We start from the raw sequence: 72,089 nt of genomic DNA, 5'->3' as shown, positions 1-72,089 counted from the left end.
AGGAGAAGGCCACGCTTTCAGACACAACAACCCAGGCCTTGCATGAGGACAAGAAGCGTGCGGATAGCATGCTTTTTGCCGCCATGCAGTCATAAATGTAATAAAGATAAGAGGTTCCATAAACAGGGACCGGCAACGCTAACCCAGCAGCAGCACACGTGATGGAACAGGAGGAGGCGCAGGAGGAGAAGGCCACGCTTTCAGACACAACAACCCAGGCCTTGCATGAGGACAAGAAGAAGCGTGCGGAAAGCATGCTTTTTGCCGCCATGCAGTCATAAATGTAATAAAGATAAGAGGTTCAATAAACAGGGACCGGCAACGCTAACCCAGCAGCAGCACACGTGATGGAACAGGAGGAGGCGCAGGAGGAGAAGGCCACGCTTTCAGACACAACAACCCAGGCCTTGCATGAGGACAAGAAGCATGCGGATAGCATGCTTTTTGCCGCCATGCAGTCATAAATGTAATAAAGATAAGAGGTTCCTTAAACAGGGACCGGCAACGCTAACCCAGCAGCAGCACACGTGATGGAACAGGAGGAGGCGCAGGAGGAGAAGGCCACGCTTTCAGACACAACAACCCAGGCCTTGCATGAGGACAAGAAGCGTGCGGATAGCATGCTTTTTGCCGCCATGCAGTCATAAATGTAATAAAGATAAGAGGTTCCTTAAACAGGGACCGGCAACGCTAACCCAGCAGCAGCACACGTGATGGAACAGGAGGAGGCGCAGGAGGAGAAGGCCACGCTTTCAGACACAACAACCCAGGCCTTGCATGAGGACAAGAAGCGTGCGGATAGCATGCTTTTTGCCGCCATGCAGTCATAAATGTAATAAAGATAAGAGGTTCCTTAAACAGGGACCGGCAACGCTAACCCAGCAGCAGCACACGTGATGGAACAGGAGGAGGCGCAGGAGGAGAAGGCCACGCTTTCAGACACAACAACCCAGGCCTTGCATGAGGACAAGAAGAAGCGTGCGGATAGCATGCTTTTTGCCGCCATGCAGTCATAAATGTAATAAAGATGAGAGGTTCAATAAACAGGGACCGGAAACGCTAAACCATCCCAGATGTTCATTGTTCATGTTACTTGGTTGGGGTCCAGGAGTGTTGCATAGTCGTTTCCAATCAAGGATTGATTCATTTTAATTTGAGTCAGACAGTCTGCATTTTCTGTGGAGAGGCGGATACGCCGATCTGTGACGATGCCTCCGGCAGCAAAGAAACAGCGTTCCGACATAACGCTGGCTGCCGGGCAAGCCAGCACCTCTATTGCGTACATTGCCAGTTCGTGCCAGGTGTCTAGCTTTGATACCCAATAGTTGAAGGGTGCAGATGGATTGTTCAACACAGCTACGCCATCTGACATGTAGTCCTTGACCATCTTCTCCAGGCGATCGGTGTTGGAGGTGGATCTGCACGCTTGCTGTTCTGTGGGCTGCTGCATGGGTGTCAGAAAATTTTCCCACTCCAAGCACACTGCCGATACCATTCCCTTTTGGGCACTAGCTGCGGCTTGTGTTGTTTGCTGCCCTCCTGGTCGTCCTGTGTTTGCGGAAGTCAGTCTGTCGGCGTACAACTGGCTAGAGGAGGGGGAAGATGTCAATCTCCTCTCTAAAGTCTCCACAAGGGCCTGCTGGTATTCTTCCATTTTGACCTGTCTGACTCTTTCTTCAAGCAGTTTTGGAACATTGTGTTTGTACCGTGGATCCAGAAGGGTATAAACCCAGTAATTGGTGTAGTCCAGAATGCGCACAATGCGTGGGTCGCGTTCAATGCAGTCTAGCATGAATTGAGCCATGTGTGCCAGAGTCCTGCCAGAATCCTCATCATCCTCTTGTGAGCGTTGTGATAGTTGTTGTGATGCATCATAGTCGTCACCTTCTTCCTGGTCTGCTTCTGCTGACCATTCGCGCTGAATTGTGGAAGTCCAACGTGCACCGCTCTGGCCCTCGTCAGTGGTGGCATGAAATTCCTGCTCCAATTTCAGCTGTTCCTCCTCCTCTTCTTCGTCATAGCTGCTGGGGCCAGCGTTTCCTGAGGCGGATGGCCTGATGTTGGTACCATCACGCTGATCGTTTTCTCCTTCAGATTCCCCCAGTTGCATCATGACAGCTGTTTCCTTGATTTTCAACATTGACTTCTTCAGTAAACACACCAGTGGTATGGTAATGCTGACTGAAGAGTTGTCACTGCTCACAAGCAACGTGGATTGCTCAAAATTTTGGAGGACTTGGCAGAGGTCCAACATGTTGGCCCAATCGGATCCACAGAAGCTTGGCAGCTGTCCGGATGCGCCTCGGTACTGCGCCGTCATGTACTGGACCACTGCACTCTTCTGCTCGCAAAAGCGGGCTAGCATGTGCAGCGTATAATTCCAGCGCGTAGGGACATCACACAGCAAGCGATGGTGGGGGAGATTGAAGCGCTCCTGCATCTTGGCGAGTGCCCCCGAAGCAGTACTGGAATTTCTGCAATGTTTGGCCACTCGTCGCACCTTCAACAGAAGATCGGCCACGCCTGGGTATGTCCCCCTGAACTACTAGGTTCATCACGTGCGCCAGGCAAGGGATGTGTGTCAGCTTAGCCAACCTTAAAGCGCGAATGAGATTACTTTCATTATCACACACAACCATGCCTGGTTTCACGTCCAGCGGTGCCAGCCACAAATCCGTCTGTTCCTTTATTCCCCTCCAAATTTCCTCCCCTGTGTGCTGCTTATCCCCAAGGCAGATCAGCTTCAGCAACGCTTGCTGACGCATGCCAACAGCTGTGCTGCACTGCTTCCACGATCCTACTGCTGCTGGGTTAGCGTTTCCGGATGAGGTACAGCTTTGAGATGCGTTGGAGGAGAAGGAGTCAGAGAGGTAGGTGCTGCTGTTGTTATCCAGTGGGAGGGACGGCGGTGCAGCTGTTTGCGGCGTGGGCAACACCCGCGCCGTAGCAGGTGAGGAATCGCTGCCAGGCTCCACAAGGTTCACCCAGTGCGCGGTAAGGGAGATGTATCGACCCTGGCCGAATGCACTCGTCCAGGTGTCAGTGGTGAGGTGAACCTTGCAGACAACGGCATTCTTCAAGCTTCGGGTTATTTTGCTGACCACGTGCTCATGCAACTCAGGCACTGCAGAGCGCGCAAAGTGGTAGCGGCTGGGAACCACGTAACGTGGGATGGCCACTGACATCATGCCCTTGAAGCTGCTTGTCTCCACCACTCCATATGGCAGCATTTCGCAGGCCAGAAGCTTGGCTATGCTGGCTGTTAGTGCCACGGCCCGGGGGTCATTTGCTGGCAATTTCCTCTTGCGCTCAAGCATCTCCGAGACAGACAACTGAACCGTAGGGCTGCACACTGAACGGCTGTTGGTTGTTGTGTTTGATGACTGGGAGACCTCAAGAGCATTATTCCGGAAAGTGACAGTGTCAGCGTCGTCTGAAGTTTGTGAATGTTGTTGTGAACCACGCAATGGCTGGGCTACTGCTGCTGCTGAGGAGGGTCTGGTGGTGAGTCTGGTGACCCCAAGGGAGGCAGTGTTGCTGCTGGTACCCTGTCCTGGTGGCCACAGAGTGGGATGTTTGGATACCATGTGGCGGGTCATGCTGGTGGTGGAGAGGTTGTTAATATGTTTCCCCCTGCTCAGGCGGGTCTTGCACACCTTGCAAATCACCATGGTACCATCCTCACTGCAGTCTTCAAAGAAAGGCCAGACTTTGGAGCACCTGCCTTGCTGGCGATTTCTGTTTGCGCCTCTTTTGCGTCTCACTTGAACTTCCACGCTTGTGGTGCCTGAAATTTCGCGCCGCCTACCTTGTGGCACAAGTCGAACTCGTGCAGCAGTGGGTTCTTCAACAGACTCATCTGTGCTGCTGCTACGACGGTGATATTCTCCTTCACATACAAAATCTGGGTCTCTGTCAACATTGTCCATACCCTCCTCCTCCTCTTCCATCTCCTCAAACTCGTCATATGTGATTGTGGGCCGTCGCCGTGGAGTAGAGCTCCCCACAACAACCTCTGCGCAGAACACTCCAACGTCGTCTTCAAGATCTTCTCGGCCGACCTCCTGCAATTGAAACCCCTCTTGCCCAACTTGCTCTGGGATTTGGGTTTCCGAGTCCTCCTCGGACTCGCCTTGCATTTCAGTGCGCGGTGCATTTCCCACAGTCAATGGTTGTGAATCCGGGCACAAAATTTCTGGCAGTTCCATTGACCTTTGAAAGGTGGAAGTTTGTTGGGCTGGGAATAGCTCCTGCGAATACCCCATTGTGTCCTGAGGAAATTCTTCGGACTGGTTATTTGGCAGTTGTGTGCGTGGTGTCGCTGCCGGTTGTGTCTGCTTTGTGCCCACTGGCTCCTTGTAACTGGCTGAGGACTCTGACCTCGTGCGTGATGTGCTGGTGCTGCTTAACCCACTGCTGGACGCTTGAGAGGTCATCCAATTAATTATCTGGTCCTGTTCTTTTGGATTTGTGAGGGTTGATTTCCTGGACAACATGGGCGGTATTGAGTGAGTTTTCTTCAGTGCTCCACTGTGGCCTGTACGTGAACCGTCAGGGGGAACACCTCTTCCCTTGCCCCTCCCTCTTTCACAGGATTTCTTCTTCATTTAACTTATCCGTAAAAGTACACGCTGACTGGCAGCAGTACAGTGGCAGTACAGAAATGCTATACAGTGGCGGGTGAGCGGTGTACTACTATTCCCAGCAGCGACACAGAGCACAATGTTATACAGTGGTGGGTGAACGGTGTACTACTGTTCCCAGCAGAGACACAGAGTGGCAGTAAACACAATGCTATATAGTGTGGCTGAGCGGTGTACTACTGTTCCCAGCAGCGACACAGAGCACAATGCTATACAGTGGTGGGTGAGCGGTGTACTACTGTTCCCAGCAGAGACACAGAGTGGCAGTAAACACAATGCTATATAGTGTGGCTGAGCGGTGTACTACTGTTCCCAGCAGACACACAGAGTGGCAGTAAACACAATGCTATATAGTGTGGCTGAGCGGTGTACTACTATTCCCAGCAGCGACACAGAGCACAATGCTATACAGGGTGAGCGGTGTACTACTGTTCCCAGCAGACACACAGAGTGGCAGTAAACACAATGCTATATAGTGTGGCTGAGCGGTGTACTACTATTCCCAGCAGCGACACAGAGCACAATGCTATACAGGGTGAGCGGTGTACTACTGTTCCCAGCAGAGAGACACAGAGTGGCAGTAAACACAATGCTATATAGTGTGGGTGAGCGGTGTACTACTATTCCCAGCAGCGACACAATGACCAGGGGACCCTGGCTAGCCTGGCTGGAGAGAGAACTACCCTGCCTGCCTACCCAAACCTAAACCCACAGACAAATGGCGGAGAAATGACGTTGATCGGGTATTTATTTACCCGAACCACGTGACCCGTTCGGCCAATCAGAGCGCGTTCGGTTCCGAACCACGTGACACGTTCGGCCAATCACAGCGCTAGCCGAACGTTCGGGTAACGTTCGGCCATGCGCTCTTAGTTCGGCCATATGGCCGAACAGTTTGGCCGAACACCATCAGGTGTTCGGCCGAACCCGAACATCACCCGAACAGGGTGATGTTCTGCAGAACCCGAACAGTGGCGAACACTGTTCGCCCAACACTAATTCATACTACAGTACTTCACCCGCTGGGCAACAGTATTAACATCTATAAAACCAATCTACAAGCAAAGCAAATAAGTTGAAGCAGATGTTAGGATCTTTTCTACTGATACCTTCAAGGGTGCCCAACTGGCCTTTATAGATATATCCGGACTCAAACCACCAGAGCTGCAGCCACTTGGGTGCACTCAGAAGGCAGTAGCAGTGTTAGGGAGTCTTGCCAAATGTCTCCTTAGAGCTGAGATTTGAATCCAGGTCACCTGTGTCAGAGTCAGAGTCCTTAACCCAGCCACTGGTCGGGAAATCAGACGTTGTTACTGCCACACATCCAAATCAGCCCTTGCGACCAAGATTTTCCAGCATGCACAATCAATTATTTTGACCAGTTTTGTCTAGAAATCAATCCAAGACTAACCAGCAGCACTCATTTTACTCTGATTGGATAAAATTATTGGATCGGAAGGTCGATCTGCATGCAAAATCCTGAGGCGTAGCTATGGGGGGGGCAGACAGGGTGATGTTCTGCAGAACCCGAACAGTGGCGAACACTGTTCGCCCAACACTAGTCACAACACACAACAAACCGCTATTTGCGGTGCGTTACACAGTGAGTTTGGTGTGTCAGTGTGAAGCAGTACTCTAATTACACTCCCTGATTGATGTATACACATGCAAGATGTTTTAAAGCACGTTAGGCCTGCAATTTAGCATTCAATTCAATGTGACTTCTGCCCTTAAAACGCTGCTTTGCGTCACATCCAGATTTTTGGCATCTATCCCACTCCGCCATGCCCCCCTCCAGGTGTTAGACCCCTTGAAACATCTTTTCCATCACTTTTGTGGCTAGCATAATTTTTTCTATTTTTCAAAGTTCGCCTCCCCATTGAAGTCTATTGCGGTTCGCGAACTTTTCCGCGAACCGAACCTTCCGCGGAAGTTCGCGAACCCGGTTCGCGAACCTAAAATCAGAGGTTCGGCCCATCTCTATATAGCACTGACATCTTCTGCAGCACATTACAGAGTACATAGTCATGTCACTGACTGTCCTCAGAGGAGCTCACACTCTAATCCTACCATAGTCATAGTCTAATGTCCTACCATATTATTATTATGTATTTATATAGCACTGACATCTTCTGCAGCACTTTACAGAGTACATAGTCATGTCACTGACTGTCCTCAGAGGAGCTCACAATCTAATCCTACCATAGTCGTAGTCTAATATCCTACCATATTATTATGTATTTATATAGCACTGACATCTTCTGCAGCACATTACAGAGTACATAGTCATGTCACTGACTGTCCTCAGAGGAGCTCACAATCTAATCCTACCATAGTCGTAGTCTAATATCCTACCATATTATTATGTATTTATACAGCACTGACATCTTCTGCAGCACTTTACAGAGTACATAGTCATGTCACTGACTGTCCTCAGAGGAGCTCACACTCTAATCCTACCATAGTCATAGTCTAATGTCCTACCATATTATTATTATGTATTTATATAGCACTGACAGAATCAGAATCAGAATCAGAATCAATTTATTTTTCGCCAAGTAAGTTTGCACCTACAAGGAATTTGTCTTGGCAGTTGCTTAACAAACACAAACAAAAACAATATAAGGACAGACAGTGTGAATATTACAAGTTAAGGACATTATAAGTATAGTGGCAGTAAGCAATGTGAGAATTGTTCATGTTTAGTTCTGTGCTGATTACTTTCAGTCCTAGCAGCTCTAACGTGGTTCAGCATTAAGTATGGCTACCGCTTGAGGAAAAAACCTGTTCCTGTGTCTGGAGGTTTTGGTAGCGATTGACCGGAATCTTACTCCTGAAGGCATGCGCTGGAAGATGGAGTGAGCTGGGTGAGAGGGGTCAGAGGCAATTTTGGATGCTCTCTTTCTGCACCTGCTAGTGTAAAGATCCTGCAGGGAAGGTAAGCTACAGCCAATTATCCTTTCCGCTGATCGGATGATGCGCTGCAGCCTCCCCTTTTCTAATGCTGAGCAGGAGCCGAACCATACAGTCATGGATGATGTTATGGTGGATTCGATGATTGCAGTGTAGAACTGCACCATTAGATTTTGAGGTAGGCCAAACTTTTTCAGCTGCCGCAGATGGTACATTCTCTGTTGTGCTTTCTTGACAATAGTGGCAGTGTTGTTGTCCCATTTTAAGTCGTTTGAGATCGTGGACCCAAGAAACTTGAATGACTCTACTTGGGTTATTGTGGATCCATTTATGGTTAAGGGGAGGTGCTGGGGGGGAGATCTCCTAAAGTCTATTATCATCTCCATGGTTTTGAGAGCATTTGGTTCTAAGTTGTTGCTGCTGCACCAGGAGGAAAGCTGTCCCACCACATGCCTGTATGCAGACTTATCCCCGTTTTGAATGAGACCAACAACTGTTGTGTCGTCTGCAAACTTCAGAACCTTAACAGATGGATCTGTGGAGATGCAGTCATTGGTGTAAAGTGAGTACAGCAGTGGGGAAAGCACACAGCCCTGGGGTGCACCAGTACTGACTGTCAGAGAGCTTGATGTGAGTTTACCAAGTCTAACACGCTGTCTTCTGTCGGTTAAGAAGTCGGTTATCCATTTGCAGAGGGATTCAGGTATGTGTAGCTGGGAGAGCTTGCTGTGCAGCAGTGATGGAATTATGGTATTAAATGCAGAGCTGAAATCTATAAATAAAATCCTGGTGTAGGTTCCTGGGATATCTAAATGCTGTAGTACATAATGCATACACATGTTCACGGCATCGTCTGCGGATCTGTTAGGTCTGTAGGCAAATTGCAAAGAGTCCAGCAGGGGATCTGTGATGGATTTCAGATAAGTCATTATCAGTTTTTCAAATGCTTTCATGACCAGTGATGTCAGGGCAACAGGCCTGTAATCATTTAAACATGTAGGTTTTTTTTTTTTTTTTGAATTGGTACAATAGTTGCGCATTTAAAACAGGCAGGAACAATTGAAAGTTCTAGAGATGCTTTGAATATGTCTGTAAATACAGGCGCTAATTGGTCGGCACAGAGATTCAAGCATTTCGCAGACACAGCGTCTGGTCCCATTGCTTTCCTGGTGTTTTGTTTTTTAAAGAGTCTATTTACATCTGATTGGCATATTGTTAGAGCATGCACATCTGGGGACAGGTTAGCAGATTGTGTCTGGCCTCCTGTGTTGTGTAGTTGCTGAGGCACCGCAGGGGGTGGAGACATTGGCTGGCAGGAAGAGTGTTCAGTTTGCCTGTGGCAGAGATGCAAATTGACTTGTTGTGTTTGGCTTTTGTTAGTAGTGTCAAACCTGCAATAAAATGTATTCAGTTCATTTACAAGCTGCAGGTTATGTAGTGAGGGGGGAGGAGATTTCTTCCTGTAGCTGGTAATTTCATGTAGAGATTTCCATATTGTGGATGAGTCGGCGTTAGAAAAATTTTCCTCAAGTTTTTGAGAATAATCTTTTTTTGCGGCGGTAATGGCTCTCTGCAGTTTGTATTTCGCAGCTTTGTAGAGGACTTTATCGCCTGTACGATATGCCCTTTCTTTATCGAGGCGCAGCTTCCTAAGATGTGATGTGAACCAGGGTTTATCGTTATTGTACCTGGTGCACTTTTTTGTGGGGATGCAGGACTCTTCACAAAAGGTAATATATGATGTCACAGCGTCAGTGTATTCATTTAGGTCACTGGAGGATTCTTTAAATAAATTCCAGTCAGTTAAATCAAAGCAGCTCTGCAGTTTTTCTACAGCTTCACTAGTCCATTTCTTAACTGTGGTCACTACAGGTTTGGCAGTTTTTAGTCTTTGGATGTATGTTGGGATAAGCTGTATAACAGCATGATCAGAGTTCCCCAAAGCTGCCCTGCTGACAGAGTGATACAAGTCCTTAGTCGTAGTGTAACAGTGATCAAGTGTCTTACCTTCTCTAGTTGCGCTTGTGACATGTTGCCTGTATTTGGGGAGTTCTTTGGAAAGATTAGCACTGTTGAAATCCCCTAGTATGATAAAAAAAGAATCTGGGTACTCCCTTTCCACCTCAGTGATTTGATCTGCGAGATCTTGGAGCGCAGGCTGCATACATGTTTGTGGAGGGATGTACACAGCAGCCAAAATAAATGAAGAAAACTCACGGGGTGAATAGTAGGGTCTGCAGTTTATGAAGAGTGTTTCCAGCCCAGCCGAGCATGTCCTCTTAATAACTGTAACATCCGTGCACCATCTATCATCAAGGTATCTATCATGACATCTCCTGCAGCACTGTACAGAGTACATAGTCATGTCACTGACTGTCCTCAGAGGAGCTCACACTCTAATCCTACCATAGTCATAGTCTAATGTCCTACCATATTATTATTATTATGTATTTATATAGCACTGACATCTTCTGCAGCACTTTACAGAGTACATAGTCATGTCACTGACTGTCCTCAGAGGAGCTCACACTCTAATCCTACCATAGTCATAGTCTAATGTCCTACCATATTATTATTATGTATTTATATAGCACTGACATCTTCTGCAGCACTTTACAGAGTACATAGTCATGTCACTGACTGTCCTCAGAGGAGCTCACACTCTAATCCTACCATAGTCATAGTCTAATGTCCTACCATATTATTATTATTATGTATTTATATAGCACTGACAACTTCTGCAGCACATTACAGAGTACATAGTCATGTCACTGACTGTCCTCAGAGGAGCTCACACTCTAATCCTACCATAGTCATAGTCTAATGTCCTACCATATTATTATTATTATGTATTTATATAGCACTGACATCTTCTGCAGCACTTTACAGAGTACATAGTCATGTCACTGACTGTCCTCAGAGGAGCTCACACTCTAATCCTACCATAGTCATAGTCTAATGTCCTACCATATTATTATTATGTATTTATATAGCACTGACATCTTCTGCAGCACTTTACAGAGTACATAGTCATGTCACTGACTGTCCTCAGAGGAGCTCACACTCCAATCCTACCATAGCCATAGGCTAATGTCCTACCTTATTATTATTATGTATTTATATAGCACTGACATCTTCTGCAGCACATTACAGAGTACATAGTCATGTCACTGACTGTCCTCAGAGGAGCTCACAATCTAATCCTACCATAGTCATAGTGTAATGTCCTACCATATTATTATTATGTATTTATATAGCACTGACATCTCCTGCAGCACATTACAGAGTACATAGTCATGTCACTGACTGTCCTCAGAGGAGCTCACACTCTAATCCTACCATAGTCATAGTCTAATGTCCTACCATATTATTATTATGTATTTATATAGCACTGACATCTTCTGCAGCACATTACAGAGTACATAGTCATGTCACTGACTGTCCTCAGAGGAGCTCACAATCTAATCCTACCATAGTCATGCACTTGTGCACAGAAAATAAAGCCATATACGAGCGGCTCCGTGCACAGGTGCGGGATGTACTTTGTGCCTGCCAAGTACAGCTGCACTCATACACAGAGGGGAGCGCGGCCGTGAGCATTGTTCAGAGAGTCCCAGTGCAGGAGGGTCTCAGAGAGGCCAGAGGCTTCCCCTAAATGAGGTAAGTATCTAACTTTTTAGTTTTGTTTTCAAAACATTTTATTAGGCGGCAGTATGAAATACAACAATCGCCTCAATTCACAGAGCATTATCAAACGTTTATCAAACACTTTGTCAAACGTTTGATAATTTACCTCATGGGTAAAATCTCACTAAGGTGTTATATATTTGTTGAACGTTTTATCGGTAAAACATTCGATAAATATATAACACTTTAGTGAATTTAAAATGAGATTTTACCCATGAGGTAAATTATCAAACGTTTGATATAGTGTTTGATAAACGTTTGATAATGCTCCGTGAATTGAGGCCAGTGAATTCAAAATATCAAATAATAGTAATTTACCACCAGTTTTGAAGGATACATATGGAGAAACAAAAATCAGCTTAACCCTCCTGGCGGTTTGCTAAAAAATCGCCAGGGGGCAGCAAATCTTTATTTTTTTTTTTTTTCATGTAGCGAGACAAAGTCTCGCTACATGATAGCCGCTGCTCAGCGGCATCCCCCCAGCCCCTCCGATCGCCACAGGCGATCGGCGATCAGGAGATCCCGTTCAAAGAACGGGATCTCCTGGAGGGCTTCCCCCGTCGCCATGGCGACGGGGCGGGATGACGTCACCGACGTCAACGACGTCGTGACGTCATAGGGGATTCCGATCCACCCCATAGAGCTGCCTGGCACTGATTGGCCAGGCAGCGCACGGGGTCTGGGGGGGGGGGCGGCTGCGGCGCGACGGATAGCGGCGGATCGGCGGGTAGCGGCGGCGATCGGGCACTGCACACAGCTAGCAAAGTGCTAGCTGCGTGCAGCAAAAAAAAAATTATGCAAATCGGCCCAGCGGGGCCTGAGCGGTGCCTTCTGGCGGCATAGCCCGAGCTCAGCTCGGGCTTACCGCCAGGAAGGTTAAAGGAACCCTGCAAGGACTTAGGCTGGTTTCACAGTGGGACGTTACAGGCGCACGTTAGTGCAACCTGTAACGCACCCCACCACACAGCAATGAAAAATCAATGGGCCGTTCACAGTGCCCACGTTGCGTTACACAGTAACGCTGCGCCATTACACAACGTATTGCATGCAGTACTTTGTAAGCGGCAGAGCCACGTTAGACTGCTTGGACATGCGCAGTAATGTTGGGGAGGAGCGGAGAGCGGCCGGGCACATGGCTAATTAATATTCACTGCACTCAGTGACGTGCAGTGTTTACTTCCTGGTGTGGCCGCTCTGTGCGGCGATTGGCCAGGCGGGACCACGTGATGCCGCATGCGTCCAAGAGTGCGCATCATGGCATCACGGACGCCAGAGTGAGCTGCACAACGCGGCTCACTCTGACGTCCACCTTAGAGAGCACCAGGCGTTGCGTTAGGTGCACGTTATGCGACCATAACGTCCCCTAAAACGCAACGTCCTGGTGTGAAACTAGCCTTAAAGGACAACTGCAGCAAGAGTGATATGGAGGCTGCCATATTTATTTCCTTTTAAACAATACCGGTTGCCTGGCAGCCCTGCTGATCTATTTGGCTACAGTAGTGTCTGAATAACACCAGGAACAAGCATGCAGCCAATCTTGCCGGATCTGGCAATAATGTCAGAAACACCTGATCTGCTGCATGCTTGTTCAGGGGCTATGGCTAAAAGTATTAGAGGCAGAGGATCAGCAGGGCTGCCAGGCAACTGGTATTGCGTAACAGGAAATAAATATGGCAGCCTCCATATCCCTCTCACCTCAGTTGTCCTTTTAAAAAGTAAGTTTCACTTACCTGGGGCTTCTATCAGCCCCCTGCAGACATCCGGTGCCTGCTCCATCCTGGAACGATCATACATCAGGCAACTTGATGGACGATCGACCATCTGATTCGATTATTATAATCAAATGAAAATCGGTGCTGCCAAGTGCATGCCTGACCGACAATGCGACCAATTTTGGGCTGGAATTGGTCGCATTAGTCGATTGCACATGTTGCAAGATGTAGGGCCAACTTGATTGATCGAGTGCGCGGCAGTAACAGCGTGCGATTTCGGGATGATCGCCAAAAGCAACAAAACCCCCAGTGCTGTCCCCCTGGTGTTAAATGTTCCCCCTGGGGCCCGTTGCAAGTGATACATTACCTGTACCATTCCTGGGAATCGGTCTGCAGTGTATGGGCAGCTGACAGATCTCTCTCTGATCACATTTGATTAGTGAGAGATTTGTCTCTTGGTCGAATCTGCCCATCATCGCTAGATGTATGGCTGCCTTAAGTTTCATTATCGCCAACTTGCAAGTCAACGGCCACTGCAACTGCGTGGGCCTGGCCGCACACGTCCTCGTTCGTGCTCCTGTCGCTGAGAGCGTCCTACGTAGGCGCAGTACAAGGAAACCTCGTATTGCACCTACGCAGTCCCTGGGAGCGCGAACGAGGATGCTCAGGGCCACGCAGGTGCAGTGGTTAGCAACAGGCTTAGTTAGTGAAAAGGTAACTGAGCTGCGGCAGGGGGACCAGAGGATCGGTTTGCACTAGGCGCAGGCACAGGATGTCCGCAGTAGAGACCCAAGGTAAGTGAAACTCTTTTCTTAAAGGGGTTATGTGGGGGGGGGGGGGGGTGTTTGAAAATAAAACTGGACACTTACCTGGGGCTTCTACCGCCTCCCTGCAGCTGTCATGTCCCGCGCCGTCCTCCTCCAATCCTAGGTTCCCCGCCGCCGGTCCCTGTCTGATAATTGTCGACAAATAGTGCTCGCTCCTGCACACATCATCAGACACTTACTGTGCAGGTGCAGTACGAAGTTCTATTGTACTGCGCCTGCGCAGTAAGCTCCCGCTGAGGCACGTGGGAGCGAGCATGCGCATGCCCACGGCCGCGCTGCCGGTTCAGATGCCGGATTAGAACCCATTTAATGTCCTTACAGGTTTCCTTTAGCTTTTTTTCACCTCAGCCTTGCTTGTAAACACAAGTGAGCAGAGGATCATGTTTCAGATAGGCAGCTAGGCGGGGAAATAAAGGGAAGAGGAGGAATATATTATAGATAAAAAGAACCCCCCAGCATGCAAATGAATGGCAATGGCCAGTGCTCCTTATGTATGTGATAATTTCAAACCATACCAGCAGAAAAAGTTTTGAAAGTTTTGAGTGCAGGATTAGCATCTTTATCACTTAATACACTCAGAGCAGTTGAAATTTGATTTTATTGTTACACTCCCGCTGTAAAGGTTTATGTATCCCGTCTACACAGCCAGTGTTGTACAGAGCCTGCAACTAACACACTGGCCGGCAGGTGTCGCTGGGATGCAGTCTTCCCTCCGGCCGCCAGGTGTCGCTGTGGCGCTGTCGGGCTGCTCCTCTCTGTGGTGCAAGGCGCGCGGTGTTTGGTGACGGGGAACATGGCGGTGTCGGGAGCTCTGAGGGCAGAACTGGCTCAGGCGGTGGCGGGCAGCCGGGTGCTGGTGGTCGGGGCCGGAGGAATCGGCTGTGAGCTGCTGAAGAACCTCGTGCTGACCGGATTCACCCAACTGGATGTGGTGAGAGGGGGAGACGGGGCAGCCCATCATTGTTACCTCACTGCCTGCAGGGGGCTGGAGCAAACCAAACACGTGTGTAGGGGGGGGGGGGCAGCCCATCATTGTTACCTGCAGGGGGGCTGGAGCAAACCAAACACGTGTGTAGGGGGGACAGCCCATCATTGTTACCTCACTGCCTGCAGGGGGCTGGAGCAAACCAAACACGTGTGTAGGGGGGGCAGCCCATCATTGTTACCTCACTGCCTGCAGGGGGGGCTGGAGCAAACCAAACACGTGTGCAGGGGGGGGCAGCCATCATTGTTACCTCACTGCCTGCAGGGGGGCTGGAGCAAACCAAACACGTGTGTAGGGGGGGGGGAAGCCCATCATTGTTACCTCACTGCCTGCAGGGGGGGCTGGAGCAAACCAAACACGTGTGCAGGGGGGGCAGCCCATCATTGTTACCTCACTGCCTGCAGGGGGGGCTGGAGCAAACCAAACACGTGTGTAGGGGGGGCAGCTCATCATTGTTACCTCACTGCCTGCAGGGGGGCTGGAGCAAACCAAACACGTGTGTAGGGGGGGGGCAGCCTATTATTGTCACCTCACTGCCTGCAGGGGGGCTGGAGCAAACCAAACACGTGTGTAGGGGGGCAGCCCATCATTGTTACCTCACTGCCTGCAGGGGGGGCTGGAGCAAACAACCAAGACACGTGTGCAGGGGGGGCAGCCAATCATTGTTACCTCACTGCCTGCAGGGGGGCTGGAGCAAACCAAACACGTGTGTAGGGGGGGGGGGGGGGGAGCCCATCATTGTTACCTCACTGCCTGCAGGGGGGGCTGGAGCAAACCAAACACGTGTGCAGGGGGGGGCAGCCCATCATTGTTACCTCACTGCCTGCAGGGGGCTGGAGCAAACCAAACACGTGTGTAGGGGGGGCAGCTCATCATTGTTACCTCACTGCCTGCAGGGGGGCTGGAGCAAACCAAACACGTTGTGTAGGGGGGGGGGAAGCCCATCATTGTTACCTCACTGCCTGCAGGGGGGGGCTGGAGCAAACCAAACACGTGTGCAGGGGGGGGGGGCAGCCCATCATTGTTACCTCACTGCCTGCAGGGGGGCTGGAGCAAACCAAACACGTGTGTAGGGGGGGGAAGCCCATCATTGTTACCTCACTGCCTGCAGGGGGGGCTGAGCAAACCAAACACGTGTGCAGGGGGGGGGGGCAGCCCATCATTGTTACCTCACTGCCTGCAGGGGGGCTGGAGCAAACCAAACACGTGTGTAGGGGGGCAGCTCATCATTGTTACCTCACTGCCTGCAGGGGGGCTGGAGCAAACCAAACACGTGTGTAGGGGGGACAGCCCATCATTGTTACCTCACTGCCTGCAGGGGGGCTGGAGCAAAACCAAACACGTGTGTAGGGGGGGCAGCCCATCATTGTCACCTCACTGCCTGCAGGGGGGGCTGGAGCAAACCAAACACGTGTGTAGGGGGGGCAGCCCATCATTGTCACCTCACTGCCTGCAGGGGGGCTGGAGCAAACCAAACACGTGTGTAGGGGGGGGCAGCCCATCATTGTCACCTCACTGCCTGCAGGGGGGGCTGGAGCAAACCAAACACGTGTGTAGGGGGGGCAGCCCATCATTGTCACCTCACTGCCTGCAGGGGGGCTGGAGCAAACCAAACACGTGTGTAGGGGGGGGCAGCCCATCATTGTTACCTCACTGCCTGCAGGGGGGCTGGAGCAAACCAAACACGTGTGTAGGGGGGGCAGCTCATCATTGTTACCCTCACTGCCTGCAGGGGGGCTGGAGCAAACCCAAACACGTGTGTAGGGGGGCAGCTCATCATTGTTACCTCACTGCCTGCAGGGGGGGCTGGAGCAAACCAAACACGTGTGCAGGGGGGGGGGGGGCAGCCCATCATTGTTACCTCACTGCCTGCAGGGGGGCTGGAGCAAACCAAACACGTGTGTAGGGGGGCAGCTCATCATTGTTACCTCACTGCCTGCAGGGGGGCTGGATTAAACCAAACACGTGTGTAGGGGGGGCAGCCCATCATTGTTACCTCACTGCCTGCAGGGGGGCTGGAGCAAACCAAACACGTGTGTAGGGGGGCAGCTCATCATTGTTACCTCACTGCCTGCAGGTGGGGCTGGATTAAACAAAACACGTGTGTAGGGGGGGCAGCTCATCATTGTTACCTCACTGCCTGCAGGGGGGCTGGATTAAACCAAACACGTGTGTAGGGGGGCAGCTCATCATTGTTACCTCACTGCCTGCAGGGGGGCTGGAGCAAACCAAACACGTGTGTAGGGGGGCAGCCCTTCATTGTTACCTCACTGCCTGCAGGGGGGCTGGAGCAAACCAAACACGTGTGTAGGGGAGCAGCCCATCATTGTTGCCTCACTGCCTGCAGGGGAGTACATTTGAATTTGGCGCCGGTAGACTTGGGTGCAGGATACAGCCGGTATATGGCTGATCCTGCTTCTGCACAAGTCCAGGCCGAATTAATTAGTATTCCCCCTCCAGGCCGCCATGGGTAGTGGGGGAATGAAATAATTTGGCTTCCAGCGATTGCTGGAGGCCGAATTATTATGATTTTTAAGCAACCTCGGCTCAGTCTTATGACTGCACTGACGTTACTCACTGAGCGCCGCTATAGACTGAATCCCTTTTATAGTCTATGGCGGCACTGGCTGCTCCCAAATCTAGCAGCGCTGAAAAGCACTGCTCCGATGAGTGGCTGCTTGAATGTGGGCTTGACTCTAGTGTCTGTACAGAGAAGGGGAGAGGTGACTGATAAACTGGCTTGATGGATTGTAGATCCTGTTTTTATTACAGGGGTTTAGACCAATTTAAAGGACACTTAAAGTGAGAGGGAAATGGAGCTGGTTTTATTTCTTTTAAAGGAATACTTAATGGGAATAAATATCTTAAGCGGAAAATAAAGATTTCCAGCCCCTTGGACCTCATACTGTGTCCATGATGTCCTCTCCAGGCAGCGATGGCGGCGACCCCCACAAAGTTGGGTTGTTGGGGGGCTACTGCGCACGCACGGCCTCGAGCTGCAGGCACCCTGGCCGCGCTCCGTTCTGCGCATGTGCAGCTGCGAATTAAGCATATTGTGCATGCACAACTGTCGCCGGCTGGTGGCGCGCAGCGACAGCCCAGCTTTGCGGGGGTCGCTGCTGCTGCTGCCTGAAGAGGACCAGGAGAATGTTTTTTTATTTTAACTTAAAGAGAAACTCCGACCAAGAATTGAACTTTATCCCAATCAGTAGCTGATACCCTCTTTTACATGAGAAATCTTTTCCTTTTCACAAATAGACCATCAGGGGGCGCTGTATGACTGATATTGTGGGTCAGCCACTGCACCTGCACGGTCCTTGGTTGCGCATGTCCTCGTTCGCGCTCCCATCCCCGGAAAATCCAGCGCACTATGAGAGAATCTCTACTGCGCCTGTCCAGGATGATCCTGGTGATTGGAATGTGAACACGGACGCACGTGGCCAGTGATAGGCTCAGTTGCCGAAAGCAAAACTGAGCCGCGGCAGGGAACCGGAGTAATCATTGAGTACCGGCGCGGGCACAGGGCGGCTGCAGGGTTCGGTAGAAGCCCCAGGTAAGTAAAACTGGTATTTTTTATATGACTAAGTATCCCTTTAGAACAATGCGCATTGCCTGGCTGTCCTGCTGATCCTCTGCCTCTAAGGCTGTGCAGTTCCCCATATTACCTATGAGGGTAACTCATCTGCCCCGGAATACAGCCATACCACAGCGGACTATCAGAACGGACATTACACTGTCCGCTCCCCGCTGCACGCACATGGTCCGGCTCAAGTGGGAACCGAAGCCTTGCACTTTTAGCCATAGACACTGAACAAGCATGCAGCAGATCAGGTGTTTTGACTGAAGTCTGACTAATTATCTGCATTCTTGTTTCTGGAATGGGATTCAAATATTACTGGGCGCTTGTCTACTTTAGGGGACAGTTCTCCCATCACAGTACCGTCTTACAGCACAAAGTGTTGTGATTGGGTAAATAGTGTGGGGTGTATTTTGCTTCAAACTATTGGAAGCCCAGCAGTTGGAGAGGTGCAGTTCACCCAATCACGATATCTGAATTTCCCTATAAGCTTTCCTGCTGGATCCCCTGAAATAGACTAGCGCATACTACTGCAGTCAAAAAGGACAGCTGGGCAACTTGTATTGCCTAACACCCCCCCCCCCCCCCCCCCCCCACACACACACACGTAACGCCAATGGGCGTAACAGCGGCGGCAGCCCCAGGACCGCCTAACCCCAATTGCCGTCAAGTCCTGGGCGGGTAATTGCTGGAGATTGTGTGTGCCTCCCAGCTGCTATCACTGCTAGGAGACTGTTAGACCGCGAAACCGCCGTCTATTTACTCAGTACAGTGCTGCGATCTAAGGCAGCGATGTACTGGGGACAGCCGTTGTGACACAACTGTCCCCCTGGGAGGCACTGCAGTGATCGGCTGTATGATGGCTGATCACGGTGATTGGCTGGCGGGGATGGAGGGACGCTGGGGAACAAATAGGAAAATTTATTTATAAAATAAATATTTATAATAATAAAAAAATAAACATTGGGTGGGAGCGATCAGACCCACCAACAGAGAGCTCTGTTGGTGGTGAGAAAACGGGGGGAATCACTTGTGTGCTGAGTTGTGCGGCCCTGCAGCCAGGCCTTAAAGCTGCAGTGGCCTTTTTTGTAAAAAAAAATAAAAAAATGGCCTGGTCACTAGGGGGGGGGGGGGGGGGGGGGGGGGATAGGCTTCAAGCCCAGGGCTGTGGAGTCGGAGTCGTGGAGTCGGGCAATTTTGGGTGCCTGGAGTTGGAGTCGGGAAAAAATGCACCGACTCGACTCCTAATGAATTTGTAACTGTAATTAAAATAGAAAATATGTTAAAATGTTCTATTTCTCAGATAATGGTCACTAAAAATAATGTATATATACAGTAATAGCTGTACTTAGTCCACAAAAATGAAATAAACCAATCAAAATTAGTTACTTGTGCTGCTTCAATAAAGCAGTCCCCCGTATTTTTAAGGTCAGATATACATATCTAATTGTGACTGAATATATAATGTGTACACAGGAATCTCTTATATATGTTACGGCCAGAACCCGAAGTTTGGCCACTTCTAGTTCTGGCCGGCCACTTCGGGTTCTGGCCGGCCAATTCGCGAAGTGCCCGCTGCGCTGCGGCCAATGTTAGAAACGGATCGTTTACTCTGATATGAATGTATCTTCTGGCCGCAGCGCAGCGGCCAAACGTATTAATTTGTTGCAATTAAGCCGGTGTTCCGACGTGATAACCTACACGTCGAATTTGCCTACATCCAGCACCGGCGGCAATGTAACGATTCAAGCCGCCGGCTTTTTCTCTGCCTTCTCCCCCCCCCCCCCCCCCCCCTCTCTCTCTTTCTTATGGGCAGCCGGGCGGGGGACAGGCGTGTCCCTCCGGAGTCGTTCGTCGCGGCAGGGAAGCCTGCTGTTCCTTGCAGAGCGGGTGCTGGCAGAAGCAATGTCTGCAGCCCTCCCCGCTCTGCTGCCCCTGCTGCGACGAACGACTCTGGGGGACTCGCGTGTCCCCCCCCCCCCCGCCGGCTGGCCATAAGAGGAGAGAGAGAGAGAGGCAGAGAAAAAGCCGGCGGCTTGAATCGTTACATTGCCGCCGGCTTAATTGCAAACAAATTAATTACGTTTGGCCGCTGCGCTGCGGCCAGAAGATACATTCATATCAGAGTAAACGATCCGTTTCTAACATTGGCCGCAGCGCAGCGGGCACTTCGCGGAATTGGCCGCGCCAGAACCCGAAGTGGCCGGCCAGAACTAGAAGTGGCCAAACTTCGGGTTCTGGCCGTAACATATATACTAAATAACATCTATGCTGTAAGAATAAAGCCTGATGTGTAGCCGTAGTCACTAATAGAGATGGTCAATGAGATGGAAATAATTCTGCATTGATGCTGATTTATGCAAATGTATGCACTCCCTTTGCAGATGAATCAAATAATTTGATATGTTATTAAAATTTGGTTTGGTGACTAGAAATTAAAGGGTAACTGAGACGGATGAAAAGTAAAGTTTTTTTATACATACCTGGGGCTTCCTCCAGCCCACTTCAGGCTAATCAGTCCCTCGCTGTCCTCCACCACCAGGATCTTCTGCTATGAGTCCTGGTAATTCAGCCAGTCAGCGCTGTCCGGCCGCATGCCGCTCCCACAGCCAGGAACATTCTGCACCTGCGCAATAGTGCTGCACAGGTGTAGTATGCTCCTGGCAGGGCAGAGTGTGTGCATGCGCACTACGCCCGAGCTGGCTCAAGTAACTGGACTCATAGCAGAAGATCCAGGTGGTGGAGGAGGACAACGAGGGACTGATTATCCTGGAAGGCGGCTGGAGGAAGCCCCAGGTATGTATAAAACTTTAATTTCATCTGTCTCAGGTTTACTTTGTTACTCAGTAGTACTATACTATACATATGCACTCCCCACAGAGCTGCAGGGAATCCACTGAGAATGCTGTGCACATTGAACACAGAGGTGTTGTCTGTTTACAATCTCCTCATTCCCCTGCAGAGTACCTGCACATCATTCTTACATGTACCCCACACTTACATTGCCTAGGGCCTGATAGATGTTCTTTGTTCCGGTTTGTACCTTTTACAAGTACTCTTACCAAGGACTAGTTTTAGTCTAAAGGGAATAAATATAGTAGTCTACATATCCTTCTCACTTCAGTTGTCTTGTAAAATTCCTAAGCGTTGGCAGTTAAGAGACGAATTTCATGTTACATACTTTTAATCAACAAAATTGTAATATGCAAATTAGAGGAGTCGGAGTCGTGGAGTCGCAGTCGGAGTCGGTGGAATCCTAAACTGAGGAGTCGGTGGATTTTTGGACCGGCTCCACAGCCCTGCTTCAAGCCCACAGTCCTCAAAAGGTTAAAAGGAAATAAATATGGTAGCCTCCATATTCCTCTCACTTCAGGTAGCTTTTATAGGGCAACTGTAGTGAGAGGTATAAGGAGGCTGCCATATTTGTTTCCTTTTAAGCAATACCAGTTGCCTGGCTGTCCTGCTGATCTATGTGGTTGCAGTAGTGTCTGAATCACACCAGACACAAGTATGCAGCTAATCTTGTCAGATCTGACAACAATGTCATCTGATCTGCTGCATGCTAGTTCAGGGTCTGTGGCTAATAGTATTAGAGGCAGATGATCAGCAGGTCTGCCAGGCAACAAGTATTGCTTAAAACGAAATACATTTGGCAGCTTCCATATTCCTCTTATTTCAATTGACCTTAAGTGAATGTTCAGTTGTCCTTTAAGTAAACTCTCTCTCTTTCTCTCTTATTTTATAATGACCTCCCCCCTTACCTTTCAGCATATAACCTCCTGCTCACCAGGATAGATAAGTCGCTAGTCTAGATGATAGATTAGGGGATCAAGCAGGAAACATCGTAGGGAAATCCCGGTAACATAATTGGGTGGACGGTGCCCTCTCAAACTGCTATGTTTCAGATAGGTTGTAGTAATAATATGCCCACACTATTCATCCAATTACAATGCTTCAAGTTGTAGACGTTGCTGTGATTGAAGAACTGTTGGACTTTCTTGCTGTCTCAACTCAGCCATACTAGCTCCATAGATAACGCGATATCGAATTATTGCCCACACTTTGCTTACAGAGCCTGCTGCCTTGTTTCCCACACTCTGCGGAGCCTGCTGCCTGATTTCCCACACTCTGCGGAGCCTGCTGCCTTGTTTCCCACACTCTGCGGAGCCTGCTTTCCTAATTACCTGCACTCTGCTGAGCTTGCTGCTTGATTTCTTATACTCTGCTGAGCCTGCTTTCCTAATTTCCTGCACTCTGCTGAGCCTGCTGCCTGATTTCCTGCACTCTGCAGAACCTGATTTCCCACACTCTGCTGAGCTTGCTGCCTTATTTCCCACACTCTGCGGAGCCTGCTTTCCTAATTACCTGCACTCTGCTGAGCTTGCTGCTTGATTTCTTATACTCTGCTGAGCCTCCTTTCCTAATTTCCTGCAGTCTGCTGAGCCTGCTGCCTGATTTCCTGCACTCTGCGGAACCTGATTTCCCACACTCTGCTGAGCTTGCTGCCTTATTTCCCACACTCTTCAGAACCTGATGCCTTATTTCCCACACTCTTCAGAACCTGATGCCTGCTGCGGAGCCTGCTTTCCTAATTACCTGCACTCTGCCGAGCTTGCTGCTTGATTTCCCACACTCTGCGGAGCCTGTTTTCCTAATTGCCTGCACTCTGCCGAGCTTGCTGCTTGATTTCCCACACTCTGCGGAGCCTGTTTTCCTAATTGCCTGCACTCTGCCGAGCTTGCTGCTTGATTTACAGCACTCTGCGGAGCCTAATTTCCCACACTCTGCTGAGCTTGCTGCCTTATTTCCCACATTCTTCAGAACCTGATGCCTGCTGCGGAGCCTGCTTTCCTAATTACCTGCACTCTGCCGAGCTTGCTGCTTGATTTCCCACACTCTGCGGAGCCTGATTTCCCACACTCTGCTGAGCTTGCTGCCTTATTTCCCACATTCTTCAGAACCTGCTGCCTGCTGCGGAGCCTGCTTTCCTAATTACCCGCACTCTGCTGAGCTTGCTGCCTTATTTCCCACACTCTGCTGAGCTTGCTGCCTTATTTCCCACACTCTGCTGAGCTTGCTGCCTTATTTCCCACACTCTGCTGAGCTTGCTGCCTTATTTCCCACACTCTGCTGAGCTTGCTGCCTTATTTCCCACACTCTGCTGAGCTTGCTGCCTTATTTCCCACACTCTGCTGAGCTTGCTGCCTTATTTCCCACACTCTGCTGAGCTTGCTGCCTTATTTCCCACACTCTGCTGAGCTTGCTGCTTTATTTCCCACACTCTGCTGAGCTTGCTGCCTTATTTCCCACACTCTTCAGAACCTGATGCCTGCCCCCCCACCCTCCAAGAAACAGGGTCACACACACGAGTTGGCTGGTGTGCTGCTCACCCCCTCTACCACCACCCACTTCCATGGTGTTGAGAATCCCTAACGTCTAAGCTCTACTCCATCCCTACACCACCCCCTACTGTTTGGCTGCAGAGCATTACTCTGTATTTATACCGCTTAAAAGCTGCAGAGCATTTGTTCCCTTCCATCCCATAAGCTTCTTTACGTTTGCTCTCCTTATTACAGAACCCTCCTCTGTATGCCTATCAATGTATACATATCACTGGAGGGAGGAGCTTTCTCTCAGAGCTGCAGCATCAATATCACTGTGACTTTATTGCTTTTCAGATTGATCTGGACACGATTGATGTCAGTAACCTGAACCGACAGTTTCTTTTCCAGAAGAGGCATGTTGGCCGCTCAAAGGCAGAGGTGAGTTTACCTGGGGCCTCTTATTTCATGTGTTGGATCAGATGCTGTCATGGGGGGAAATTACTACAATTAATAATTGTCACATTCTGTGTAACGCCATGCTCTGTTTACAGGTCTATAACTTGTGGATCACATTCAGTTTTACTTTAAAGAGATTCTGTAACGAAAAAAAGTTCCCCTGGGGGTACTCACCTCAGTAGGGGGAAGCCCCTGGACCCTATCGAGGTTACCCCCCCGTCCTCGTCTGTCCCACGGCGGTCTCACTGCAGCCCACGAAACGCACAGCTGACAATTTGTCAGGCTATGCAATATTTACCTTTCCCGGCTCCACCGGGGGCGCTGTTGCGGCTCTCTGCACGGAGATAGGCGAAAATAGCCGATCGCTGTCTGGCCGCTCTACTGCGCAGGCACAGGAGACTTGCGCCTGCGCAGTAGAGTGGCCCGACAGAGATCGGCTATTTCCGCCTATCTCCGAGCGGAGAGCCGATACTACGCCTGCGCTGGAGCCTGGGAGGTAAATATTTACATCACCGCTGTTCAGGGAGCTTTATCGCCGCCGCCGTGAGACCGAGGAGGATGGGGAAAGCCTCAATAGGATCCGAAGGCTTCCCCCACCCGAGGTGAGTACCCCCCCAGGGGAACTTTTTTCGTCACAGATTTTCTTTAACCTGTTCTGTACCAGCGATCTTTGGCCCCCTTGAAGGGAACCTGAACTGAGTAAAATTATTTAAAATAAACACATGACGTAGCTGCAAATGAATATTACATTTTAACCTCACCGTCAGTTCCTCTCAGAAGCTCAGCATTTTCTTCTTACAGTGATCCCTTCCAGTTCTGACAACATTTTGCCAGAACTGAAATGTACCAGTTGTTGTCAGCTATATATCAGCAGCTGTCAGTTACATAAAGTTAAACCAGGGCGCTCTACAGTAGACAATTACACTACTCCTCAACCATAAAATGGACCTAATTAGACCTAATTAAAATAAAATACAGCATAAAATGGACATAGAGAGACCATATCCACATAACCATATAATAAGTCCCTGATGTTGAAGTCAAACAACAGTCCACAGGTTTCTTCCTCCAGACCTGTTTAGTGCATAGGTAATTTCCAACAGTTCCTGAATATTATAGTAACAGTATACGCTCACCAGATTCCACAGCTGCCCTTCTCAGGATCAGCCAAACACGCTTCTGGACAAGCCAGTATTCTCTCGATGTTCCAGCCTTTTCCTCCTCAGTAAGCCATGCAAACATAAGAGATAAAAAGCTCCAATAGTGAAATACTGTATGCCTTAGATCTGCTCCAATGCACCAGTGCTCCAACAAAAATAGTGTCAGCACCTTGTGTTTCAGTGTGCTCCACCACCAAATGATCAATAAAGCCTCTCACCACATGAACTGGCTGACCCAGTACAGACCAGCATCAATCACTTTTGCCGCTTGCATCAAGCTCATGTTTTCATTGACAGCCTTCCTGGAACTCAAACAGGGCCATACATAGTGTAAAACCTTCTTTTATTAAAAAGATTAAAACGTAGTGCACTTACAATGTAGTAGAATCAAATGCGCATATAAAAAATCCTTGTGAGCTCTTTCCAGCGTCCCTCGCTCCTCAGGCCACGCCCTACTAGTTTCGTCCTATGACTCATCAGGGGCTGGGACGAAACTAGTAGGGCGTGGCCTGAGGAGCGAGGGACGCTGGAAAGAGCTCACAAGGATTTTTTATATGCGCATTTGATTCTACTACATTGTAAGTGCACTACGTTTTAATCTTTTTAATAAAAGAAGGTTTTACACTATGTATGGCCCTGTTTGAGTTCCAGGAAGGCTGTCAATGAAAACATGAGCTTGATGCAAGCGGCAAAAGTGATTGATGCTGGTCTGTACTGGGTCAGCCAGTTCATGTGGTGAGAGGCTTTATTGATCATTTGGTGGTGGAGCACACTGAAACACAAGGTGCTGACACTATTTTTGTTGGAGCACTGGTGCATTGGAGCAGATCTAAGGCATACAGTATTTCACTATTGGAGCTTTTTATCTCTTATGTTTGTATGGCTTACTGAGGAGGAAAAGGCTGGAACATCGAGAGAATACTGGCTTGTCCAGAAGCGTGTTTGGCTGATCCTGAGAAGGGCAGCTGTGGAATCTGGTGAGCGTATACTGTTACTATAATATTCAGGAACTGTTGGAAATTACCTATGCACTAAACAGGTCTGGAGGAAGAAACCTGTGGACTGTTGTTTGACTTCAACATCAGGGACTTATTATATGGTTATGTGGATATGGTCTCTCTATGTCCATTTTATGCTGTATTTTATTTTAATTAGGTCTAATTAGGTCCATTTTATGGTTGAGGAGTAGTGTAATTGTCTACTGTAGAGCGCCCTGGTTTAACTTTATATTACTTGCAGAGTGGTACACACACTTTTTCAGGTGCGATCCAGGAATTGTTTAAAACGTTTTTAATCTGGTATTTTTACAGTAACTTTGAGGAGCGCACAAACAGGTCTTGTTTATTAAGCTGTCAGTTACAACTGAATGTGCAAGGTGATGTCCATGTTTCCCTATGGCTGAAGTGGGCGATGTTACAGTTTAACAGTGTGCTGACCTGGAAGCTGTTAAGGGGTAATGGCCATTTTCAAAATGGAGGACAGAGAATTCCAGTGATCACAGAGGACAAACAGGACGCAGGAGAGGAGACAGAGGGCTAGTGCACACCAGAGAAGTTCTGGAGCTTTTTTTAAAACGCTTGCAGGGGGAAAACCGCTTGGCTAATGAAAGTGAATGGGCTGGTGCACACCAGAGCGGCTCATTATTTCCACAAACGCAAACTCGGGGGCTGCAGCATTTTTTGGATTTCTGAGGCGTTTGTGCCTCAATGTTATAGTAAGGGCCCATTCACACTTGTGCGGGAATCGATCGATTCCCGCTCACGGCAAACCGCTAGCGGTTCTGCAAGAACCGCTACACAATGTAGCGAGTGGCAGTGTTCTCACTGCCACGGTTGCGGTTAGCGATAACCGCAACCGCGCTGCATGCAGCGTTTTGCCGGCGACGAGCATTCCGCGAATAGCGATCGTGATTAGCGTGCACAGCACGCTAATCGCGATCGCTCCAAAACCGCCGCAGTGTCTAGTGATTTTTCCGCGCTAATCGCGGGAAAATCACTCCCGCAAAACGCTGGTGGTAATCGCCGGCGTTCTGCGGTTCTAAGTGTGAATGGGCCCTTAAGGAAAGTGAAAAACCGCTTGGAAAACGCTAGATCAGAGCGGTTTTCCAGGTGTTTTTGTTTTTGTACAGAAGCTGTTCAGTAACAGCTTTACTGTAACAATATTTGTAATCTGCTACACAAAAACACTCCAAAAAATGCTAGGCATGTTTAGAAAACCTAACATGCCTAGAATAGCTCTGAAATCTGCCTCAAAAAACCTCTAGCGGTTTGTGGATCTGCTAGATTTTTGGTGTGCACTGGGCCAGAGATTGAGAAGTAGACTACATGGGAGGTAAGTATGACCTGTGTATGATTATTTTGAATTTTTTTTTCTGTTCCGGTTCTCTTTAAGGACCAGAGACTGCCAGTACAGAAAAACGGCGCTTACCAATGAATCTCCGCGCAGTACCGGCACTCTTGCCTGTCACACCTCTCGCCCATCACCGCAGATTTCTCTCTCTGCTGTCTCTGACAGGAGAGCGCTGGTCAGGAGCCGCTTTCATTGGTTCCTCACCCTGTTAATCAATGTAAGCCAATGGGGTTGGCTTACAGTGATGACAGGGTCAGGAGCCAATAAAAAACTGCTCCTGACCGGCTCACAGAGCTCTGATGTCATACGGAAAGCAGGGCGAGTGTATTGCGGCGGGGAGGGAGCGGCGTGACTGTGCTGCCTCATGCAGGACGTAGATTTCAACTGGAAACGGTTAAGGATTGACTCCGCTAGCCCATGCTTGTACTTCATGTTTTCTCAAGTACTGATAATAGTTGCATTGTTTGGGAGACTGAGCAGTTTTGCAGCAGAAGGGGGAGGTGGGCAGAAGCAGCACAAGAACGAGCAGGCTCTATAGCTTTGTAGCACAATGATCAGTACAAAGCTTGTGGCTGTTGAGCGCTGTTAAAACACCAAAACTATCTGGGATAGCTCACCAAAACTATCTGGGTGGAGCGCCCGCCTGAAAGAGCCTGCGGAGAACACTGTTCATAGGTATATGCTGTGGCTGTAGAAGGAAGAAGGGTATTGGATCCGGGTTTTGCTGAGATCTGATCTATTATCGAGTAGTGCAAGGTGGTAGATTGTCAATGTCAAATTGATCGTTTATCACATGTTAGAAGTCTTTGTATAACTTTATACGAATGATATGCAACAGCCTGAAAACCCCACCCCATCCTCAGACTAAAAAGATACAGGGGCTGTGTTGGCTGCACAACATTGTCACCTCCTAGATGACTTGATTTGAATTAAGAGAACTGTAATTAGGCTGTTAGTTGATCCAAATGACCGTGTGGCTGCTTTATTTAAGCGCATTAGGAACCTGTTACATCGAGATATTTTACTTAAAGTGGTATCAAACTCAGTATTTCTTCTTTGCTGTAAAAGATTTACAGCATAAAATCTACAACCATAAAAAAGTTTGTAGCAGAACAGCATTCAAACAGTTAAGCACAGCACTTTGTTCTTCAGTGGAAAGCTCCTAAGGGTTTCCATTAACGATCCAATCTTTTTCATTCAAACTTACCAAATCTATTTAGTAGAAGAGTAATATATTGAATGGATAATATAGGCATTCCCTTATATTACATAGAAATGGTAAGATTGGATGAAAGAGATTGGATCGTTAGTGGCCACCTTTATCTTCTGGCCCCATCTGAAGGGTGATAACATTCTCTTTTGTTTACATTCCTTTGTCTGCTACATTCCTAGCTGTGCTGAAAATGAGGTCCCTCTGCTTCTGAAGCAGAGAGCTGAGAAGTGATCACTAGATGTTAATATATAAATACAACAGCTATGCAATAAAATGCAATGGCAGCTTTCAGAGCAGATAAACTGTACTTTGGATACATGTAATTTGTAGACAGGCAATATTGTGTACAAAAGCAAATATGGTAACTGTGTGGGTGATAAAAAGTAGAAACGCACATTTTTATTGAATGTTATGTCTGACTTTTATCCAACTTTAACCATTTAAGGACCAGTAGTCTCTGGGCACTTAAAGACCAGAGACCGCTCGTCAAATCCCGACGAATCGCCGCACATACCCGCCGCAACCTCCGTCATTGCCGCTCGCCAGGACATAGACTCTGCCGTCATGTGAGCCGGTCAGGAACCGCTTTCGTTGGCTCCTGACCCTGTTTTTCAATGTAAGCCAATGGGAACAGCTTACATTGAAAGAAAGAGGCCAGGAGTAGGCCTGAACGATTTTAGGAAAAGATTGAATCACACGATTTCTGTCAGAAATTGCGATTTCGATTCGATTCACGATTTTCTTCAAATCAAGCTTTATCACTAATTTAACAATGTGCACAGTAACATTTGCAAACATGCACTGAGAGAAACTAACATTATACTATAAAACTGCTAGTATGATGCCATTTTCTGTCACGTTTGTAAATGTTACTGCATTATGTGAATTTACCAAAACAAATAGCTATTAATCTAAAATGCAATTATGAAAATGAAAGGCAAGAATTGCTTTCAATTAGCGTATTTATTAATAAGAAACATGCATGTGTCTTGCGTGAATATTCTTTAAAGTTTTTAACAGCAGTAACTTCTTGTAGAAATCCAGTGCAGTAGTGCACCCCATCAAATGAATGGCGATGTGCCTGGCTTAGGCATCACCAATCCAATCGCAATAGGAAGAAGCAGCCGGCACCTGGGCACTGGGCGCAGTGTCCACCAATGCCATCCATGTATTTTTAACTCTAAGGGCTGGTTCATACTACAAGAGCTTTTTTAGGTGGCAGCGCTTTGTGATTTTAAAAGCTCTTGCTAATGTAATGCTGTGTGTTCACACTGGAGCCATGTGATTTTGTACAAATCCCCCATGGCAGTGCATTAGCAAGAGCTTTTCAAATTACTACTGCCTAAAAAGCTCTTGCAGTGTGAATTAGCCCTAAGTTTGCATTATTCAGATCTGTCACATAGGTACACAACGTTTCGGAGCGACTGTCACTGCTTCTCCTTTATCAAGTTAGTGTACAAACTGGTGCCAGCAGTCGCTCTGAAACATCGTTTATCTATGTGACAGATTTGAATAAAGCAAACTTAGACCTATAAATACATGGAAGCTGGTGTTGGCTGCTTCTTCCAGTTAAAGTTTTCAACAGTTACAAATAGAGAACTAAAAGAGCCACCCTCATCCTCATTAGTGCAAAAAAAAATCCTTACTTGTTTTCAGTTAAATAACATACAAAACATGTAAACTATGTAAGTGTACCCGAGCTGATGCTCAGGTACAAAATCACATACTACTACTTACCCTGAAATGAGGGAAGCCTATTAAGGCTTCCCTCGCTACTCTGTTTCCCGTCGCTGAGCGCAGCCCCCTGGAAGATTAGTGACAAGGCATTGTCGTTTATCACATCAGAGTCATGCAGCTCCTCTTCCCGCCCGCACATTTTCAGTAAGCCGGAGCCATGGCCTTCCTTTTACTGCACATGGGTGGGTTTGCCGGCTATTGCGTGTCTGTCCAGTACATGATCCAGGAAGGAGGGCCGCACTCTTCAATGGGGGGGGGGGGCTTCAGACAAGCAAAATTTACCTCCAATAGGATCCTAAATCTTCCCTCTCTTCAGGGTAAGTATAAGTATCTGATTTTGAACCCGAGCTTCAGATTCATTTAGGAAATAGAAAAATGTACAAACATTTCCCAAAAAGTCAAAAATGGTCTTCTCTTGCCCAACAGTACTGCACTCATGCAGAAACTTTTTCATGAAAAATTACAAATATATATTATGTAAACAAAGGCTGACAGTTGACAGCCTGCCACTAAGTTAGAGTGAAATACAGAACAAATAAAATCTCAGATACAACACAACTTTTTCCCTGACAACTCTACATCACTCTCTTTACAGATTTTTGGTCAAGAAAACCAGCATGTCAACCTTGGATGGTTTTAGACATGCGCGCTGACATGTGACAATATTGCCACTAGCACTAAACAATCTCTCTGATGGTGAACTGGTGGCTGGTATGCACAGAAATTTACAAGCAACTTTGCTCAGCCATGGAAAGTTAACTCTGTGCACTTTCCACCAGGCCAGTGGATCTTGCTCTCCATCAATAGTTGGACCAATCAGGTAGTTGTCCAGTTCAGCTTTAAGAGCATCCTCCAACTGCACAGTGAACGGAGGAGGCACAGCCTTGCTCTTGAAGAAGCTGCCCAGTGACCGCTTTCCCTTCCCGGTGATGGAAGGAGCTGCCTCTGCTGCACCCTGGGACATGGCATCTGTGGTGCTAAGACAGGCCCTCTTCTCATTTCGTGCCACCTGCTCCATTTGCATCTGCACCTTTTCTTTGATGTCTGGGACATTCTCTGCACTTATATAGTCAGTCTTGAATCTCGGATCAAGGAATGAAGTAATGTCCAGTAGCTCCTGTGTGGCTGGGTCGCTGTATTTATCTTCAATGTAGGCAAGAGCTTTGGACTTTACTTCCTTAGTAAGATCTGTGTCCTCAACATTTTCAGTTAGGGTTGTTGTTCTCAGGAGATGGAGAACTGGCTTCAGGTAGGACACACATATGCTTCACCAGAAAGAGCATCTGTGAATTCCTGCAGCGGTCCAATGGCATTGTTGATTGATTCAAGGACATCTGTGTCCTGCCAAGTGGGAACCAAGTGACGTGTCTTCTTGTCTTCAGATAGAACCTGCGACAATGCCTTCTTCTGCTCAAGCACCCTCTCTATCATTTGTTGCCTTGAACCCCATCTTGTCGCACACTCTGTAATTAGTGAGTGCTCAGGTAAATTAAATTCTTGCTGTGCCTTTTTCAGCGCTGTCTTCTTTTTCCAGCTATGAGAGAAGACACCAACTATTTGTTTGCAAAGTCCAGTTGCCCGCTTGACTCTTGCATCATCTTTCACAGCATTTTCAATTGCAAGATGCAGCCTGTGTCCGAAACATTGAAGTCTGGTCCAGTCATTAAGTTCAACCGCTTTGATGACGTTTGCTGCATTGTCGGTTGTGATGCACGTCTGGTCCTCTTCTTTCAGCCCCCAACTTGACAGACACTCTCTCAAACCCTGTGCGATATTCTCTCCAGTGTGGTCAGTGGGAAAGTATGCGGTCTGCAGACAGCGACTTTTCATTTCAAAGTCCTCATTCACAAAATGTACAGTCAAACTCAGATATGGTTCGGTCGTTCTGCTTGACCACATATCGGTAGTTGTGGCGTAATACTGCACATTTTTCAACTCTGTTACAACTTTTTCTCTACACTCTGTGTACAGCTGTGGGATGGCAACTTGGTTGAAGTAGGTGCGGGAGGGTATCACATATCTTCTGTCCAGCGTGCGGATAAGTTTTTGAAATCCGGATTTAGTGACCGTGTTAACAGGCACCATGTCCCTGGCAATGTAGTACGTTATGGCTGCTGTTATCTCCCGATGTCTTTTGCTGCCGGAATCATACGGTGTCACACTAGTAAAAGATTCAGTAATTGTAGACTGTTTACTACAGTGGGCCTGAGCATCACTTTCACTTGACTTTTCACCGGACTTTTTACTCATGCATTCCTCATGCAAATGCTTGTGATGATTTTTCAAGTGCCGGTATAAGTTTGTTGTGTTTCCGGTTTTAGTTGCAACTTTAGTGCGACAGGTTCTGCACAGTACCTGTTTCTGTTGCACATCTGTGGTCTCAAACCCAAAATACTTCCAAATGACCGACGTGCTGTTTTTCTTGGAAAGTAAATCTAACTCCGCTTCTGGTTCTGTAGCAGAAGCCATGGCACACATTTCACAACAGGAGGAGCAGGAGCTAGCCACAAGAAGACAGTCCCGGGCCCGTAACCGTAACAAAGGATTGTTCAGGTCACGGCTTTGCGCTAAGACCGTTACTGTGGTCTATTACCACCTCTGGACGTAGGGGAACAGCTTGTGATAACAACTACGATCACTTTGTGTGAGCAGCAAGCTGGCAACTTAGAGTTCTTCCTTAGCTTTCTGACAGTCTCTGCAGTCCAGGCTATTATCAAGATTAGCCTGCCTTGAAACCACAATTATTTCTTAGGATAGGAATATAGCACCTTACTTTGCACAAATTGAACAGTGCCCCCACTGCAGCTTTGCAGAACGCAGAAAGATCACCACACAGTCACACCACAGCAGCCAGTCATCATTCTCACGCTGTGTGCAGCGTCACAGAGGCATACAGAACTTGAATGACAGGGTGTGGGCGGAGTCTGCCGCCAGCCCAGCAAATGATGTGGAAGCGCTGGGAGGAGGGAGTCACCAAGTGATACGCTTTATATATGCTTAGTTCAGTTCCCTTTAAAATAATGATTGTTTGCAGACAAGTGATTGTCAGCAGACTCAGCCTGCAATCTGCCCAGCTTATGATGTGGACTGGAGGTGCTGGGAGGAAGCCACTGGGACGGAGTGTGAGAGACTGCGGGTGGGCGGAGTCTGCCGCTCGTAACTTAAAATGATTGACAGCGCAGCTAATGTATAGAGATGCTGGGAGGTGTGAGTGCCTGTGGGCGGAGCCTACCGAGCAGAGCGCTGATTGGCTGCACACGGTAGTTGGGGGAGAGAGTGAGAGCCGCCTCCATCACGGAAATTACAGGCACTACGCCGCCGCTGCACAGATTGGGAGAGGGGACTGCTGGACGGGCCGCACATGGGGGTAAAATCGTTGCCCAGCTTTTGACGTGGACTGGAGGTGCTGGGAGGAAGCCGCTGGGACGGAGTGTGAGGCTGCGGGTGGGCGGAGTCTGCCGCTCGTAACAAAATGATTGACAGCGGTGCGGTGTAGAGATGCTGGGAGGAGTGAGCTGCGGCGCCAGGAGTGTGAGAGGCTGTGGGCGGAGCCTGCCGAGCGGAGCGCTGATTGGCTGCACACTGAAGTTGGGGGAGAGAGTGAGAGCCGCCTCCATCACGTAGATTACAGGCACTACGCCGCCGCAAACAACCGCTGCACAGAGCGGAAGAGGGGACTGCTGGACGTTCTGCACATGGGGGTAAAATCGTTGCCATGGCGATCACGGAATCGTCATTTCCGTGATCGCGATTTCGATCCGAAATCGATTTATCGTTCAGGCCTAGCCAGGAGCCAATGAAATTGGCTCCTGACCCGCTCACATGACTCTGCCGTCATGGAGACAGGCAGAGCCTGTGAGATGCGACGAGAATCGTCGGGTTTGAGCGGCGTGATCGGCTTGGAGCAGCGGAAACGACGGATGCACGCTGCGGACAGTGATTGAGATCTACGCCCTGCCAGCCAGGAGCCCACCAATACAGGGCGTAGATCTCAATCACTGCGGTCCTTAAATGGTTAAAGAGAACCTAAACTGATGCATTAAAAAGAGTTCAACTTACCTGGGGCTTCTACCAGCCCCCTGCAAGATATCCTGTGCCCACGTCATCGCTAAGCGATCCTCCAGTCCCTAACACCTCAATAACACTCCTTCCCCCCACCCCCGGCCGACTGGTGAGTCGATGGCCATTGCGCATGCGCTGCCAAGTGTGCGTCCTCGATCATTGCTGGGCGTGTTGTGTGCATGTGCAGTAGAGATTTCATACTTCACACAGCGCTCCCGTCCGCAGGAATGCTATCAGGAGGTGCGCAGACTACTTGGGCCGCACATGAAAATGAAAGTAGAGCATTGCGGGGAACTAGAGGATCGCTTTGTGAAGGCTTGGACATGGGGAGGTGGCAGGGGGCTGGCAGAAGCCCCAGGTAAGTGAAACTTTTTTTTTTTTATATTCATCAGTTTAGGTTCACTTTAAGTAATTTCATGGTGTTACACAATGACAATAAATTGCTTGAAGCTTGAATCTTCCTCTGACTTAGGTTTTAATCATTATATTTTTGTTCTTTTTATTTTTGTTTTTTAATTCCCTGTCAGGTGGCGAAGGAGAGTGTCTTACAGTTCTGTCCTGATTCCAACATCACGACGTACCATGACAGCATTATGAAGTGAGTACCGAGCACTATTGGGGGAGGGGTGGAGATGACGTCACATGACTTCTTGTTCTGTGTAGATTGTATGAATTGTGTTTCCTGTTGTTGGGAGACAGCAGCTATTTTAGGGTTGTTTGTGACATGAACATTTTTTTATTGTTATTATTTGCATCTGATCTATAGATGTCACTTACCTGGGCCTCTACCGGCCTCTTGCAGCTATTAAGTTCCACACCGTCACTGAAGCCACCTCCATTCGTCGCCGCCGGTGACCTGCTAAAGACGAATAGCACTGCTGCCTTGGCCACACGTGTCATCGGGAGCTTACTGCGCAGGCGCAGTACGAAGGTTTCTTCTGCGCCTGCGCAGTAAGCTCCTGCTGACACACGTGATGACAAATAATTAGCAGGTCACCGGCGGCTAAGAATGGATTCAGCTTCAGTGACGGGGTGAGATTTAATGGGGCCGGTAGAAGCCCAGGTAAGTGACAATTTTTTATTTATTTTTTGACCCACAGAACCCCTTTAAAGCTCTAGTCTAGGCTCCATTTTTTTAATACATATCATAAAACTTTGTATTAGCAATTCTGCAGGATATTCTGCAGCACTGACACCACACATATCCAGCTGCTGAGGATGACTATTGATTACACTTTATAGAAAAGAAAATAAGTTCTGAAATTCCAGCACTCTGTTAATGTTACAAAGATGTGAACTGACGTTCTAAAATAAAATGTATCCACCGCAGAAGTCAGGAGACGAAACCGGTTGGGCAGAACTTGGCACAGGATGATGTCAGATGCTGCTGGGATCACATGGCATTTCCTGTGCACACTATGCCGTGCCTATGCTTGTGATTTGGCATCTTACGTATTCACTGTAATTGCAGATTTATTATATTTTAATACACTTATGGAATGTCACTTATGGCCTTATATTCTTTCCTTTGCCAGAGTGTGGCTTAAAGGATACCTGAAGCGAGGAGTATATGGAGGCTGCCATATATATTTCAGTGTTCTCCCCAGAAATTTTTTCCAGCCGGGTGGCATGAAAAAGTAGCCGGGTGGTGAAGAAAGGTCATGCTGGGTGGAAAGGCAGGGTCACATCGAAGCGGCAAATTTATTTTGGGTCCCAACATAGTCACCTATGTTGAAAGCTGCGATTAGCAGCTACAGCTGGAAATTTGTACACTTCGTAGCAATTTAAGACTAAAACGGAGTACCCACGAAAAGATAGATCACGGAATTCCATTATGAACAATTGTTCCATGATCTATCTTTGAACATTGAAAGCGGAGTTATGTGACCAACAGGACGTAGGCAATCGTTCAAATGAAACCATGTTTTGCTAAAGTCCATTGACTTTAGTAGAAATTATTGTTTCGTTTGAACGATCATTTCCATTGTGATCCATCAGAACGGTCCTTTAAAAAAAAAAAAAAGTGAGCACCACGGTTCGTAAGCCATCTGCAACTTGTATAACGAATCTCCATTAAATGATCATTACGTAATGTCATGCTGTTTAATTTTTATGTGGATATGGACCTTTTGGACTGAGATCATAACCAATGCCTGCTGTACCAGATGATTGTTATTAAGATGCAGGGGTGTGTGTGTGTGTATCAGCTTTGCAGACAGCTTGGCTGGGGAAAGCACAATGAGCTGTGTAGCAGTGTAAATAGATTTTCACAGGTCAGCAGCAGCTGTATCCCCCAGCTCACTCCCCAGCCCCCCCCCCCCCAGCCCATGATTTCTCACCTCCCTGTTTCATTTCTGGACAGACACGTGGGAAGGAAGTTAAGTTTACGGCGTGAGGGGACAGAGTCCTTCACCCGTTGTCTGTCTAGCATTCTCCGCATTCTCCGATGTTTACTTTGAAAACAAGAGGCCAGCATGCCAGTGGATGACTGATAAGATCACTCTAAGGAGCCCCTCGGGAAAGCATCCTTGTTTTCTCCCCTCTCCCACCGCTTTTACCCAGGAAAACACACAGACCCAGCGCGGCTTGAAGCATCGATAGCAGCCAGTAGCACATTAGCTGACCCACGCGACAGGGCACGCCCCCCACTGGTGAAGCTCTAATGTGACTGGCCAACAGGCAGGGTAGTGAGAGGCAGAGTCTCCTGAGCTGCATGACAACGTCAATACAGTACTTCCCCTGTCCCTCCCTCCTTACCACCCACAGACAGGAATTGAGGCGTAGAGCGGGTATAGCGTCCATGAGCGACAGCGGGCTGCCTGCAGAAGCAGTTCCGCTGCGGATGGCGGCTGATTGGCAGCCGGGCGGTGAGGAATTTCAGGTGGGCGGAGCGCCCCGCTAATAGGCTCTAGGGAGAACACTGTATTTCTTTTTAAACAATACCAGTTGCCTGACAGCCCTGCTGGTCGATTTGGCTGCAGTAGTGTCTAAATCACACCAGAAACAAGCATGCAGATAATCTTGTCAGGTCTGACAATAATGTCAGAAACACCTGATCTGCTCCATGCTTGTTCAGGGGCTATAGCTAAAAGTATTAGAGGCAGAGGATTAGCAGGGCAGCCAGGCAACTGGTAGCGCTAAATGAAATAAATATGACAGCCTCCATATACCTCTCACTTCAGTTGTATTTAAGTGCTACTTAGATTTACCAGGTCTTTAGGTTTTGGAGAGTTGAGTGCTTTGAAAAGGGGGGGTGTAGCTGATGTGGAAAATTTAAAAGAGCAGCAGATTATGACATTAATACATTTGCATTATTTTCGAATGCTCAGTGTTTTGTGCGTTGTACACCTGTACTTTTTGCAATAAATATGTTGAAAGCTCCAGCCTGACGGCATCTATTACCTCCTTATTGCTGGGGTGGGGGGAGGAGGTCCTTTAAATTGCAGTGCTGGCCACAAAGGGTTTTTATTTTTGTAGCAGCAGCACAGAAGGGGCTTGGGGAAGCTCTCTAACTGTAACCGCTCCTCCCTGACCACCTCATGTGAGTGATGATGGGATAGAGGAGGAGTCTGGAGAGTTCACAAATTCATTCTGACCTAGCTGCATCTGATATTCACACAGGAAGTCAGTTTTACAAACCCAGCAAGGTCGGTAATAGAAAGTGAAGTAATGCAGAAATGATTTATGATTTACAAAAACATGGCCCTAAACAAGGGCTAAAAAGAGACACTGAAGCGAAAAAATAAATGATGATATAATGATTTGTATGTGTAGTACAGCTAAGAAATAAAACATTAGGAGCAGAGACATAATGCAGTATTGGACCATTAGATCCAATGCAAATTCAAATTGTTCGATGATGGATTTGATAGAATAATTTTCCTATCGATGGCTGAAATCGACCAGTGTATGGGCCCCTTAATATTTTTTCCAGTACAGGAAGAGTTAAGAAATTCCAGTTGTTATCTATGCAAAAGAGCCAATGAGCTCCACGACTTTCAAAAGTTGTAGAGAGCTCTGTCTTCTGAAGCTTATCTCAACTGTCAGTCATTGTATCTTCTTTTTCTCTCCAGAGGAGAGGTCAATAGTTCACTAGGCTGCTCTGTAAAATCATTTAGAATGCTGAGTAGTGTGTAAACTGCAAATATTAGAGAATGATGCAAGGTTATAAAAAAAACACTATATAACTGAAAATAAAAACATGAGAATATTTTCTTTGCTACTAATGTTCTAGTAATTATCCGTACTACACAACCAATTAATTATATAATAATTTTTTTAATCTAGGTTTTTGCTTTAGTGTCTCTTTAAATCCTTTTGCTATCCTGAATCTATCGCGGCACATGTTTTGATGGGGTAGAAAGTGCTTCTCTCCCTCACACGTCCTGGCTGTTCTGTGCTGTGTCGGCCTACTGGCCCCTGGATGGGAGTTTTGCATGGATCTGCCCTTCTCTGATTGTAGACAATGGTGTGTGAGCTTTTGTCTTGGTTGTAATCCCTGATCTTTGCGATCTGTGTTTTGCAGCGCTGACTACGATGTGGAATTTTTCCGGAAGTTCACTCTGGTTATGAACGCCCTGGATAACAGAGGTAGGTACTGTGCTGGCTTGTTGTCAGAGTGTAATTACAAGGGTTGTCATCAGGGCTGTGGAATCGGTACAAAAATCATCCTCCTATGACTCCTCAGTTTATGAAACCACCGACTCCAACTCCGGGTACCCGAAATGTCTCCGACTCCAACTCCTCAGTCTAATAGTTACCAGGGCTGGGGATTTGGTACAAAAGTCATCCGACCCCTTATTTTATGAAATCTCCTACTCCTGGTATCCAAAACTGCTCCAACTCCGACTCCACAGCCCTGGTTGTCATTACATGTCACTAGTATGAAACCTCCGACTCCTGGTATCCAAAATGACTCTGACTCCACAGCCCTGGTTGTCATCATAGGTCACTAGTCAACCCCTAGGGGGAGAATCAGTAATTTTCTACATGGGAAATGCGTTACAAAATGTCTGTACCTTTCTCAGACTTATTGCTATACTCAGTTTGAAGATTGAACAAAAAATAGCCTGCTTACAGTGACTGACTATTAGCTTATCTGTATGTGGAGTCGCCCAAGTGACATATGCTGTAATAAAATGCTGATAACTCTGCATCAGAGTGGTGTTTCTCAACATTTCATTGGTATGTACCCCTTTTTGAAAGCCACTGCTCACCAAGTACCCCCAGATATGGTAAAGATTATCTCAAGTACCCCTTGACACGGATATCTTTAATAGTAGTGCATAGTATTATAAACCATTTTCAAGCGTTTTCTATTGCTTTTAAAGGAATACTTAAGTCAACTTAAAAAAATGACTTTTACTCACCCGGGGCTCTCCTCAGCCCCCTGTAGCTGTCCCTCCGATGCGCCTGGACTCGCCGGCGGCCACTTCCGGTTTGGCCGTCATCGGCCGACAGGCTGGGAACGCGGCTTATTAGCCGCAATAGCATTATAGAGGTCGCTATCGCGGCCAGCCGCGTTCCCAGCCTGTCGGCCGGTGACAGCCCAACCGGAAGTGGTCGCCGGTGAGTCCAGGCGCATTGGAGGGACACGGCGAGGGCACCGTTCAGCTGCAGGGGGCTGAGGAGAGCCCCGGGTGAGTAAAAGTCATTTTTTTTAGCTGACTTAAGTATTCCTTTAAAAGCAATAGAAAACGCTTGAAAATGGTTTATATTACTATGCACTACTATTAAAGATATCCGTGTCATCGCTACTGAAGAGAATTCATGGTACCTTGCACACGCTGAAGCTTCCCTGTACCTGCAGAAGCAAAACAGCCCCAAAGTATGATTGACCCCCCCCCGCCATGCTTCACAGTAGGCAAGGTGTTCTTTTCTTCATAGGCATTGTTCTTCCTCCTCCAAACATAGCGTTGATCCTTGGGCCCCACGAGTTCTAATTTTGTTTCATCAGTCCACAGAACACTATCCCAAAACTTTTGTGGTAGTGTTCTGTGGACATGTACCACAGGTACATGTGTACCACAGGTTGAGAACCTAAGAATTAGAGGACCCAAGGTGACAGCAAAAAGACCCACTTGGGGGACAGTTACATTAAAGGACAGTTTGGTTTCAGATTTGTGGTTTCTTGTGTTTCCAGCTGCCCGGAACCATGTAAATCGAATGTGTCTAGCGGCGGACATTCCTCTGATTGAGAGTGGGACGGCGGGATACCTCGGACAGGTCACTGTCATCAAGAAGGTGCGTATGGTCCACCCGAGAGAGGCTACCGGTAACTGCTATTCAGAGATGGTCAATGTCATGCTAATGCTTTGCAGCTTGGTGTCGAGCCAATAAAATGCAAATGACTGTTAGGCGTGGTTAGAGATGCTAATAATTTTGAGCTGATGCAGATATTTATCAAAGGCAGGTTGGAATCGGACCAATCTAAGGGTACGTACAGACATACGATAACGATCGTTCGTTCTGAACGACGAACAATGTTAAAGGTGGTATCGGCCGATGATCGTTTGAAGAAAGGCCACTTTGAACATCGTTTGTGTACGAACGATCTTGGAACGAGCGTTGCGTGCGCAACATGATGTATAAACTGATTTCAAACACAAGTGTCAAAAAGAACTGTTTGAGCATGTGCAAAGCTTTGAGAACGAACGATCGACGACCGATCGTTGTGCAGACATTACTTTTTAAACGATGGTCGTTGGAAAAGATCCGGCAGAATGGATCGTTCTTTACCAACGACATATCTCGTTGGTCGTTCGTTTTAATGATCGTTCGTGCACTTTTTACGAACGATCGTTGGGCAATGTTGTCGGTAACAATCGTTTCCAACGACTATAGTCTGATGTCTGTACGCACCCTAAATTTTGAGCTTCTGCATTTGATTGGTCCAATTCCAAGCTGCATATTTTTGCATTTAATTAACATAAATATTTGCATCCACTTGAATGAAGTTCCCCTCTTCTAGAACTCTGATGTGTTCTGCCTATTTGTTTATAGAGTGTCACAGAGTGCTACGAATGCCAACCCAAACCCACCCAGAAGACCTTCCCTGGCTGCACCATCCGGAACACCCCCTCCGAGCCCATCCACTGCATCGTCTGGGCCAAATACCTCTTCAAGTAAGATATGTGTTTGTAAGATAGAAATTCTTATTTAACCACTTAACGACCGCCCCCAGCCGATGGGCGGCGGCAAAGTCCGGGCCCAAACGACCGCAGTACGCCCATCGGCGGGGGCGGCTGCGGGAGTGGCTATGCGGCGATCGCGTCATTCGTGACGCGATCAGCCGCCGGGGACTGGCTCCGCCCACCGCTCGTAGTAACCCGCCGGCCGTTCGGAAGCGCCGGCGGGTTACTAGCACCCGGATCGCCGCTGAAACAATGTATAATAGGCTTTGTAATGTATACAAAGCCTATTATACTGGCTGCCTCCTGCCCTGGTGGTCCCAGTGTCCGAGGGACCACCAGGGCAGGCTGCAGCCACCCTAGTCTGCACCCAAGCACACTGATTTCCCCCCCCCTGCCCCCTGATCGCCCACAGCACCCCTCAGACCCCCCCCCTGCCCACCCCCCAGACCACTGTTTGCACCCAGTCACCCCCCTAATCACCCATCAATCACTCCCTGTCACTATCTGTCAACGCTATTTTTTTTTTATCCCCCCCCCCCCTGCCCACTGCCCCCTCCTGATCACCCCCCACCCCTCAGATTCTCCCCAGACCCCCCCCCCCCCCCCCCGTGTACTATATGCATCTATCCCCCCTGATCACCTGTCAATCACCTGTCAATCACCCGTCAATCACCCCCTGTCACTGCCACCCATCAATCAGCCCCTAACCTGCCCCTTGCGGGCAATCTGATCACCCCCCCACACCAATAGATCGCCCGCAGATCCGACATCAGATCACCTCCCAAATCCATTGTTTACATCTATTCTCTCCTCTAAACACCCACTAATTACCCATCAATCACCCCCTATCACCACCTGTCACTGTTACCCATCAGATTAGACCCTAATCTACCCCTTGCGGGCACCCAATCACCCGCCCACACGCTCAGATTGCTCTCAGACCCCCCCTTATCAATTCGCCAGTGCAATATTTACATCTGTTATTCCCTGTAACAACCCACTGATCACCTGTCAATCACCTATCAATCACCCCCTGTCACTGCCACCCATCAATCACCCCCTGTCACTGCCACCCATCAATCAGCCCCTAACCTGCCCCTTGCGGGCAATCTGATCACCCACCCACACCAATAGATCGCCCGCAGATCCGACATCAGATCACCTCCCAAATCCATTGTTTACATCTATTCTCTCCTCTAAACACCCACTAATTACCCATCAATCACCCCCTATCACCACCTGTCACTGTTACCCATCAGATTAGACCCTAATCTGCCCCTTGCGGGCACCCAATCACCCGCCCACACGCTCAGATTGCCCTCAGACCCCCCCCCCCTTTATCAATTCGCCAGTGCAATATTTACATCTGTTATTCCCTGTAATAACCCACTGATCACCTGTCAATCACCTATCAATCACCCCCTGTCACTGCCACCCATCAATCACCCCCTGTCACTGCCACCCATCAATCAGCCCCTAACCTGCCCCTTGCGGGCAATCTGATCACCCACCCACACCAATAGATCGCCCGCAGATCCGACATCAGATCACCTCCCAAGTGCAGTGTTTACATCTCTTCTCTCCTCTAAACACCCACTAATTACCCATCAATCACCCCCTATCACCACCTGTCACGGTTACCCATCAGATTAGACCCTAATCTGCCCCTTGCGGGCACCCAATCACCCGCCCACACCTCAGAACGTCCTCAGACCCCAGCCCTGATCACCTCGCTAGTGCATTGCTTGCATCTATTTCCCCCCTCTAATCACACCTTGAGACACCCATCAATCACCTCCTGTCACCCCCTAGCACACCTACCCATCAGATCAGGCCCTAATTTGCCCTGTGTGGGCTCTTGATCACTCGGCCAAACCCTCAGATCCCCCTCAGACCCTCTTCCGATCACCTCCCCAGTGCATTGATTGCATCTATTTTCCCCTCTAACCGCCCCCTGAGACACCCATCAATCACCTCCTGTCACCCCCCTAGCACTCCTATCCATCAGATCAGGCCCAAAACATCCTGTCATCTAAGAGGCCACCCTGCTTATGACCGGTTCCACAAAATTTGCCCCCTCATAGACCACCTGTCATCAAAATTTGCAGATGCTTATACCCCTGAACAGTCATTTTGAGAAATTTGGTTTTCCAGACTACTCACAGTTTTGGGCCCGTAAAATGCCAGGGCAGTATAGGAACCCCACAAGTGACCCCATTTTAGAAAGAAGACACCCCAAGGTATTCTGTTAGGCGTATGATGAGTTCATAGAAGATTTTATTTTTTGTCAAAAGTTAGCGGAAATTGGATTTTTATTGTTTTTTTCACAAAGTGTCATTTTTCACTAACTTGTGACAAAAAATAAAATCTTCTATGAACTCACCATACCCCTAACGGAATACCTTGGGGTGTCTTCTTTCTAAAATGGGGTCACTTGTGGGGTTCCTATACTGCCCTGGCATTTTAGGGGCCCTAAACCGCGAGGAGTAGTCTAGAAAACAAATGCCTCAAAATGACCTGTGAATAGGACGTTGGGCCCCTTAGCGCACCTAGGCTGCAAAAAAGTGTCACACATGTGGTATCGCCATACTCAGGAGAAGTAGTATAATGTGTTTTGTGGTGTATTTTTACACATACCCATGCTGGGTGGGAGAAATCTCTCTGTAAATGGACAATTGTGTGTAAAAAAAATCAAAAATGTGTCATTTACAGAGATATTTCTCCCACCCAGCATGGTTATATGTAAAAATACACCACAAAACACATTATACTACTTCTTCTGAGTACGGCGATACCACATGTGTGACACTTTTTTGCAGCCTAACTGTGCTAAGGGGCCCAAAGTCCAATGAGTACCTTTAGGATTTCACAGGTCATTTTGAGACATTTGGGTTCAAGACTACTCCTCACGGTTTAGGGCCCCTAAAATGCCAGGGCAGTATAGGAACCCCACAAGTGACCCCATTTTAGAAAGAAGACACCCAAGGTATTCTGTTAGGTGTATGATGAGTTCATAGAAGATTTTATTTTTTGTCACAAGTTAGCGGAAATTGATATGTATTGTTTTTTTTTTTCACAAAGTGTCATTTTCCGCTAACTTGTGACAAAAAAAAAAATCTTCTATGAACTCACCATACTCCTAACAGAATACCTTGGGGTGTCTTCTTTCTAAAATGGGGTCACTTGTGGGGTTCCTATACTGCCCTGGCATTTTAGGGGCCCTAAACCGTGAGCAGTAGTCTAGAATCCAAATGCCTCAAAATGACCTGTGAATAGGACGTTAGGCCCCTTAGCGCACCTAGGTTGCAAAAAAGTGTCACACATGTGGTATCGCCGTACTCAGAAGAAGTAGTATATTGTGTTTTGGGGTGTATTTTTACACATACCCATGCTGGGTGGGAGAAATCTCTCTGTAAATGGACAATTGTGTGTAAAAAAAAATCAAACAATTGTCATTTACAGAGATATTTCTCCCACCCAGCATGGGTATGTGTAAAAATACACCCCAAAACACATTATACTACTTCTCCTGAGTACGGCGGTACCACATGTGTGGCACTTTTTTGCACCCTAAGTGCGCTAAGAGGCCCAAAGTCCAATGAGTACCTTTAGGATTTCACAGGTCATTTTGCGACATTTGGTTTCAAGACTACTCCTCACGGTTTAGGGCCCCTAAAATGCCAGGGCAGTATAGGAACCCCACAAATGACGCCATTTTAGAAAGAAGACACCCCAAGGTATTCCGTTAGGAGTATGGTGAGTTCATAGAAGATTTTATTTTTTGTCACAAGTTAGCGGAAAATGACACTTTGTGAAAAAAAACAATTAAAATCAATTTCCGCTAACTTGTGACAAAAAAAAAAAATCTTCTATGAACTCACCATCCTCCTAAGGGAATACCTTGGGGTGTCTTCTTTCTAAAATGGGGTAATTTGTGGGGTTCCTATACTGTCCTGGCATTTTAGGGGCCCTAAACCGTGAGGAGTAGTCTTGAAACGAAATTTCTCAAAATGACCTGTGAAATCCTAAAGGTACTCATTGAACTTTGGGCCCCTTAGCGCAGTTAGGGTGCAAAAAAGTGCCACACATGTGGTATCGCCGTACTCAGGAGAAGTAGTATAATGTGTTTTGGGGTGTATTTTTACACATACCCATGCTGAGTGGGAGAAATATCTCTATAAATAGACAATTGTGTGTAAAAAAAATTAAACAATTGTCATTTACGGAGATATTTCTCCCACCCAGCATGGGTATGTGTAAAAATACACCCCAAAACACATTATACTACTTCTCCTGAGTACGGCAATACCACATGTGTGGCACTTTTTTGCACCCTAAGTGCGCTAAGAGGCCCAAAGTCCAATGAGTACCTTTAGGATTTCACAGGTCATTTTGCGACATTTGGTTTCAAGACTACTCCTCACGGTTTAGGGCCCCTAAAATGCCAGGGCAGTATAGGAACCCCACAAATGACCCCATTTTAGAAAGAAGACACCCCAAGGTATTCCGTTAGGAGTATGGTGAGTTCATAGAAGATTTTATTTTTTGTCACAAGTTAGCGGAAAATGACACTTTGTGAAAAAAAACAATTAAAATCAATTTCCGCTAACTTGTGACAAAAAAAAAAAATCTTCTATGAACTCACCATCCTCCTAAGGGAATACCTTGGGGTGTCTTCTTTCTAAAATGGGGTAATTTGTGGGGTTCCTATACTGTCCTGGCATTTTAGGGGCCCTAAACCGTGAGGAGTAGTCTTGAAACGAAATTTCTCAAAATGACCTGTGAAATCCTAAAGGTACTCATTGAACTTTGGGCCCCTTAGCGCAGTTAGGGTGCAAAAAAGTGCCACACATGTGGTATCGCCGTACTCAGGAGAAGTAGTATAATGTGTTTTGGGGTGTATTTTTACACATACCCATGCTGAGTGGGAGAAATATCTCTATAAATAGACAATTGTGTGTAAAAAAAATTAAACAATTGTCATTTACGGAGATATTTCTCCCACCCAGCATGGGTATGTGTAAAAATACACCCCAAAACACATTATACTACTTCTCCTGAGTACGGCAATACCACATGTGTGGCACTTTTTTGCAGCCTAACTGCGCTAAGGGGCCAAAAGTCCAATGAGCATCTTTAGGCTTTACAGGGGTGCTTACAATTAGGCACCCCCCAAAATGCCAGGACAGTGAACACACCCCACAAATGACCCCATTTTGGAAAGTAGACACTTCAAGGTATTCAGAGAGGAGCATAGTGAGTCTGTGGCAGATTTCATTTTTTTTTGTCGCAAGTTAGAAGAAATGGAAACTTTTTTTTTTTCTTTTTTTTGTCAGAAAGTGTCATTTTCCGCTAACTTGTGACAAAAAATAAAATCTTCTATGAACTCACCATGCCTCTCACTGAATACTTTGGGATGTCTTCTTTCCAAAATGGGGTCATTTGGGGGGTATTTGTACTATCCTGGAATTTTAGCCCCTCATGAAACCTGACAGGTGCGCAGAAAAGTCAGAGATGCTTGAAAATGGGAAAATTCACTTTTGGCACCATAGTTTGTAAACGCTATAACTTTTACCCAATCCAATAAATATACACTGAATGGTTTTTTTTTTATCAAAGACATGTAGCAGAATAACTTTCGCGCTCAAATGTATAGGAAATTTTACTTTATTTGAAAAATGTCAGCACAGCAAGTTAAAAAAGTCATTTTTTTGCCAAAATTCATGTCTTTTTTGATGAATATAATAAAAACTAAAACTCGCAGCAGCAATCAAATAGCAGCAAAAGAAAGCTGTATTAGTGACAAGAAAAGGAGGTAAAATTCATTTAGGTGGTAGGTTGTATGACCGAGCAATAAACCGTGAAAGCTGCAGTGGTACAGTTAGTGACAAGACTATATACTGTATACTCTGTACAGCGCTGCGGAAGATGTCGGCGTTTGTAAATACTAAATAATATTAGAAGTAAGTTATTTTAACTTAATATACCGCTGTTTTGAAAACCTCTGCTAAGAAAAGACCTGGCAGGCACACACAGATTTTCAAAGATTTCTTGCTGAAGTCTATTGAAAATCGATGTGTAGAGGCGTTTGCTCACATAGATCCCTCGCCAATCATTTACTGATCAGAGAGGGATCCATCTGTTGGCCACATTGACCAGCGTATGGCCAGCTTTAGAGACCTTCCTGAATATTTGACACATCTTGATGAATACTACTGTTGGACTATGCTGATTCCCCTCATCTCTATTTGCAGTCAGTTATTCGGAGAGGAAGACGCCGACCAGGAGGTATCTCCAGACACCGCAGACCCAGAAGCTGCTTGTGAGTATTACACACTCGTGTGGATGTGTTCTCGTATCTCATCGTAGTCCTCAGTCTAGTATACAGAACATGAGGTCATGTGTCGGTTCATCCTGAACTTACGACCCCGCCTTCCTTCATCACAGGGGATCCCACGCAGGCCACAGAGCGGGCCGAAGCGTCCAACCAAGATGGGGACATCAAGAGAGTATCTACCAAGGCCTGGGCTAAGGACATCCACTACGACACTGTGAAACTCTTCAATAAGGTAAATTTCCTGACTTATGAGGAGAAATCAAGGAAGGCAATTAATTGTCTTAAGATTGTACCATAAGGGAAAATCGAGAGGAGTCAAAGTATATCTGAGGTGGAGAAAGATTAGATTGACTAAACCTGGGCCTTCCCCTAGAAGTCTTCTTATCAGGCCACTTGCTGCCCTCCAGGGTGCTGCCGTCCCTCTCTGAAACATCCCTGAGCAGGCTGCTGCGTGGGCGGGTCTTCACAGACTTAGAGGAACTCCAGTGAAAATAATGTAATAAAAAAGGTGCTTCATTTTTACAATAATTATGTATAAATGATTTAGTCAGTGTTTGCCCATTGTAAAATCTTTTAAATCCCTGATTTACATTCTGACATTTATTACATGATGACATTTTTACTGCTGGCAAGTGATGTAGCTGCTGCTTGCTCTTTTGGCAGTTGGAAACGGCTGTAAACAGCTATTTCCCACAATGCAACAGGGTTCACAGACAGGAAACTGCCAAGAGTACGTACTCAGAATTTCTTTGTGGGCGGGGTTTCACCACAATATCAGTCATACAGCGCCCCCTGATGGTCTGTTTGTGAAAAGGAATAGATTTCTCATGTAAAAGGGGGTATCAGCTACTGGCTGGAAAGAAGTTCAATTCTTGGTCTGAGTTTCTCTTTCAACTGCGCCAGTTCAGAAAGAAGTTCGGCAACTGGAGCGCGATCCAGAGTCGTATACGCAGTAGCCTGCAACCACAGCTGTAGTTGGATCTTTTGCAGGGGACACCCTAGAGGGCAGTGGAAGTACAGCAAGCGACCTGATAAACTGCTAGGAACTGGAAGAAGCCCCAGGTAAATGTAATCACTCCTCCACCCACCTCGGATATCCTTTAAATGAGGTTGTAACAGCCTTTAAAAAGAATATCCAAAAATAGGCTCCAAAAATATTTTTTTTCATGTAGTGCTGTTGGGTCACAAAGCAGTAATGTATGGTTGTCTCAGACCTGGAATCTTTTGCTGATTTTTTTTTTTTTTTTCTTTTTGTAGCTTTTCAAAGATGACATCCGCTACTTGCTGACGATGGATAAGCTGTGGAGGAAGAGGACACCTCCCATCCCGCTGGATTGGGCCACCCTAAAGAACAATGGTAATTGCCTACCTATCCTGTAGCAATAGTCATGTGATGCAAATATATGTGGCTTGCCTGCAAACTGTACACAGCTTAGATTGGGCACTTTCTGTGGATTTTGAGTGCCCCATTCCAAGCCATAAAAAAGACAATTCTTATCAAATTATTTATATTGTATAATAATTTTAACATTTGTATAAAGGTGGCCACACACGATACAATAAAATGATCCGATTTTACGGCAATTCGATAAAACCGATCGGATCTCCTGAAAAAAACGAATGCTTTTTTTTCATTCGACTGAAAAATCTCCCGTTTTCTTCGATTTTTATCGATCCATAATGCCAGATATTTTTCTTCAATCTTTCTAAAGATTGTATGGTGTCTTTTAGATTGTCAATTTATTAATATACACACCCTATCATTTTTATCATAATTGGGGGGAAAATTGAACATGCGTGTGTGGTACATTGGTCATATTTTTGAAATGTTACAATCAGTCAGAAAAATTGATTGCAATTCTTAATTTGAACAGATATTTAAAAAATTGTATTGTGTGTGTGTGTGGCCGCCTTTAGACAGATATATCATACATGCCAGAGGGTAATCTGGTGTTTTTATGGTCACTGCTCAGTAGCGCATGGTAAAAGCTGTCTTTGCTGCTGCTTTGCTCTCACCTTTTGGCAAAATGGTCAGTGCAGCTGTATACGAAGAGCCAGCATCCCTATGGATGGGTGGGGCTCCTCCTTCCTTTGGAATGTTCCATTGCACTGAACTCTGAACAGTTGCTCTGCAGGGGGAAATACGTTATTTTGCTTTGTGATTTCATGCTGGAGACCATTTTAACTTTCCTGGCAATTTTAGACTTTCTTAGCGGCTTGCACATTAACCTGTTAACTTTCTTGTCCTAAAAAAAGAGTCCCTGTAAGTTTCTAGACAAAGATTCTATGTTCAAGATCAAAAGCTGCCACGCGTGCTTTAATATAGAGGTTAACTACTGGTTAATTGGTTTGGCTAGGTAGTGGTCAAAACAACCAGGGGGAAGAGTTGTTTAAAAGTTTGAAAAGTGTTCATCCACCTCACCGCTTGTTAACCTCTGTAATACCTATACCTGTTTATATACCATTAATGACGGAGATGAGGCATAGCTGGTACCATTTAAACTGGGAAGGGCCAAAGAATATATTTTTCTGTGTTTCATAACTGTCGGAAAAAGGAAAAGTGTATTTTCTGCATTTATGTCTAATTCTTCCCTGTAACATTATTGAAAAAACAAAATATTTTTTGGAAAAAATATAGTGATAAAAGTCACTGCTGTATCAAGTGTCAAAGCTAAGGTGTCAAAATGTCAGAAGTCTTAAGAGGTAAAAACCTAGGAATGCTACGCATTTAAAGGACACCTGAACTGAGATGCCATTTTTATTTCCCTTTAAACAATACCAGTTGCCTGGCTGTCCTGCTGATCGGTTTAGCTGCAGTAGTGTTTGATTCACATACCAGAAACATGCATGCAGCAAATACAGTCAGATTTGTTTCAGAATATATCTGTGGCTTTATTCTCTCGGCATCTAGTGGGATTCATACCTTTTCTTTGAATTGTTTTTCCAGCTAACGACTCGACAGAACAGAAGAATGAATCTACCCCTATTGGGCTGAAGGACCAGCAGGTTCTGGATGTCGCTGGCTACGCTGAACTGTTTTCCCAGAGTGTGAAGAACCTGTATGGCCAGCTAAAGGAGAAGGGAGAGAAATCCTCACTAGTGTGGGACAAGGTATGAGTTACTCAGTAGCGGGAGGAGAACAGGTCTGTTTGCTCCACAGAGCACACAGCACACCTTGTTGTCCCTTTCAAGTTTTATACTGCACTCCATATTCCTCACCACAGTTTACCTTTAACCTCCCTGATGGTAACCCAGAGTCAGGCTCGGGGTTGAGAAACAGAAGCCAAGAGCGGTAATCCCGAATCTGACTCGGGGTAGCCTTTGAGAGTTATGCAGAGACAGTGCAGCACAGTGGACGTTTCAACTCTCCTCCCTCGGGATTCAGACGCTGGCAGCCATTCTTTTTCCGGTCCTCGGAGGCTCTGGATCCCTTGAGTGAGATCAGTTTGTCGTCATGATGACAGACGACACGGGAGAGATCAGATTACTATTTGTGATTAGTCAAAGATGAGGAATTAGACAGGCTCTTCTCTCTAAAAACACTTGGTGTATTTCTCTCTTTTCCTTCTGTCCTGTGCAAGAGTTCAGGTCCACTTTAAAGGGAGCCTGTCTTTAACACTTCTCCTGTTTATGGCTTGTGCAGGACGATCCCTCGGCGATGGACTTTGTCACTGCAGCAGCTAATCTCCGGATGCACATCTTCAGCATGAACATGAAGAGCCGTTTTGACGTAAAGTGTAAGTACTCCGCCTCCTTCCCCTGATGAGCCGCCCACTACTGGCTGAATACTAACAGTAGCGTCTCCTCCTTACAGCCATGGCCGGGAACATCATCCCAGCAATCGCCACCACCAACGCCATCATTTCCGGCCTCATCGTTCTGGAGGCGCTGAAGGTCTTATCGGGCAATCTGGAGCAATGCAGAACGGTCAGTCATTCCTTGTCAATCTTACATAGCACCTTCATTATCTGGCAGTGTACAAAGTAAGATGCAGATATGGGTGTATAATACAGAGGTGGGATATGGCAGTATGTACATGTATAATGAGTTAATACCAGGGCTGTGGAGTCGGTACAAAAATCATCCGACTCCTCAGTTTATGAAACCTCCGGCTCCAGGTACCCAAAATTACTCCGACTCCTTAGTGTAATACTTACCACGGCAATGGATTTTGTACAAAAAAAGTCATCCAACTCCTGACTCTGACTCCTTAGTTTAGGAAACCAGCAACTCAGACTACCCAAAATTGCTCCGACTCCAACTCCACAGCCCTGATTAATACACACAGCATCTTTCACAATATACAGCAGCTACAAGGAACTATAAGTGAGACAGCCCTGGCTTTGCATTGTCAGAGCCCTGGGGAGAGTAATCTGTACATCTGGAGGCTGTGACTTCCTGCGCTAGATTCTGCAAGAAGCAGAGCTTGGTCAGTGGTTAAAATGATAATAAACTCGTATAAAAAAAAAAAAAAAAACTATTGGATGAATTAAAGTAATATTTATAAAACTAAACCAACAACTTTTTTTTTTTTGTTAGTAGTAATTTCCTCCTTTACCCTCTTGACGACCAGCTAGTGCCGATTGGCGTAAACTGGTTTTCTGAGGCTTTCCATGGAAATGGCCGCTCGTTCGAGCGGCCTTTCCATGTCAGTTCACGGAGGGTGTCTCTGTGAACAGTGTGCGAGCCGCCGATCGCGGCTCGCCGGCAAAATGTAAACACGCGGGGAAGCAATCCCCGCTGTTTACATCATACGGCGCTGCTGCACAGCAGCGCCATGACGTAGATCGGCGATCCCCGGCCTCTGATTGGCCGGGGATCGCCGGCATCTGATAGGCAGAAGCCTATCCTAACAGGCGCGGGAAGGGAGAGGGCGGAGAACGCTGCGAATGGGGGGGCTTTGAAGAGCCCCCCGCTAAGCAAATGCAGCCGGCGGCGATCAGACCCCCCCCAGCAGGACATCCCCCTAGTGGGGAAAAAAGGGGGGTAGTCTGATCGCCCTGCTGCACTCCTGATCGGTGCTGCGGGCTGTAGAGCCCACGCAGCACCGATCACTGAAAAAATCCCTGGTCGTCAAGTGGTTACTCACTTAGGAGGGAGATGCCACACAGACTAGTGGGCAGAAATATACACATTCCATGCAGATTGTGCCCTGACCAGAATCTGCCCCAGAAGGCCAGCACTCAGGATTGTCAATGAGATGCGAATCATTGCATCTTGCATGCAGATTTGATGCAAATTTCTATGCAGCTTGGGCCAATCAAAATTGACAGGAAGTGCAGTTGATTGAACCAGTTTTAAGCTGCGCACAATTTGCATCCAAGCCAGAAGTTAACACCTTAGTGACTTTAATCATTCTTTTGATTCTGATGTTTTAATCCCCTGTTTGAGTCCCAGCTTTGACTTTTGTATAATTTCAGGTGTTTCTGAACAAGCAACCGAACCCGCGCAAAAAGCTGCTGGTCCCGTGCATGCTGGATCGTCCCAAACCAGATTGCTACGTGTGCGCCAGCCGCCCGGAGGTCACAGTGAAGCTAAACGTCCATAAAGTGACAGTGCAAGTGCTGCAGGACAAGGTGCGTGTGTAGCCAGCGCTGTGCGTCTAATAAATTGTCCCGCAGAACTTTCCAGCAGCTTTATAGCCGATCAGAGTGTGTATGACTTCAGCAGGCTTCTTTAATCAAATAAAGTCCGCCCGGCTGCGGAGGCTGACCGCAGTAATGCACCAGGGCTTAATTTTCCCAGGGCCCATCCCAGCGCCCACAGTATAGCAGAGTGCGGGGGAGGACTTTCAGTGCCAGGTTATCCTCATATGGAAGGGAAGGTAGTATTAGGCATATGTAGGTGGAAGGTTGGCAGTGGAAGCCTTCGCGTTTTCGTACATCAGATGACATGCTTTTGGATCAGAATATCTGTAGTTTTTTGATAGCTCCTATGCAATATAGGATAACTTAAATAGGATTTGTGAAAATTACATACAAATAAGTACATTTCTTCAGAGTAAAATGAGCCATACATTACTTTTCTCCTATGTTGCTGTCACAGACAGTAGTTAGGTTATACACTGATACTGGCCAGCCTCCCTGCTTGCTGCACACTTGTTTTGGCAGTTGGACGGAGCAACTGCCATTCACTAAGTGCTTTTGAAAATAAAGAAAACCCTGAGAACCCCCCCCATGAGAAGATGGGCTAGTCCAAAATCTGTCGGTAATGTCAGATTTCTACTACTTACTGTAAGTGACAGCAACATAGGAGAGAAGTAATTTATGGCTCATTTTACTCTGGAAGAAACATACTTATTTGTGTAAGTTTACATGTATGTTAAATTTTAAGATTTTCACGACAGAGGTCCTATACATTTTTTAGGGCGCTTAAAGAGAACCTGAACCAAGTAAAATTATTTAAAATAAACACATGATGTACCTGCAAATGAATATCACATACTTACCTCCCTGTCAGTTACTCACTCACCATTTTTTTTCTTACAATGATTCCTTCTAATTCTAACAAGATTTAGTCTGAACTAATATATATTAGTTGCTGTCGGTTATAAATGAAAGGACAACTGATGAGCAAGGTAATGCCCATGTTTCCCTGTGGCTCTAGTGGGCAATATTACAGTTTAACAATGTGCTGATTTGGAAGCTGTTATGGGGTCATTGCCATTTTAAAAATGGAGGACGGAGAATTCCATTGATCACAGTGGACAAACCGGACACAAGAGAGGAGAAAGAGATTAAGGAGTAGACTACACAGGAGGTAAATATGACGTGTGTATGGTTGTTTTTACTTTTATTTTTCAGTTCAGGTTTAAACTCAAGCATTAATTCTCCCGTTATACAGGTTACAAGACCACTGTTGGCCACAATATACATTTGTTACAGCTACCCCCTCATTAAAATAATTAGAACACTTAGACCAGAATCTTTTTATGTAAAAATTAATTCCTGTAGTTACATACATAGAATATATAAAAAGCATTTAAATAAAAATATCGAGATATATTAGAAAAGTATTGGCTGTCAAAAGTACATTAGCAAAAATATATCAGTACATTACCAGCCCCTCTGACCCTCTCTTTTTGTCTGTCTCTCTTGCTTTCATTTCATTTTTTGGATTAAGCAGCCCCCACTGAATCTTAAGTTTCCACGTTTATACTCTGCAATGCACTTGTTAATCCTGTAAAGTGAACCTAAACCAAACTGAAAAAAAAAGTTTCACTTACCTGGAGCTTCTACCAGCCCCCTGTTGCCGACCTGTGCCCGTGCCGGTCCTCAATGATCCTCCGGTCCCCCGCCATGACTTTTTTAGTTTAGTTTTAGACCGACTGGCCAGTCAATAGCCCCTGCCACACATATCCTTGATCACACTCCCTGTCGCCGGGAGCGCATGCCCATTGGTCTAAAACCAAAATGCCGCTGCTAGAACTGAAGGATCATTGAGTGACGGCGTGGGCACAGAGCGACTGCAAGGGAAGCCCAAGGTAAGTAAAAACTTTTTTTTTTTTTTCAGTTCGATTTAGGATCGCACAGGGGGACAGAGGAGGGTGCAGGGGACAGAGGTGGCACAAAGGGAGACAGAAGGGGGCAGAGTGGAACTGAAGGAGGAACAGGAGTTCAGAGGTAGCACAAGGGGACAATGAAAGGCACAAGAGGACAGAAGGAGGCAGAGAGGGACAGAAGGAGGTAGAGGTGGCACAGGGGAACTGAAGAAAGCACATGGAGACAGGAGGCACAAAGGGACAAGGAGGGGCAAGACAAGACAAATAACATTTATATCGCACTTTTCTCCTGGCGGACTCAAAGCGCCAGAGCTGCAGCCACTAGGGCGCGCTCTATAGGCAGTAGCAGTGTTAGGGAAACTTGCCTAAGGTCTCCTACTGAATAGGTGCTGGCTTACTGAACAGGCAAGGGGGAAAAAAAGAATGCACAGGGCACAGAGGGAAACAGTGGCAGCTGCCTGCAACTTGCGCTAAGCAGGTGCAGCAGAACCAAGTAATAGAGCACCCTCAATGCGGCGCTTAAGGGGTGGAGCTTCATTCAGGGGCGGGGCTTAATCCAGCAACATAGCGCCCTTGCGGCTGATATGCTGGGTATGGGGAGGAGTCACACATTCTGGGCTCTGCTGTTATATTCCCTCCATTCCCATCAGTGAGCGGTGTAGAGCGGCTGATATGCTGGGTATGGGGAGGAGTCACATTCTGAGCTCTGCTGTTGTATTCCCTCCATTCCCATCAGTGGGCGGTGTGTAGAGCAGCTGATATGCTGGGTATGGGGAGGAGTCACACATTCTGGGCTCTGCTGTTGTATTCCCTCCATTCCCATCAGTGGGTGGTGTAGAGCGGCTGATATGCTGGGTATGGGGAGGAGTCACATATTCTGAGCTCTGCTGTTGTATTCCCTCCATTCCCATCAGTGGGCGGTGTAGAGCAGCTGATATGCTGGGTATGGGGAGGAGTCACACATTCTGGGCTCTGCTGCTGTATTCCCTCCATTCCCATCAGTGGGCGGTGTAGAGCGGCTGATATGCTGGGTATGGGGAGGAGTCACACATTCTGGGCTCTCTGCTGTTGTATTCCCTCCATTCCCATCAGTGGGCGGTGTAGAGCAGCTGATATACTGGGTATGGGGAGGAGTCACATTCTGTGCTCTGCTGTTGTATTCCCTCCATTCCCATCAGTGGGCGGTGTAGAGCAGCTGATATGCTGGGTATGGGGAGGAGTCACACATTCTGGGCTCTGCTGTTATATTCCCTCCATTCCCATCAGTGAGCGGTGTAGAGCGGCTGATATGCTGGGTATGGGGAGGAGTCACATTCTGAGCTCTGCTGTTGTATTCCCTCCATTCCCATCAGTGGGCGGTGTAGAGCAGCTGATATGCTGGGTATGGGGAGGAGTCACACATTCTGAGCTCTGCTGTTGTATTCCCTCCATTCCCATCAGTGGGCGGTGTAGAGCAGCTGATATGCTGGGTATGGGGAGGAGTCACACATTCTGGGCTCTCTGCTGTTGTATTCCCTCCATTCCCATCAGTGGGCGGTGTGTAGAGCAGCTGATATGCTGGGTATGGAGAGGAGTCACACATTCTGGGCTCTCTGCTGTTGTATTCCCTCCATTCCCATCAGTGGGCGGTGTGTAGAGCAGCTGATATGCTGGGTATGGGGAGGAGTCACACATTCTGGGCTCTGCTGTTGTATTCCCTCCATTACCATCAGTGGGCGGTGTGTAGAGCAGCTGATATGCTGGGTATGGGGAGGAGTCACACATTCTGGGCTCTGCTGTTGTATTCCCTCCATTCCCATCAGTGGGCGGTGTAGAGCAGCTGATATGCTGGGTATGGGGAGGAGTCACACATTCTGGGCTCTGCTGCTGTATTCCCTCCATTCCCATCAGTGGGCGGTGTAGAGCAGCTGATATGCTGGGTATGGGGAGGAGTCACACATTCTGGGCTCTGCTGTTGTATTCCCTCCATTCCCATCAGTGGGCGGTGTAGAGCAGCTGATATGCTGGGTATGGGGAGGAGTCACACATTCTGGGCTCTGCTGTTGTATTCCCTCCATTACCATCAGTGGGCGGTGTGTAGAGCAGCTGATATGCTGGGTATGGGGAGGAGTCACACATTCTGGGCTCTGCTGTTGTATTCCCATCAGTGGGCGGTGTAGAGCAGCTGATATGCTGGGTATGGGGAGGAGTCACACATTCTGAGCTCTGTTGTTGTATTCCCTCCATTCCCATCAGTGGGCGGTGTAGAGCAGCTGATATGCTGGGTATGGGGAGGAGTCGCACATTCTGAGCTCTGTTGTTGTATTCCCTCCATTCCCATCAGTGGGCGGTGTAGAGCAGCTGATATGCTGGGTATGGGGAGGAGTCACACATTCTGGGCTCTGCTGTTCTATTCCCTCCATTCCCATCAGTGGGCGGTGTAGAGCAGCTGATATGATGGGTATGGGGAGGAGTCACATATTCTGAGCTCTGCTGTTGTATTCCCTCCATTCCCATCAGTGGGCGGTGTAGAGCAGCTTCTGTGGAGCATATTGGATGTGAGCAGGAATTGTGGTCTGCATTGTGCAATGCTGTCTGTCTGCTCTGCTGAATTTGGCTGAGCTGCTCATTTTCTTTCCACAGATAATAAAGGAGAAATTCGGGATGGTCGCTCCTGATGTGCAGATAGAAGACGGCAAAGGCACCATCCTTATCTCCTCTGAGGCTGGAGAAACTGATGGTAAGCAGTAGGGATGTCCTGACACATGAAACAAGCTGCCGCTGCTTTATGGGGCTTTCTGGAGCTGGTGTGGCTGAGATGACCCAGCGAGAACAGTTCTCCAATCACAGCAGCGTCTACAACTTAAAGCCCTCTAACTGGCCAAATAGTGCGGGGCGTATTACTACACCGTATCTGAAACGCTCGAGGGGGTGCTGTCCAGCCAATCATGTTAGCGGAATTTCCTATGGACTTTCACACTTGTTCACCTCAATCATACTACCTCCAACTTTCTGTTTTCTGAAGAGAAAAAAAAGAGAGCTCAACCCTGGTGAGCATCTAACCCAGAAACCGGCACTGGCTCCTCCCCTGTGACTACACACCCACTATACCAGGCACTGGCTCCTCCCCTGTGACCACATACCCATTACACCAAGCACTGACTCCTCCCCTGTGACCACATACCCCTTACACTAGGCCCTGAGTCCTCCTGTGTGACCACATACCTCCTCCACCAGGCACTGGCTCCTTCCCTGTGACCACATACCTCCTCCACCAGGCACTGGCTCCTTCCCTGTGACTACATACCCCCTACGTCAGGCACTGGCTCCACCCCTGTGACCACATACTCCCTACACCAGGCATTGGTTCCACCCCGGTGACCACATACCCCTTACACTAGGCACTGAGTCCTCCTGTGTGACCACATACCTCCTCCACTAGGCACTGGCTCCTTCCCTGTGACCACATACCCCTTACACCAGGCACTGGCTCCTTTCCTGTGACTACATACCCCCTACGTCAGGCACTGGCTCCACCCCTGTGACCACATACTCCCTACACCAGGCACTGGCTCCACCCTGGTGACCACATACCCCTTACACCAGGCACTGGCTCCAACCCTGTTAGCAACTACCACTGCACACTGGCTCCTCCCCTGTGACTACATAGCCCCTACGTCAGGCACTGTCTCCTCCCCTGTGACCACATACCCCTTACACCAAGCATTGGCTCCTCCCCTGTGACCACATACTCCCTACACCAAGCATGGGCTCCACCACTGTTAGCAGCTATCACTGCACACTGGCTCCTCCCGTGCACCAAGCACTGGGCACTTTCTTATTATGTCTGCTCCAATATCTGGATTTGCTAAAAATTCATGCATGCAGCTTTCCCTTTAGCTCTTCTCTGATTAGGCAGTTGCTGGTCATATGCTTTAATTCTAGCTCTTAGCTTTTTGTCAGCAGTAGGGTATTGTGATTTCCGTTTTTTTCTCCATATAAATGCCGATGTATTTGTGAATGTCATTGTACCGTGTTAATGTCCTTTTCTCCACCTGTGTGTCTCAGCAAACAACAACCGGAATTTGTCAGATTTCGGCATTCGGAATGGAACCCGACTGCAGGCAGATGACTTCCTCCAGGATTACACCCTCCTGGTCAACGTGTTACACAGGTGCGTGCGCGGGGGCCGATACACTGCAGGTGCGTGCGCGGGAAGCCAATACACTGCTGGTGCCTGCGCGGGGGCCAATACACTGCAGGTGCGTGCGCGGGGGCCGATACACTGCTGGTGCCTGCGCGGGGGCCGATACACTGCTGGTGCCTGCGCGGGGGCCGATACACTGCTGGTGCATGCGCGGGAAGCCAATACACTGCTGGTGCCTGCGCGGGGGCCAATACACTGCTGGTGCCTGCGCGGGGGCCAATACACTGCAGGTGCGTGCGTGGGGTCCAGTACACTGCAGGTGCGTGCGCGGGGGTCCAGTACACTGCAGGTGCGTGCGCGGGGGCCAATACACTGCAGGTGCGTGCGCGGAGCCAATACACTGCAGGTGCGTGCGCGGGGGCCAATACACTGCAGGTGCGTGCGTGGGGGCCAATATAGTGCAGGTGCGTGCGCGAGGGTCCAGTACACTGCAGGTACGTGCGCGGGGTCCAGTACACTGCAGGTGCGTGCGCGGGGGCCAATACACTGCAGGTGCGTGCGTGGGGGCCAGTACACTGCAAGTGCGTGCGTGGGGGCCAGTACACTGCAAGTGCGTGCGTGGGGGCCAGTACACTGCAAGTGCGTGCGCGGGGGCCAATACACTGCAAGTGCGTGCGCGGGGGCCAATACACTGCAGGTGCGTGTGCGGGGGCCAATACACTGCAGGGCAGGGCCACAATGTGGACTGGCCAAGGAATATGATTATTTTTGTAATTTTTTCTTGGGGAGGGGGGGGGGGGGGGGGGGCGCCTTAATGCGGATCTGAACTCATAACTTCCTCTCTGCTCTGAAAGATACACAACAGCAAAATAACCTTTACACAAAAACATTTCTGTTACAGCTGGTAGAAATCCTAAAATAAATCTGCAGTGTGTCTACTTCCTTATTTCATGGAAGCAGACATATTGTTGACATCTTGTGCTTTCAAATGAGCTTATCTGCCATCTCTGCCATAGACAGTCAGGTGACACAGGGGAGAGATGAAATTACAACTTGTGATTAGACACAAATGAGGGGGAATTAGACAGGCTCTCTAAATACATACAGGGCGCATTTCTCTGTTTTCCTTCTGTCCTGTGCAAGAGTTCAGCTCCACTTTAACCACCTTAGCGGTATGGACGAGCTCAGCTCGTCCAGTACCGCCAGAGGCTGCCGCTCAGGCCCTGCTGGGCCGATTTCAATGAAATAAAAAGCAGCACACGCAGCCGGCACTTTGCCAGCCGCGTGTGCTGCCTGATCGCCGCTGCAGCGGCAAAAGAGGGTCCCCCCAGCCGCCCGAGCCCAGCGTAGCCGGAACAAACAGTTCCGGCCAGCGCTAAGGGCTGGATCGGAGTCGGCTGACGTCCATGACGTCACTCCGCTCGTCGCCATGGCGACGAGGTAAGCGAAACACGGAAGGCCGCTTATTGCGGCCTTCCGTGTTACTTCTGGCCGCCGAAGGCGATCGAAAGAACGCCTCCGGAGCGCCCTCTAGTGGGCTTTCATGCAGCCAACTTTCAGTTGGCTGCATGGAATAGTTTTTTTTTAATTTAAAAAAAACCCTCCCGCAGCCACCCTGGCGATTTAATCAGAACGCCAGGGTGGTTAACAAGTCTGCAATTATATTGAGCATGTCGGCATAGAGATCAGACTGTCAGCACAAATGGATATTCCATCCCACAAAGTGTATCATGGTCCTTCATGTAGATCTGTTTGTGCTGCATTTTGCATGTGTAAGGTACCCATACTTTGCGCGATTTTTGGCATTGATATCCGGGCAGATTCGATCATATAAGTTAATTCACTAAGCTGCGATGCTAAAGGAGAGCAACTTCAATTCAGCAGCGCAAGTTAAAAATCCCGTAGTGTGCGCTGCTAACTTACGCCTGCTCCCCTCTAAGCACCGGCCGCTTCTTTAATCCCACCCTGAGCCACGTCGGGTCCAGTGGCTTTGTAGGATGTGATCGCCGCACTTTGGCCCAATAAGCTGCCTGTCACGTGGCCCAATCAGTTGCAGTCGATGGTTGCAGATACGGCCAGATGGATTGAGGAACCATGGCCGTGGGTACATAGCGTTAGGGTTGTGTGAGACGTGTCTGCTCTGCTCTTGTCAACCAATCTGCTGCTTCTTTTTTCATGGCAGTTAGAAAAACGCCGATTGGCTCTTAGGAGAAGAGCTGAGTTTGACCCTTTGTGCTTTCCATGGATTAGGAAGTGATATACGAGAGGATTTCCAGCTGTGTGCCCTCTGCTGCTGTTTTCAGATAGTATAACTAGATGAAATGTTCCTGGCTTGTTTCTGATAGTATAACTAAATAAAATGGTCCTCGGTTTTGCTTCACTGTATCCATATTGTGCGATCTCCTCATGAGACGGCCCTTTCTTGTGTATTTTCAGTGAGGATTTGGAGAAGGACGTGGAGTTTGAGGTAGTGGGAGACGCCCCCGAGAAAGCTCCTCAACAACAGCCAGAGGAGGCCAATTCAAACATTACCAACGGCAGTGATGACGGTGCTCAACCTTCAACATCCACAGGTGAGGACAGTGTGACCGGTGACATGAATACCTGGCGGAGTGTCACTCGCCTGCGGGGGAGGGAGCTTCCATGTCACCCACGGGCTGTGCTGGGCGGAGTCTACAGGTGAGGACAGTGTGACCGGTGACATGAATACCTGGCAGAGTGTCACACTTGCCTGCGGGGGAGGGAGCTTTCATGTCACCCACGGGCTGTGCTGGGTGGAGTCTACAGTACAGGTGAGGACAGTGTGACCGGTGACATGAATACCTGGCGTAGTGTCGCATTTTCCTGCGCGGTACGGAGCTTCCATGTCAACCCTGGGCTGTGCTGGGCGGAGTCTACAGGGGAGGACAGTGTGACCGGTGACATGAATACCTGGTAGAGTGTCACACTTGCCTGCGGGGGAGGGAGCTTCCATGTCACCCACGGGCTGTGCTGGGTGGAGTCTACAGTACAGGTGAGGACAGTGTGACCGGTGACATGAATACCTGGCGTAGTGTTGCATTCTCCTGCGCGGTACGGAGCTTCCATGTCACCCCCGGGCTGTGCTGGGCGGAGTCTACAGGTGAGGACAGTGTGACCGGTGACATGAATACCTGGCAGAGTGTCACACTTGCCTGCGGGGGAGGGAGCTTCCATGTCACCCACGGGCTGTGCTGGGCGGAGTCTACAGGTGATAATGGAGCTAAATATTCAGAGTACTGCAAGGCAGGAAGCAAAGAAGCACAAAGTCTCAAGGTGACCACTCATGATACAACAATTCGATGAAAACGATTGGTTGTACAGAAAAATAGATTTTATTTTTTTTTTCAAAAAATCTGATGAAATTTCCCAGATTTATTTTCAAATAAAAGATCGGGAGTGGTGGATGTTTTTGATTTATTTTCTAAAGATGAGTTTTGGTGAGCACCCGGCTGTCATTGGCGCCACCGCCTCCTATGCTGTAAGCAGAGTTGTGCACAGAAGCGCTGGCCCTGCATTCTCTCATATCGCCCCACCCGGCTACTTTTTCATGCCACCCGGGAGAACACTGATCTGAAAGACCTCAACTAGTCAGGTGATCTGAGCTGTGGGATGAAAGTGCAAAACATATATATATATATATATATATATATATATATATATATATATATATATATATATATATATATATATATATATATATATATATATATATATATATATATATATATATTGAGAGAGATAGATAGATATGTCCCTGCAGTGCCGTGTATATAGCTCACTCACGCCTCCTTCCTTGTGGCTGTGGCAATGGCTGACGTGTCATTTGATAATTAACCCAAACTGCATGGCTTTCTACTGGCCCAATGCCACTGACATCACCGTGACTAACGGCGCTATCGGACCACTGGATAGCCGCGCAGTTAAGTTCCATTTCCAAATGACGTGTCTGCTGTTGTCATGGCAGCCAGCTCAACCGGGGGTTGGAGTGAGCTGTAAGTTTTCATCCTGACCTTCAGAAAAAGAAAAGTGTTAAGGGCAAAAGTCATATAAACCTTAAAGTGACACTGAAACGAAAAAAAAACACCTCATAATATAATGAATTGTATGAGTAGCGTGGATAATTGGATAATTAATAGAACATTAGTTGCAAAGAAGTCATTTTTTTTTCCATTTTATATAGCTTTTTTTTTTTTTTAACATTGCATCACTTTCTTATATTTGCATTTTAAACTATGAAACAGAGCAGCGCTAATGACCCTTTGAACTTCTCTGCAGTAAAATCGTATCTGAAGTTGTCATCACTGTTTCTTTGATGTAAAAGTGCTTCAGAAAATAGCAGTTCTTTCTGACTAAATTAGTCGAGAGCTCAGAGAAGCTCTTTTGCATAAATAACAAGTGAAGTTTAACTCTCCCTGTACTGGAAACAATAAATAACGTGACTCCTATCTGTGCTGCTAATGTTCTATTTCTTAGCTGTACTACACATACAATTCATTATATCATAAGATTTATTTTCACTTCAGATTCCCTTTAAAGTTTACCTGTGACAGTAGTAACAAACAAATGTATACTTCTTAGTGTCACTGTTTTGCATTCCTCCTTTGTAGCACAAGACCAGGATGATGTGCTGATTGTGGATTCGGATGAGGAAGCTCCTTCCTCCAGCAATGCGGATGTCAACATGGAGAGCAACACCCTGAAGAGGAAGATGTCTGATGACGAGGCAACGAGCAGTAAACGGAAACGCCTGGAACCTATAGAGGAGCAGGATGACGATGACATCATCGCCTTAGACTGAGCACCACCGCCTGAGGCTGACAAGGGCTGTTCCTTTAACAGTTGGTGATGTGACTTCTATTAGGGTGTGTTAAACATCTGTCGCTAGGAGGCCCGCCCCTTTCTTACACCACCCTATCAAGCAGCCATGTTCCCGTTTGCTGCATTTTTGTGACAATAAGAAGCTGTTTATTTATGCTTTCATAAAGTTGTGGGAGATGGCTCCGCCCCTTGTTTGATGACACGTTTATTGCGACATACTGTGGTATTTTTGTATTTATGTTACGTTTTTTATACTTAGTTTAGAAAAGGGACCCTCTGGAACGAATGTTTTTCACACCCTAACTAGTTCGAGGTTTTCTACAAAGTACTGTCGCCTGCTCTCTACGACCTGCAGAGGGCAGTACTGTTCATCCGCAGCGACAGGCGCCCCACGTGTTACTGTATGGCGGATACCCCGCAAAACTGTTGTGCTTTTGTTCCGGGTTATTTATATTTCATGTTTTGTAACACCGCTTCTTTACTGTTAACCTCTGAAGGACCAAATAAAGAAAATCTTGTAGAGCCGCGTGTGCTGCCTATTCCTGGGCTGGGAGGATTTGGTGTTGGCTGCACTAAGCCTGAGCTCTTAAAGAGAACCAGAGACGAAGCACCCTCATGTATTTTATTACATTTATCAGTGGGAACATGACAGTAAACACCTACCCTGCTTTTAGTTTCATTCTTATCTGCTTAATTAGTCTATTAGCAGCTGTGATAAGAATCCCCGACTGGCTCAGTCTAGGTTTGACCTGGAATCATTATAGCTGAGTCACTCTTCTGTGGAATCTTTTCAAGCCCAAGCCTGCCACCTCCTGGCTTAGATTTCCTGCTTTGCATACTGAGAGCTCTGATGACAATGAAAGCACACAGATGAAAGGCTGCAGCAGCCTTTCTCATATAGCCTAGATAGCAGCCTAGTCTCATATAGCCTAGACAGCACATCCAGAACAACTCATAACCCGGAAGGAGAAGGGATATGAGCCGGCGGCCAGATTTGATTTTTCCTGGAGCAATAATGGATAAAAAAAAACACAAAAAAAAGGCACACCAGAGCGGCGAAATTATCAGGTAGAGCATTTATTCTTTACAAGCTATCAACTGATATGTTTATTTTGTGTGAAACGTTCATCTCTGGTTCCCTTTAAAGCCCTAGTTATTGCACCAGGGAAATCATATAAGAACGCTACTTTAAAGTGGACCTGAACTCTTGCACAGGACAGAAGGAAAACATAGAGAAATACACCCTGTATGTATTTAGAGAGTTTAGTCTGTCTAATTCCCCCTCATTTGTGCCTAATCACAAGTTGTAATCTGATCTCTGCCCTGTGACTGCCATGGCAGATAAGCCCATGTGAAAGCACGGGATGTTAACAATGTCTGCTTCCATGAATCAGGAAGTAGAAACTGCAGATTTATTTTAGGATTTCTGTCACCTGTAACAATGAAATGCTGTGATGTGGTCGTAGTTCACAGCATGCAGCCCAATGCCACATTATAAAGAACGCGTTGTTGTTCAGTTGCTTTTCAGTCATGTCTGGCTCTTTATGACCCGATGGAGCACAGCACGCCTCTGTCCTCTACTACCCTTCCAAGCTCATGATTGTTTCTTCCATGATACTATCTACCCATCTCATTCTCTGCCCGTCCCCTCCTATAGCTCTTGATCTTTACCAGCATAAAGGTCTTCTCCAACGAGTCCTGACTTCTCATTGTGTGTCCGAAATATTTCAGCATCATCTTCAACATTGCTCCTTCCAATGGACTGTCAGGGTTAATATTTTTAACCACTTGAGGACCGCAGTGTTAACCTCCCTGGCGCTCAATTTCCCCAGGATTTCAGTGCAAAAAGTGATCACATTAATTTTCATAACCTTTTTTTCCTGTAACTTGCCAAAATGTGTCAAGCAAGGGTCTAGTATACAGTGCATGCACATCAATGCTGTTCACAGCATGTTTTGTAATGATGTGTATAACCATCAATACCGCTAGGGAGACCCCCCTAAAGACCAGGCCATTTTTTGTTAAATTGGCCACTGCAGCTTTAAGGCCAAGCTGCAGGGCCGCACAGCACACAAGTGATTCCCCCCCCCCATTCCCACCAACAGAGCTTTTTGTCGGTGGGGTCTGTCCAGTCCCCCCCCCCCCCCCCCCCCCCAATATTTTTTAATCAAGATTTAGTGTATTATTACCTGATCCAGGGGCTGGGTGGATCAAGTATCCGCCCAAACCACCGCTCCTGTAGGCTGCACTGGCCCACTTTCACTTCCGTGACCTCTGGGTCACGACGCTGGAAGGAAAGATTGATTCCCTCTCCCAGCATGCAGGGGGCACAGCCAGGGAGAGAAAGCTGCCCAATGGCAGCTCTGGAAAGTCTGCAGGACTGCCCCTAGTGGGCATTTTGAACAGGGAATCCCTCTCCTCTAAAGACAAACACTTCTATCGTGCTTTTCTCCTTGCAGACTCAAAGCGCAAGAGCTGCAGCCACTAGGACGCGCTCTATAGGCAGTAGCAGCGTTAGGCCAGAGCTGCAGCCACTAGGGGGCGCTCTATAGGCAGTAGCAGTGTTAGGTCAGAGCTGCAGCCCCTAGGGGGCGCTCTATAGGCAGTAGCAGTGTTAGGCCAGAGCTGCAGCCACTAGGGGGTGCACTATAGGCAGTAACAGTGTTAGACCAGAGCTGCAGCCACTAGGGGGTGCACTATAGGCAGTAGCAGTGTTAGGTCAGAGCTGCAGCCCCTAGGGGGTGCTCTATTGGCAGTAGCAGTGTTAGGTCAGAGCTGCAGCCACTAGGGGGTCCTCTATAGGCAGTAGCAGTGTTAGGCCAGAGCTGCAGCCACTAGGGGGCGCTCTATAGGCAGTAGCAGTGATAGGTCAGAGCTGCAGCCACTAGGGGGTGCTCTATAGGCAGTAGCAGTGTTAGGTCAGAGCTGCAGCCCCTAGGGGGTGCTCTATTGGCAGTAGCAGTGTTAGGTCAGAGCTGCAGCCACTAGGGGGTGCTCTATTGGCAGTAGCAGTGTACGGCCAGAGCTGCAGCCACTAGGGGGTGCTCTATAGGCAGTAGCAGTGTTAGGCCAGAGCTGCAGCCACTAGGGAGCGCTCTATAGGCAGTAGCAGCGTTAGGCCAGAGCTGCAGCCACTAGGGGGTGCTCTATAGACAGTAGCAGTGTTAGGCCAGAGCTGCAGCCACTAGGGGGCGCTCTATAGGCAGTAGCAGTGTTAGGCCGGAGCTGCAGCCACTAGGGGGCGCTCTATAGGCAGTAACAGTGTTAGGTCAGAGCTGCAGCCCTTAGGGGGTGCTCTATTGGCAGTAGCAGTGTTAGGTCAGAGCTGCAGCCACTAGGGGGTCCTCTATAGGCAGTAGCAGTGTTAGGCCAGAGCTGCAGCCACTAGGGGGCGCTCTATAGGCAGTAGCAGTGATAGGTCAGAGCTGCAGCCACTAGGGGGAGCTCTATAGGCAGTAGCAGTGATAGGTCAGAGCTGCAGCCACTAGGGGGTGCTCTATAGGCAGTAGCAGTGTTAGGTCAGAGCTGCAGCCCCTAGGGGGTGCTCTATTGGCAGTAGCAGTGTTAGGTCAGAGCTGCAGCCACTAGGGGGTGCTCTATTGGCAGTAGCAGTGTACGGCCAGAGCTGCAGCCACTAGGGGGTGCTCTATAGGCAGTAGCAGTGTTAGGCCAGAGCTGCAGCCACTAGGGAGCGCTCTATAGGCAGTAGCAGCGTTAGGCCAGAGCTGCAGCCACTAGGGGGTGCTCTATAGACAGTAGCAGTGTTAGGCCAGAGCTGCAGCCACTAGGGGGCGCTCTATAGGCAGTAGCAGTGTTAGGCCGGAGCTGCAGCCACTAGGGGTTGCTCTATAGGCAGTAGCAGTGTTAGGCCAGAGCTGCAGCCACTAGGAGGTGCTCTATAAGCAGTAGCAGTGTTAGGCCAGAGCTGCAGCCACTAGGGGGCGCTCTATAGGCAGTAACAGTGTTAGGTCAGAGCTGCAGCCCTTAGGGGGTGCTCTATTGGCAGTAGCAGTGTTAGGTCAGAGCTGCAGCCACTAGGGGGTCCTCTATACGCAGTAGCAGTGTTAGGCCGGAGCTGCAGCCACTAGGGGGCGCTCTATAGGCAGTAGCAGTGATAGGCCAGAGCTGCAGCCACTAGGGGGAGCTCTATAGGCAGTAGCAGTGATAGGCCAGAGCTGCAGCCACTAGGGGGTGCTCTATAGGCAGAAGCAGTGTTAGGCCAGAGCTGCAGCCACTAGGAGGCGCTCTACAGGCAGTAGCAGTGTTAGGCCAGAGCTGCAGCCACTAGGGGGTGCTCTATAGGCAGTAGCAGTGTTAGGCCAGAGCTGCAGCCACTAGGGGGCGCTCTATAGGCAGTAGCAGTGTTAGGCCAGAGCTGCAGCCACTAAGGGGCGCTCTATAGGCAGTAGCAGTGTTAGGTCAGAGCTGCAGCCACTAGGAGCACTCTATAGGCAGTAGCAGTGTTAGGGAGATTTGCCTAAGGTCTCCTGCTGAATAGGCGCAGGCTTACTGAACAGGTAGAGCCGATATTCGAACCCTGATCTCCTGTGTCAGAGCCCTTCACCATTACACTATCCAGCCACCCCTATTACTGCACTACAATCCCCAGCCAGCCCTCCTATAGTCTGTATGGAGGCACTACATGTCCCAGCAGCCCTATTTATTATTTACCTTCTGAAATAACAAAAAATATTGTTGCTAGTTTCAGGGGGCTATAGCGCAGTGGTGTGGGGATACAGAGGCATGTCATGAGGCAGAGAACATGCTTCTGTGTCCTTGGCCATACGTAAGAGGGACATGGGCTGTTATTGGCTGATCCCTGCTGACAGCCACATCGTTACCAGGTGAGGCCTGTGCTGGACAGGACAGCATTTGATTTACATTTCTTGTTTCTGAGAGTGCACTCTTTACTTTACAGCTACGCACACGTGCCACTCACACATTCTAATAGGCAAATTTAACTGCTTGCCTACCGCGTCACACCAATGGGCGTGGTCGCGGCAGCAGCCCCAGGACCACCTGGGGCAGCAGTTTGCAGGAAATCGCGCGCATCTCCTGCTTGGTGGGCGGAGCTGTGCCTTCAGGAGACTGTTACATGGCAAAACCGCTGTGTATTTACATGTACAGCGCTGCGATCAGCAGCAGCGCTGTACTGGGGACAGCCATGACACACTGCTGTCCCCCGGGGGACAAGAGAGCAATCGGCTCTCATAGGCAGAAGCTTATGACAGCCGATCGCTGTGATTGGCAGGGAAGGGTGGGATTGTAGAAAACAAATTAAAAAAATACTACTAAATATTAAAAAAAAAAAAAATTTTTTATAAAAAACAAAAAATACACAGGTCGGGCGATAAGACCCCACCAACAGAGAGCTCTGCTGGTAGAGGGGGGGAAATCACTTGTGTGCAGAGTTGTGCGGCCCTGCAGCTTTGCCTTAAAGAGACACTGAAGCGGAAAAAAATATGATATAGTGAATTGGTTTTGTACTATGAATAATTACTAGAAGATTAGCAGCAAAGAAAATATTCTCATACTTTTTCAGGTATATAGTGTTTTTTCTAACATTGCATCATTCTATAATATGTGCAGATTACACAACACTCAGCATTCAAAATGAGTCTTTCAGAGCAGTCTGTGAAGTAATGACCTCTCCTCTAGCAGAGGAAAAGTAAATAGTCCAGGAACAGTTGAGATAATAAAAGTCAGATAACAGCCCTCTCCACGACTAACTAAAGGCCCATACACACGTCGGATTTTAGCGAACGACCCGTCGTTTGAACGTTCCTTCGTTCGGACGTTTTCGCGTCAAATCCGACGTGTGTACAGACTATCGTTCGGGTGATAAGACTGGTTACCAGCGATCCACCCGGCGGATCGTTGGTAACCAGTCTTATCACCCGAACGATAGTCTGTACACACGTCGGATTTGACGCGAAAACGTCAGAACGACGGAACGTTCAAACGACTGGTCGTTCGCTAAAATCCGACGTGTGTATGGGCCTTTAGTCAGAGAGCTTAATGGCTTGTTTGCATAGAGATAACAACTGGAGTTTCTCAACTCTTCCTGTACTGGAAACAATTACACTGATGTATCTGATCTTAATGTTTTATTTTTTAGCTGTGCTACACACAAATCATATCATCTTTTTTTTCGCTTCAGTGTCTCTTTAACCACTTTGTCCTCCTTGACGTATAAAAACGTCAGGGTGGACAGGCGCGCTCCCGCGGCCGATCGCGCGCGTGCACGCGCACTCCCGGCCGCGGAGTCGGTAGCCACGGAATCAATGTATTGGACTATGGAGCCCGATCATTGATTCCTCTCCCCCGCTGAAAAAGCGACAGCTTCTCTCGGAAGCTTCGCTCTTTCTGAAGCGGTGTCCCTCTAAGCGTACATTGTACGCTTAGAGTGACGTCATGTAAAAAAAAAAATCGAGATTGCCATCTTGTGGCTAAAAAGTAAAACTACAAGTAAATGCCCAAAAACATTACAATACACCAAAATTTCCCCAAATAAAACACTTTTATATCCCACCCTCCCAAAAATGCCCACATAAAATGTTAAATAAAAAAAAACAAAAAAACATTACTATGAAAAAAAACATATTTACCTAAGAGTCTAAACTTTTTAAATATCTATGTAAAGATGAAATATTTCTCTATTTTTTTTTATAAGCTTGTAAATAGTGATGGATGCAAAACGAAAAAAATGCTCTTTTATTTCCAAATAAAATATTGTCGCGATACATTGTGATAGGGACATAATTTAAATGGTGAAATAATCGTGACAAATGGGCAATAACAATACGTGGGTTTTAATTATGGAGGCATGTATTATTTTAAAACTATAATGGCCGAAAACTGACAATGAATTTTTTTCATTTTTTTTCTTATTCTTCCTGTTAAAATGCATTTACAGTAAAGTGGCTCTTAGCAAAATGTACCCCCCAAAGAAAGCCTAATTGGTGGCGGAAAAAACAAGATATAGATCAGTTCATTGTGATAAGTAGTGATAAAGTTATAGGCTAATGAATGGGAGGTGAACATTGCTCGGATGCATAAGCTGAAAACGACTGAGATGTTAAGTGGTTAAAGCTGCAGTGGCCAATTACGTAGAAAATAGCCTGGTCATTAGGGGGGTTTAACACCTCAAGAGGTTAAAGAAAACCTGTACTTAAAAAAAAAATCCCCGGGGGGGGGGGTTTCATACCATGCACAATCCTGCTTTACCAGTATTAGAGGGCAGGGTGAGAGCGGCACATTGGCGGGGGAGAATGTGCAGAGACTATTTACCTTCCTTCGGCCACACACAGCTACTAACTACTTCCTCTCAGGCGTCGTCACATTGGTAACAGCGCCCCCTGTGATGACGTAGCTGCATGTAATCACAGAGGACGCTGTTATTAAAGCGATGATGCCTGGGAGGAACAAGATCGATGCTGTGTGTGGCTGGCTGAAGAAGGAAAGTGAGTAGGTTCTGCCCGCTCTCTGCTGCTGAACTGGAGGTACCT

The 72,089-nt window shown here is 47.7% G+C and overlaps 1 protein-coding gene across 1 annotated transcript; it reads left to right on the top strand.

The window, feature by feature from the left end:
• The first annotated feature begins 14,535 nt into the window (after window positions 1-14,535).
• Window positions 14,536-65,103, top strand: UBA2 (ubiquitin like modifier activating enzyme 2). Its single transcript, XM_068259622.1, has 17 exons — window positions 14,536-14,713; window positions 24,023-24,106; window positions 35,173-35,243; window positions 39,171-39,235; window positions 40,788-40,888; window positions 41,648-41,769; window positions 48,033-48,100; window positions 48,226-48,347; window positions 49,373-49,472; window positions 51,063-51,226; window positions 51,759-51,852; window positions 51,930-52,042; window positions 53,536-53,691; window positions 58,239-58,335; window positions 59,664-59,769; window positions 62,179-62,315; window positions 64,371-65,103. Exons 1-17 carry the CDS (start codon window positions 14,576-14,578, stop codon window positions 64,559-64,561), a joined length of 1,929 nt encoding a protein of 642 aa, XP_068115723.1. The 5' UTR covers window positions 14,536-14,575; the 3' UTR covers window positions 64,562-65,103.
• The last annotated feature ends 6,986 nt before the right edge of the window (window positions 65,104-72,089 follow it).

This window comes from Hyperolius riggenbachi, chromosome 11 (genome assembly GCF_040937935.1).
Source record: "Hyperolius riggenbachi isolate aHypRig1 chromosome 11, aHypRig1.pri, whole genome shotgun sequence".
In the NCBI taxonomy this organism is placed as follows: domain Eukaryota; kingdom Metazoa; phylum Chordata; class Amphibia; order Anura; family Hyperoliidae; genus Hyperolius; species Hyperolius riggenbachi.
This window is presented reverse-complemented; position numbering and strand designations above follow the sequence as displayed.

Coding starts and splice junctions, on each gene's coding strand:
- UBA2 (XM_068259622.1), top strand. CDS start 14,576: ATGGCGGTGTCGGGAGCTCTGAGGGCAGAACTGGCTCAGGCGGTGGCG. Junction 24,107..35,172: donor TTGGCCGCTCAAAGGCAGAG/GTGAGTTTACCT, acceptor ATTCCCTGTCAG/GTGGCGAAGGAGAGTGTCTT. Junction 48,348..49,372: donor CTGTGAAACTCTTCAATAAG/GTAAATTTCCTG, acceptor TTCTTTTTGTAG/CTTTTCAAAGATGACATCCG.